This window comes from Apodemus sylvaticus, chromosome 2, assembly GCF_947179515.1.
Source record: "Apodemus sylvaticus chromosome 2, mApoSyl1.1, whole genome shotgun sequence".
Lineage (NCBI taxonomy): Eukaryota > Metazoa > Chordata > Mammalia > Rodentia > Muridae > Apodemus > Apodemus sylvaticus.
Window position 1 is genome coordinate 95,440,466 of NC_067473.1, and position 72,089 is coordinate 95,512,554.

At 37.7% G+C, this 72,089-nt stretch overlaps 3 gene segments (V, D, J or C); 2 read left to right on the top strand and 1 right to left on the bottom strand.

The window, feature by feature from the left end:
- Positions 1-3,409: 3,409 nt before the first annotated feature.
- Positions 3,410-3,988, bottom strand: LOC127678735 (immunoglobulin kappa variable 1D-33-like). The segment is given in 2 exon segments: positions 3,410-3,747; positions 3,876-3,988. Coding segments are annotated over 2 exon segments (372 nt in total).
- Positions 3,989-36,694: 32,706 nt separating this feature from the next.
- Positions 36,695-37,342, top strand: LOC127677968 (Ig kappa chain V-IV region S107B-like). The segment is given in 2 exon segments: positions 36,695-36,865; positions 37,032-37,342. Coding segments are annotated over 2 exon segments (360 nt in total).
- Positions 37,343-56,939: 19,597 nt separating this feature from the next.
- LOC127677969 (Ig kappa chain V-VI region NQ2-48.2.2-like) lies at positions 56,940-57,538 on the top strand. The segment is given in 2 exon segments: positions 56,940-57,053; positions 57,222-57,538. Coding segments are annotated over 2 exon segments (411 nt in total).
- The last annotated feature ends 14,551 nt before the right edge of the window (positions 57,539-72,089 follow it).

Consider the following 72,089-nt stretch of genomic DNA (forward strand, 5'->3'; position numbering starts at 1 on the left):
CTCCAAGTAGGGGTTCTGAGGAAACAAGAGGAGAACATCAGAAGTATTGTTTGTGTATCTTTTGTCTACTACCTTAAAATGGGTGGACTCTGATGCATAGGTGGTTGTATTCTTTTATCCAAAATGCCAGTGAATGTTAATCACATATGCATAAAGATTACAAACATTATTTTTTCAATTTGGAAATAGTAGTAAAGGATAAGAGAACTATCTTGACCTGGTATAGGGACTGAACCATACTGTCTCTCACCCTAGGAGAAACAGTGTGTCCTTAACTCTGCCAACAACAGGAATTTAAAAAGATTGAGATAGTGTTTGAGTAACTGATGAATAGATCAAGCAGAGAAGATAGTGAATTATGAATATGTGTCATTTGTTGAAACACTGCATGAGGAAAACAATCAATGATCTAGCAGTGAGATTTTTAAAATGGCCACACACCAAGAAAGAGTATCATATATATGTCTTTCATACTAACATATAAATCAATAATGAAAAGGTGGGTTTTTGAGTGAAATTAATTTGAATATATACGTTTGATACAAAGATACTTTTCTTTGGTAATCAATTAGTTTACAGTTCATTTCTCTACATCTGTAAATTCATGCTCACTTTCTACTGAGCAGTGATAGATTCTTTAACTCTTTCTATTTTTTGTCTGCATTACTGAATCCACATCTACTCTCACTACCATGCTACACTCAGCATAGTGTTCCCACATCCAAGATGACTGTTCAAAATTCCTTTTATTTATGTTTTTCCTAGGAGATGGTCTTAAAATAATCTATAGGTAATAAACTTTGCTATGAATTTTTAACAACCCAATTCCTGTGCTTATTTTTTGTCTTAGATTACAAGTATAAAAGACAAATATAATGTATAAGCAAAATGGTCTTAATATAAAGAATGAAAATTGACACAAAGCAGTACTACATCAAATAAATTAGAAAAATCTTCATTTCAGATATTTAAAACATGACTAATATATTATCTCAATAGAATCTACTTGCAATTAAATGTTTTGTAAAGGTGTCATGTTGATTTATCTTGAGTTTAATGACTGGATCTGAAAGAGAGTGTGTCACCATCAGTTCAGTGAGAGTGTCTCATGGAGATTCAATCACTTGATTTGGTACAAGCCAAATAGGAATCATCTTCTATCATTGTCACCTCCTGGGCATGCTTTCCTACATCTGGGGTCCAGTACTAGTGGGTATGGGCCAGACATTATTCTTTCCTACAGCACCTTCAGGCTGAAGAATTGTTAGATTATTATTTGGACCTTATTACAGAATGAACCCATTCTTTCCACCTATTTGTGACAAAGACCTATTTCTCAGGCAATTTATGGACAATACTTTTTTCATCCATTGCTTCCTTCTCTCCTATTTCTTATTTAGTTCACATTTAACACATAAAGCTTTACTCTATATTTAAATAAAAACTTTTAAAATATTTTATTATATATTTTGTTTTCATTTTTTGTGCATATGCATGTGTTTGCATGCATTTATGTGGACCATATTTGTACAGGTATCTATGGAGGCTAGAAAAAAGCATTGACTCATCTGAGTATGAAGTTATATGCTACCTGGGGATGTTTTGAAATGAACTGAGAGCCTTTGCAAGAAGGCTCCTGTTAACCACTGAGCAATCTTTCAAGATATATTTTCATTTATATTGAAAAGCATACCTTTCCATGGCATTATCTAATTAATAATTAATAAAGACTTTAAAAATTAGAGTAATCACTTAGGTTAAAAAATTCTTTAAAAAACTGTTAGAACCCATGAAATTATTTACTATTTATTATTATTATTATTATTATTATCATGATTATGATGATTTGTGTCCTATAAGATTTCAAATCTTCATCACTACATTATCAGAAAGCATATGCCTCAGAACATTAACACATTCAACATATTTGTTGAAAATCAGTACAATAAAATTATAAGTTATTACAACATTATTTGAGTTAGTAAAATTATAAATAGACACCCAAAAAGTCGAAGTTCAGTACCTTGAATTTTGTATTTATTGTTCAATTTTCTTTGCAAACTCAAGCATATCTCAGTATATATAAACCTGTCATTTGATATTTCTCTTTTACACATTTTACACAATTTCTTCTTACTGCTTAATAAATAATTTTATTTTTAAATTTATTTTGCTATATCCCAGTTTTGTACATGGAGGAACATTCAACTTTATTCTCAGAAAAAAAAACTAATAAGAAATCTGTTAGAATTAGGCCCAAGAAAATTGCACTAATAAAATATGAATCCTTCATCATCACAATATCTGAAAGCATATTTCTCAGATTAATTTTTCATTCTATGCATTCCTTTAGAGCTTATAAAAGAAGTATCCATGAGATCAAAATGGTATGCACTCACTAATAAGTGGATATTAACCTAGAAAACTGGAATACCCAAAGCATAATCCACACATCAAATGAGGTACAAGAAGAAAGGAGGAGTGGCCCCTGGTTCTGGAAAGACTCAGTGAAACGGTATTCAGCAAAACCAGAACGGGGAAGTGGGAAGGGGTGGGTGGGAGGGCAGGGGAAGAGAAGGGGGTTTGCGGGACTTTCGGGGAGTGGGGGGGCTAGAAAAGGGGAAATCATTTGAAATGTAAATAAATTATATCGAATAAAAAAATTAAAAAAAAAGAAAATTGTAACATAATTATTGAAATATTTAAGTAGGAGTGTGGACAGAAGAAATTAAGATAGATGAAATATGTTCATTTCAGGTATTTAAAACATGACTAATATATTATCTCAATAGAATCTACTTGCAATTACATGTCTTTGTAAAGGTGAAACAGGCTGAGGTGATACAGGCATGGAAACATATGATGACACACATTGTTGTTTTTCTGAACACACTTGAGGATGACATGATCAAATGGGCATGTAGTCTTTCCTTCTACTTAAGATGGATTTTGTTTGCAGGGAGCTTCTGAGAATAACATGTTCTTATATATAGTAGATTGACCTCAGGATTTTAAAAGATAAAGGTAGATAAGTTTAGTTTACTACAGTACTTATAGCTATTTTTCTCTTTCTCTCTCTTTCTCTCTTTCTCTCTTTCTCTCTCTGTTTCTGAATGTGTGTCCACAAAGATTCTCTGTAATCATATGACTCTAAATTGATGTAATTCTTAAACTAGCTAAGAAAAATGATTGCATGCATTTTGATCATTGGAAGCATAATCATGTTTTTGACACGTGGCTTTTTAAACAATAGATGTTTAAATAGGGTTTTTTTTGTCATTTTTTTTCCTGTTCTCTTTTTACTAAAAGATCCCAATGGGCTTTGCAACTTGGCAAACAAAAAAAAATCTCTTAGCAAAATGGGTAAGATAGAGGGTAAGAATCTGGGGCAACCAGCTCTTTCACTTCTGCTTCTCTTGGTGATTTATGTTATGACTTGTATCACTGTGGGAGGAAGATTATCATACTGTAGACAGTAATAAGTTGCAATATCTTCAGACTCCAGTCTGCTGATGCTGAAGGAATAATCGCTACCAGACCCACTGCCACTGAACCTCGATGGGATGCCTGACTGTAGTCTAGATGTGTAACGTATGAGCAGTCTAGGAGCTTTCCCAGGCTTGTGTTGATACCAAGCTATATACTTGTTAATGTCTTGACTTGCCTGGCAAGTTAAGGTTACTTTGTCTCCCAGAGATACAGACAGTGAGGATGGAGACTGTGTCATCTGGATGTCACATTGAGCACCTAAAATTAAAAAAACAAAAAGCATATACGTCCCTATGAAGTTAATTATGTTCATAGAGGATTTTCTTAAGGACCAGAAATTCCTGATCGCATACTGTTTTTAGCATATTCAATGTTATACTCCTTACCATGAAGCCAGAAGAACAGGAGCCCCAGGAACTGAATGGAGGACCTCATTTCTATGATGTCTCTTGACCAAGAATAGCTGTTTTACTGTGTGTGATGGGATTATTAAGTCTCTGAGGCAATAGAAAATGATATCAGCACATGCAAATCAGCTGCATCTGGACAGGGCTGGGCACAGCTGCAGGATAGGCTTACTTTAGTAACTCAAACAAAGCATAATTACCAGCTCAGGACAGATTTTTCTCCAAAGAAGGCACAAAGAATAGTCTCAAGAGCACAAAGAATTTGTGCTCAAATTTGGAGACACAAAGAATAGTCTAAAAGTACTAATTTCATGCTATGATAAATTTTCTCCCATGTTCAGTACAACATTCTATTGCAATATTTTTTATATGCTAGGGAGTTTCAGGTTCTGTGTATTCACAGAAAATTCAAAAAAGGCTTTTAATGGCCACCTGTAGATATCACTGGGATAAAAATTAATTTTTGTTTATGATTTTTCCTAATTTTTCTGTATTTATCAAAATTAGAATAGACAAATACTGGGAGGCATCTTTTCTAAAAAATAATAAGATCACGTATCACCACTCTATTCATCTTAATTTCTTTATGTCCAATTCATCTTAATCAGTTTATGATTGTTTAACTACCAAAGAGGAACTTCTGTTTGATTCTCTTCTCAAAAAATAAAACATGAAAACAGCAACAAAAACTTTAATTTTATGTGTATGGGTGCTTGCTTTTTTTATGTGTGTGTGCACATTATATATGTATATTTTGCTAAGGGAGATCAGAAAAGAATGTAAGAGTTACAGATGTTTGACATCTGCATGTGTTTGCTAGGAACCTTACCCAGATCCTCTGTAAGAATAGCAAGTATTCTGAACAGCTAAGTGGACTCTATAGTCCTGATTTTCTTCTTTTCCATCTGTGTCATATTATCTATCACTCTATCAAATAGAGAATAAAATATATATTTTATATACATACAGCCTAATATTCATGATATGTCTCCATTGATTGCTATTCCCTTCTGTTTCTTCTTAACAAACTATTTTCTCTAGGTAATAGAGATTTAGAAATGTTTCTCTATAAATATGGTCCATTAACCTGGTCAAATACACTATGTTTCCTAAAATTTCATCCATTAACAGCACCAAAACTCTCCCAAATCCAAATAGAACATAGCTCTTGATGCCTGATTTATGGCAATTAGAATTAAGTTGTTGAAAAGAGAAATGTGTTGGGAAGGGGATATAGAAACTATAAGGGGATGGAAAGAGAGTGTGGACGACAGTGTGTTTATGCACATTAGTAGAGTTGTGATAAGATTAATATAGACTTGTCCATGAGAAAGTGCATGAGAATAGTTAAAAAAGTGAGAGAATCAATTCTGTAGGAGACAGAGGTGAGTCAGGGCAAGAAATACCAACATGAAAACCTATAGAGAAGATGATGGACACGGGAGAGTAATGAAAATAGAACAGGTAAATAGGTAAGTCCATAAGGGAGATATATGTGGTGCTACAGCATCTATATCTATATCATCTATAATGATATCTATATCTGTATCTGTATCTGCATCTGCATCTATATCATCTATATCTATATCTATATCTATATCTATATCTATATCTATATCTATATCTATATCTATATCTATATCCATATCTATCTATATCTATATCTATATATGCAATAGTGATATATAAGTGGTGTTTAAAGATCACTGCTCATTAACTAATGAAGTTCACCAGTTACATATAGATACCAAGTAATTAAAGTAGTTATTCATTGAAGTTAATCAAGCTCCATACTCCTGAAATGTAATTCAAAACTGTAACTGAAACTTATGGCTTATTTTTGTAGAAACATGAATAGAGGTCTCTGTTTATGGGTAAATAAATAAGGCACATGATGTCCTGTCATCTTCAAAAAATTACAGTCATGTTCTCTAAAAGGCTCACTGCATCTAAATATCACTGTATATATATAAAGAACCCCTTAATTAAATGGTAAAAGCTAAAACATTACAAAGGGGAAAGGAGCCATTATTGTAAAATGCAGTATAAAAATGTTTGAATAGCATTCCCTGCATTGGTGAAAAATGTTCCTCTAATTAGAGCTTTAATAAACAGAATTCCCACTTTTTTCCAGATGTGGGAAACCTCTTTTATTTGTCTAGGATAGCTTAAGTGGCTCAAAAAATGCAGGCAATTGCTATGGCTATTGGCTGCTTGCCAGAATTAGTTGGGAAGACTGCATTGGTAAAGACACAGAACATAGAAATCTCAGGATGCCAAGTAGATGGAAGTTGTAACTTGTTAAAAATAAGTCCATGCTTGACGTGTCACTAGGTTCCTTTACAGAATTTGCTCATGAACCTCACCATGGTATTAGCACTCATATGGGCATTTAAATGGGTTTCAGAAATGTGCAAGAAATTCCTAAAAACCCTGGTGTTTAAAATGCATGAGGATAATATGTATTCTAGTGAGTACAGTATAAAAGTGAATTCCCTCCTTAAACTTGTCTGAAGACACCTTTTTACTAGTTATTTTATTTATTTACATTTAAAATGTTGTTCCCTTCCTGGTTTCTCCCTTGCACACTCCCTGCCGGAAAGTCCTCTGCATGTTTCTATGAGGTTGCTCTCCCCCCACAAATCCACTCCAGTTTCACTGCCCTAGCATCCCTCTAGGTTAGGGCATCAAGCCTCCACAGGACCAAGTGCCTCCCCTCTCATTGCTGCCAGACACTGCAATCTTCAGTTACATATGTGGCTGGAACCAAGGGTCCCTTCATGTGTACTCTTTGATTGGTTGTTTAGTCTTTGGGAGCTCTGTGGGTTCTGGTTGGTTGATATTGTTGTTCTTCCTATGGAGTTGCAAACTCCTTCACCTCCTTCAGTCCTTCCTCTAACTCTCATTGGTGTCCTGTGCTCTGATGGCTGACTGATAGCTTCCTTATCTGTATCTATCAGGCTCTGTCACAAACTCTCAGGTGACAGCCATACCACAGTCCTGTCAGCAAGCACTTCTTGGCATCAGCAATAGTATCTGGATTTTGTGTCTATAGATGGAATGGATGCCTAGGTAGAGAAGCTTCTAGATGGTGTTTCCTTCAGGTTTTGCTTCATTCTTTGTCCCTGCATTTTTTTTAAGACAGGAAGAACTCTGAGTTAATATTTTTGAGATGGGTGGGTGGCCCCATTCTTCAATGAGGGGTTGAGACAAACCTCTAGATATGGTCTCTACAAGTTCTCTCTCCCCCTTTTTTGATATTTGAGCTAATATCATCCGTGTTGTGTTTTGAGAGCCTTTTGATTTTCTGATATCTGGGACTTTCGAGTGGCTACCCCCACTTCCCCATCCCACATTGCTACACACCCGCACTTATTTTCTATACCCTCGGTACTTCTTTTTACCCAGTCTCCTCCCACACCTTATCTTGACCCTCTTTTTCCTTCTCCCTTGCTTTCCCTCCCAGGTTTCTGTCTCCCATGATTATTTTGATCCCCTTTCTAAATAGGGCTGAAGCATCCACACTTTGATATTCCTTCTTCTTTAGCTTCATATGGCATAAGCTGTGACTTGTATACCTTTGACCTTAGCAATTCTGGCAGGAATAAGAAGGGATCTCAAAGTAGTTTTTATTCATATTTTGATGATGGCTGAGATTACTGAACATTATTAACTGTTTTGCAGCCATTTGAGATTTTGCTTTTGAGAATTCTGTTTAGGTTTGTAACACGTTTTTTAACTGATTTCTGGTTGAGGTCTAATATCTTGAGTTCTTTATATATTTTGCATATCAGTCAGATGTAGAGCTAGTGAAATATTTTTTCTCACTTTCTAAGCTATTGCTTTGTCTGTTTGACAGTATCTTTTGCCTCACAAGAGATTTTTAGTATCATGAAGTTCCATTTATTAACTGCAAACCTTGGTGCTTGTAATATTGATGTTCTGTTTAGAATGTTGTCTCCTATGCTGATGCATTCAATGATAGTACTCATTCTTGCTTAGCATGTTCAATATATAGGGTTTTAAAAAATAATTTAAAATAGCTTTTAAGTAAACAGTGCCAATCAACATTAGCAAGAAATCATCCTAAATCCACAGACTCAGAGATATTAAGTAATTCCTGGAGCTCCCTGGGAAAAAGAAAAATAATATTATTCATGAATAAACTGAGATATGGTGAAGTTGGAAACAGGATCAATCAGAGTAGGGAGGGGAAGAAGGAAGAGACTATTAGAATTAAGGGGTATTTTGAGGGTGATGGGAAAACCTGGTGCTATGGAAATTCCATTATGAGTATGATCCTAGTAAAAATTCATAGTAATGGGGCAATTGTGTCTCAGATCTTGTGAGAGTTTCAACCAATGACTGGTCTAACTTGACACCCATGTCACAAGTAACCCATGCTTGAAACTGCCAGAATGTTCAGGAACCAGAGGCTGGATAGCCAAGAGACCAAGTATAATACTAAACACAAGTGTCTAAAAATAGAAAAAAAAATGAAATATTTTCTAATGATATTCTGGTTTACCTGTAGAGTAGAGCCTAGTATTATTGTAATCAGAGACCCTTTGTGTAACAACTGATGGGAAGAGATGGAGCCATCCACAGCTAAAAATTAAGAAGAGTCCATGATCCCCAGTTTGACAGAAAATACAAACTATAGTAGCCAGAGGGGCTAAGGACACCTTACCACAAGAAAATGGCCAAAGAATCAACTAATCATGGCTCCTAGTGGCTCACCTAAAACTGAAGGGACAGGACAGGAATCCTGTAGGAGATTGAACTAGGTCAAGTGCATATATTTTATGGTTATGCTGCTTGGTATTCTTTTTTTTTCATTATAAAAACCTTTATTTTTAACCTAAACCTTTATGAAAATCTTTATTTTTTTTGGTTTTTATTTTTGTTTTTTTTGTTTTTTTTTAATTTTTTTATTCGATATAATTTATTTACATTTCAAATGATTTCCCCTTTTCTAGCCCCCCACTCCCCGAAAGTCCCATAAGCCCCCTTCTCTTCCCCTGTCCTCCCACCCACACCTTCCAACTTCCCCGTTCTGGTTTTGCCTAATACTGCTTCACTGAGTCTTTCCAGAACCAGGGGCCACTCCTCCTTTCTTCTTGTACCTCATTTGATGTGTGGATTATGTTTTGGGTATTCCAGTTTTCTAGGTTAATATCCACTTATTAGTGAGTGCATACCATGATTCACCCTTTGAGTCTGGGTTACCTCACTTAGTATGATGTTCTCTAGCTCCATCCATTTGCCTAAGAATTTCATGAATTCATTGTTTCTAATGGCTGAATAGTACTCCATTGTGTAGATATACCACATTTTTTGCATCCAATCTTCTGTTGAGGGATACCTGGGTTCTTTCCAGCATCTGGCAATTATAAATAGGGCTGCTATGAACATAGTAGAGCATGTATCCTTATTACATGGTGGGGAATCCTCTGGGTATATGCCCAGGAGTGGTATAGCAGGATCTTCTGGAAGTGAGGTGCCCAGTTTTCAGAGGAACCGCCAGACTGATTTCCAGAGTGGTTGTACCAATTTGCAACCCCACCAGCAGTGGAGGAGTGTTCCTCTTTCTCCACACCCTCTCCAATACCTACTGTCTCCTGAATTTTTAATCTTAGCCATTCTGACTGGTGTAAGATGAAATCTCAGGGTTGTTTTGATTTCCATTTCCCTAATGACTAATGAAGTTGAGCATTTTTTTAAGATGCTTATCCGCCATCCGAAGTTCTTCAGGTGAGAATTCTTTGTTTAACTCTGTACCCCATTTTTTAATAGGGTTGTTTGGTTTTCTGGAGTCTAACGTCTTAGGTTATTTATATATATTGGATATTAGCCCTCTATCTGATGTAGGATTGGTGAAGATCTTTTCCCAATTTGTTGGTTGCCGATTTGTCCTCTTGATGGTGTCCTTTGCCTTACAGCAACTTTGAAATTTTATGAGGTCCCATTTGTCAATTCTTGCTCTTAGAGCATACGCTATTGGTGTTCTGTTCAGAAAATTTCTCCCTGTACTGATGTCCTCAAGTGTCTTCCCCAGTTTCTTTTCTATTAGCTTCAGAATGTCTGGCTTTATGTGGAGGTCCTTGATCCATTTAGATTTGAGCTTAGTACAAGGAGACAAGGATGGATCAATTCACATTCTTCTGCATGCTGACCTCCAGTTGAACCAGCACCATTTGTTGAAAAGGCTAACTTTTTTCCATTGGATGTTTTCAGCCTCTTTGTCGAGGATCAAGTGGCCATAGGTGTGTGGGTTCATTTCTGGATCTTCAATCCTGTTCCATTGATCCTCCTGCCTGTCACTCTACCAATACCATGCAGTTTTTAACACTATTGCTCTGTAGTATTGCTTGAGGTCAGGGATATTGATTCCCCCAGATTTTCTTTCGTTGCCGAGAATAGTTTTAGCTATCCTGGGTTTTTTGTTGTTCCAGATGAATTTGATAATTGCTCTTTCTAGCTCTGTGAAGAATTGAGTTGGGATTTTGATGGGTATTGCATTGAATCTGTATAGTGCTTTAGGCAAAATGGCCATTTTAACTATATTGATTCTACCGATCCATGAGCATGGGAGGTTTTCCCATTTTTTGAGGTCTTCTTCTATTTCCTTCTTCAGAGTCTTGAAGTTCTTGTCATACAGATCTTTCACATGTTTGGTAAGAGTCACCCCAAGATACTTTATACTGTTTGTGGCTATTGTGAAGGGGGTCATTTCCCTAATTTCTTTCTCAGCCTGCTTATCCTTTGAGTATAGGAGGCCACTGATTTGCTTGAGTTGATTTTATAACCTGCCACTTTGCTGAAGTTGTTTATCAGCTGTAGGAGCTCTCTAGTGGAGTTTTTTGGGTCACTTAGGTAGACGATCATGTCGTCTGCAAATAATGAATGTTTGACTTCTTCCTTTCCAATCTGTATCCCTTTGACCTCCTTATGTTGTCAAATTGCCCGAGCTAGTACCTCAAGTACAATATTGAAAAGATAAGGAGAAAGGTGGCAGCCTTGTCTGGTCCCTGATTTCAGTGGGATTGCTTCAAGTTTCTATCCATTTAGTTTGATGCTGGCTCCCGGTTTGCTGTATATTGCTTTTATTATGTTTAGGTATGGGCCTTGCATTCCTGTTCTCTCCAAGACTTTAAGCATGAGAGGATGCTGAATTTTGTCAAATGGTTTTTCAGCATCCAATGAAATAACCATGTGGTTTTGTTCTTTGAGTTTGTTTATGTAGTGGATTGCATTGATGGATTTCCGTATATTGAACCAACCCTGCATTCCCGGGATAAAGCCTACTTGATCATGGTGGATGATCGTTTTGATGTGTTCTTGGATTCGGTTGGCAAGAACTTTATTGAGTATTTTTGCATCGATGTTCATAAGGGAAATTGGTCTGAAGTTCTTTCTTTGTTGGATCTTTGTGTGGCTTTGGTATCAGCGTAATTGTGGCTTCGTAGAAGGAATTGGGTAGTGTTCCTTCTGTTTCTATTTTGTGGAATAGTTTGAAGAGTATTGGTGTTAACTCTTCCTTGAAGGTCTGATAGAATTCTGCACTGAAACCATCTAGTCCTGTGCATTTTTTTTTGGTTGGAAGACTTTCTATGACTCCTTCTATTTCGTTAGGCATTATGGGACTGTTTAGATGATCTATTTGGTCCTGATTTAATTTTGGTATTTGGTATCTGTCAAGGAAATTGTCCATTTCCTCCAGATTCTCCAGTTGTGTTGAGTACAGTCCCTTGTAGTAGGATCTGATGATTTTTTGGATGTCCTCAGTTTCTGTTGTTATATCTCCCTTTTCATTTCTAAGTTTGGTAATTTGGATACTTTCTCTGTGCCCTGGTTTTGTTGATTTTTTTGTATGGTTCTCTTTGTTTCTACTTGATTGATTTCGGCCCTGAGTTTGATGATTTCCTGCCTTCTACTCCTCCTGGGTGAAATACCTTCTTTTTGTTCCAGGGCTTTCAGGTGTGTAATTAAGCTGGTAATGTATGCTCTCTCCATTTTCTTTTTGGAAGCACTCAGAGCTATGAGTTTTCCTTTTAGCACTGCTTTCATTGTGTCCCATAGATTTGGGTATGTTGTGTTTTCATTTCCATTGTGTTCTAAGAAGTCTTTAATTTCTTTCTTTATTTCTTCCTTGACCAAGTTATCATTGAGTAGAATATTGTTCTGTTTCCCCGTGTATTTGGGTTTTCTGTTGTTTTTGTTGGTATTGAAGACCACTTTTACTCCATAGTGATCTCATAGGAGGCATGGGATTAGTTCGATCTTCTTATATTTGTTGAGGTCTGTCTTGTGACCAATTTTATGGTCGATTTTGGAGAAGGTACCATGAGGTGCTGAGAAAAAGGTATATTCTTTTGTTTTAGGATAGAATGTTCTATATATATCTGTTAAATCTAATTGGTCCAAAGCTTCAATTAGTTTCATTGTGTCCCTGTTTAGTTTCTGTTTTCCTGATCGGTCCATTGAGGATAGTGCAGTGTTGAAGTCACCCACAATTTTTGTGTTAGGTGCAATGTGTGCTTTGAGTTTTAATAAAGTTTCTTTTACGAAAGAGGGTGCCCTTGCATTTGGAGCATAGATGTTCAGGATTGAGAGTTCTTCTTGTTGTATTTTTCCATTGACCAGCAAGAGGTGTCCCTCAGAGTCTCTTTTGATGACTTTGGGTTGAAAGTCAATTTTATCTGATATTAAAATGGCTACTCCAGCTTGTTTCCTGAGACCATTTGCTTGTAAAATTGTCTTCCAGCCTTTGACTCTAAGGTAGTGTTTGTCTTTGACCCTGAGGTTTGTTTCCTGTAAGCAGCAATATGTAGGGTCCTGTTTGCATATCCAGTCAGTTAGTCTGTGTCTTTTTATTGGGGCATTAAGTCCATTGATGTTAAGAGATATTAAGGAATAGTGATTGTTACTTCCTATCATTTTTGACGTTATTTTTTAAATTTGATTGCTTAACTTCTTTTGGGTTCGATGAAAGGTTACTATCTTGCTTTTTCCAGGGTGAAGTTTCCCTCCTTATTTTGGTGTTTTCCTCCTATTACCCTTTGTAGGGCTGGGTTTGTGGATAGATATTGGGTAAACTTGGTTTTGTAATGAAATATCTTACTTTCTCCGTCTACGGTGATTTAGAGTTTTGCTGGATATAGTAGTTTTGGTTGGCATTTGTGTTCTCTTAGAATCTGCATGAGATCTGCCCAGGACCTTCTAGCCTTCATAGTCTCAGGTGAAAAGTCTGATGTGATTCTGATAGGTCTTCCTTTATATGTTACTTGGCCTTTTACTCTTACTGCCTTTAATATTCTTTCTTTGTTTAGAACATTTGCTGTTTTGATTATTATGTGACAGGAAGTATTTCTGTTCTGGTCCAGTCTGTTTGGAGTTCTGTAGGCTTCTTGTATATTCATGGGCATCTCTCTCTTTAGGTTAGGGAAGTTTTCTTCCATAATTTTATTGAAGATATTTGCTGGCCCTTTAAGTTGTAAATCTTCACTCTCATCTATGCCTATAATCCTTAGGTTTGGTCTTCTCATTGTGTCCTGGATTTCCTGGATATTTTGGGTTACAAACTTTTTGCATTTTGCATTTTCTTTAACTGTTGAGTCCATGGTTTCTATGGAATCTTCAGCATCTGAGATTCTTTCTTCTATCTCTTGTATTCTGTTGTTGATATTTGCATCTCTGTCCCCTGATTTCTTCCCAAGGCTTTCTATCTCCAAAGTTGTCTCCCTTTGAGTTTTCTTAGTGGTTTCTACTTCTGATTTTAGATCCTGGATGGTTTTGCTTAGCTCCTTCACTTGCTTGTTTGTGCTTTCCTTTAATTCTTTAAGAGATTTTTGTGTTTCCTCTTTCATGACCTCAGCCTTTTGACCAAAGTTCTCCTGTATTTCTTTAAGTGTTTTTTGTGTTTCCTCATTGTTGGCTTTTGTATTCTCCTGAATTTCTTTCAATGATTTTTGTGTTTCCCTTGCAAGGGCTTCTAACTTTTGATCCATTTTCTCCTGAATTTCTTTAAGTATGTCCTTCATGTGTTCCTGTATCAGCATCATGACCAGTGATTTTAAATCCAAATCTTGTTTTACTGGTGTGATGGGGTATCCAGGACATGTTGGTAGAAGAGAATTGTGTTCAGATGTTGCCATATTGCCTTGATTTCTGTTAGTGACGTTCCTGCGTTTGCCTTTTGCCATCTAGTTCTCACTGGTGTTAGTTTGTCTTGTCAGTGCTGGACTCACCAGTGCAGGCTGCCGCTTCCCAGTTGGCCTCTGGTGCATAGCTTACCTCCTGCACTGCCGAGAGACAGGGTGCTTCTGCCCAGGCTGTTCAGATCCCGAAGCAGGCACCCGTAGGCTCCCGCTGGGGCCCGCTGGATTCACTGGAGCACACCGACTTCTCCCAGCTGGCCGCCCGGAAGCCCCTCTAGCCTCTTGCAGGACCTGGAGATGTGGTGCAGCCGCCCAGGCTGATCTTGATCCAGAAGCGGAGAGAGTTGAGCTGAGGGCTCCCACTTGAGGCCTTGCCCCAGATTGTGTCTGTGGACCAGATGGAGCCTGTGTGCACCCCCAGGAAGCGCCGAAGGTGTATGCTGCCGGGACCTCCCCTGTGTTCTGATCACTCCGCTGGGCAGCCGATCCCCCAACCGGACTGGCGCACACAAGGTTAGCCTGGGTGCCCATGCCCTGAGTCCAGGCAAAAGCCTGGGAGGCCAAGGTCCAGCAAAGTTCCCCTAGGGCTATGACTGTTAATTGGGTCTGCCAGGTGACCAGGATGGCGGGCGGGCGTGCTCGCGCTCCCTGAATGTGCCTGGAGAGTCTGCTGTGCTAACAACCTACTGGGCGGGTTGACACACAGATGGCCCACCAAGCCGCCCAGTTCTTGGGGTCAATCCTGGGCTTTTTGGGGCCTAGACCCCCGCTTTCTTAGCCTCAGGCTATGCCAGTTATGGCTCTGCCCGCCAGAGCTCTCTGTCGTCCTGTAGGCAAAATGGCGGCACATGAGCAGGCCAGCGCAAAAAACCTCCTGACTGGGATGGCACCCCGATGGCCCCCCGAACAGCCCAGGGCCTGGGTGCAGGCCAACGCCCGTCGGGCTGAGACCCCCGCAGTGTTGGCCTAAGATTATGTTTGTGTACCTCAGTCTGTCTGATCTCTCTGGAGTCTGAAACCAAGATGGAGGTGAGCCTCTCCTGACTTGCGGGAGGCCGAGTTCTGAAGTGGCTTCTGTGCAGTGAAAGGCGCTGCAAAACAGCAGCTGCTTGCAGCCCGGCTGGTCAGCAAAGGTCAGTGGTCGTGGGTGCAGGGGCTAACTGGACCCTGTGTCGCCTTGGTTCCACTGCTGATGGCCCTTCAGCTGGACCAGCCACTGCTGCACTGCTGCCACCCCCGCCGCCAGATTGTTGCTTGGTATTCTTTTGGGACTCCTAACAGTGAGAGTGGGGGTTAATTAAGATTCATTTGCTGGCTTTGGGAACACTTTTCCTTTTACTTGGTTGCCTTAATCAGCCTTGATATGAAGGTATGTGTTTAGTTTTATTTTAATTTGTTGAGTTACATTTGGTTGATATCCCTGGGAGGCTTGGTCTTTTCTGAATGAAAATAGAGGAGGAATGGATCCAAGGGAGAGAAAGGAAGATGAACTTGGATGAATGGAGTGCATGAGGACCCTGCATTTAGAATATACTATATGAGAGAAAAATAAATAAATTTAAAACAACATGGAAAGTTGCAAAAATAGAGAAAGCTTTATAATAATAGAAAATGAAGAAACAATGTTTTGTTTGTTTGTTTCCCCAGTGTGGCCATTGAGAAGACATAAACAAATACAAGTAAAGCTCATGACATCACTCTACTGAGCATCAGAAAAAAGTATACTTGTAGGACACAACCTGCCTCAGAGAATAACTGAAAGTTCCTCAGTACTTTGGGGAAAGTAGTAGCTGTTTGTAGCATACAGGCCTAAGCAACCTGGGTATTCCAGTGAGGTACTAAGTTTGGTCTGTTGGTAGTTATTCAAGCCTTTTCCCTGAGGTAGTAGATTATTGGATGCAGATAAAATGTATGACTCATGACACACAGAAACCCATGTTGCAGGATATCTGATCACAGAATCTAAAGATTGTGTTACATACTGAAAAATCGGTTTTTATTTGTGATATGGTTCCGCCTTAGTACAACCTTAATCCAAGAGCTATCTGCTTCAATATAAACAGGATTAAATAAAGTCAACCATGGGTGAAGAGGCAAAGCAAGCAACAAGTTGACATGAAAAGAATATAGAATTTTAAGAAAAAGAAACCAGAGTATAAACTGGTATCAGGAGAACTGATAAGAGATGCACAGGAAGTAGAAGAGGGATCATTGAGTATAAAGCAGATGTTTTGAGACTCCGTGGGAGAGGGGCATGATTTCTGTCTTTTAGGATGTGGCCTGAGTAGAAAGGTCAGTTCGATACTTTCTCTGCCTTTATAAGTTAGCAGGCTTTCAGTTCAGCGTCTGGCTCCTGAACTTTCATTGATAAAATTCAATGATGGTGATTTTGTTACAAATAAGAGACCACTTTGTCAGTTTTCTGAAAAACATTGTGGGAGGGAGGGATTGGGAGGAGCATTAAGCAAGGCATCATCACAAGAATCTTCCTATCCTACCTCAACAGTAGAGAGAAGGGTTGTGATTGGATGGGTAAATAGGCAGCAGAGCTAGGAGGGTGAAGGGTAAGCTGACAGGGGTGGAGCGAGGGGGGGGTGTGGGGGGGTAGGTAGACAGAGGGGCCCAGAGTGGCTAGAGGGGTGGATGAAAATGGCAGGTAACCTATTTTTGTATATACGATTAAAAACATTGGAATAACCTTTTTTTATTAAATATAATCTTCATTTACATTTCAAATGTTAAAATCTTTCCAAGTATCTCCCCACCCTGAAAAACCCCAACCCCTCCTCCCATGCCCTGCCTCCAAGTATATGCGCCTCCAACCTACCCACTACTACCTACCCCCCCTAGATTTCCCTTTGTTGGGCTATCTATTGAGTCTTCACCTGACCAAGGACGACTCCTCCCACTGATGCCTGACAAGGCATTCTTCTGCCACATATTTGGCTGGAACCATGTGTACCCCTTCGTTAATGGTTTAGCCCCTGAGTGTCCTGGGGTATCTAGGATAGGCTTTTATTGTATTGGCATCTTGTAATTGTGTTTTTAATATCGATAAATTTAATTGTCAATCTATTTAGGATTAAAAGTCCTGTTTTACCAGGCAATTGGAATGAGTGGGGCACTGGGTGGGTGCTTAAAACACTCACCAGAGAGTTGGCTGAGTCAGAGCTAGAAAGTGGCTTGGCAACAGATTAAGGGAGCATGGGCCTAACCCACACAGAGTTCCTGGCTCCTTTGGCAGGCTAACAGGAGTCCTATAGCCCAGTGGTGTGAGGTCTGTGGCTTACCATTGTCTTGCTGGCACTAGTGCTGGAATGTGTTTGGTTTCTTTTTTGTTGTGGGTTTATTTCCTGCAACAAGGCATAAATTAAATTAAAATAACTTATACTTTTATGACTTAGAAGTTCTTGCTGTAGATTACTTTTCTATTCAAGTTTCCATTGTTACTCAGATTTCTATTTCATGCCTTCTAACCTTACTGTCTCTTCCTTTCCTGTTGGAGCTATGTTGATTTTCCTACAGCAACTCGTTATGCTATTGCACTCTTGTTTCTGATACCTTGATTCTTTCCTCTCTTATCTGTCCAGCTCCAGATTTTATTTGCATGCATATATCTGTATATCTATATATTTATATGTGTGTATGTATATATGTATATATCTATACATCTATACATCTATACATACACATATACATATATATGCATATATATATGCATATATATATATATATATATATATATATATATATATATATATATGTAAATTGAATGGCATTTGATGAACTCTGTCTTATTTCCAGTTTCTGTTGTTGCAACGAAACATCATAACCAAAGAAACTTGGAGAAAAAAGTGTTTGTCTTATACTGCACTATCACTGTTCATCATCCAAAAAAGATAAACAGGGCAGAAGCTGGGAGGCAGGTACTGATGGTCATGGAAAAATGCTGCTTATTGGCTTTCTCCTCATGGCTTTGCTAGCCTACTCTTTTAAGGAACCCAGGACCAGGTGAAGGATGACCACACACAATGGGTTTGACCATCCCCGTTAATAACTTATTTTGAAAAATGCCTTATATCTCAGTCTTATTGAGGTATTTTCTCAATTGAGGTTTTCCCTTTTCGTACAACTCTATTTTGTATCAATAAAACAGAAATCTACCTGGAGTATAATCACAGTGCTGTTCTTTCACAACAGGGAGGAAATCAGGACATTTGGTCTCTTCCTACATTTCTTGATAATATCCTAGAATTTTGAATATTTGTTGTTTTTTAAATTTTTTTCCACATTCAAGACCTTTATTATCTCACACGTTTTCTATTTTATTTCAAATATTTATCTTTCAAATTCAGCTATGCCCAATCTTCATTCTGAAATTTTATGACTGAAAATTTGAGAGTCTTCTGAGATATGGTAATTATTTTTGCTATAAATGTATCAAGATCTTATCTGAAACATAAAATCAAAAATAAATAGTGCCCCTAGGACAATCCTGTATATTCCTTTCCAATGTGGAGAAGGGATAAGACAACTTAGAAAGGTAGTGAGACACAAGCAAACTTGACCATATGAAGTATTTTTATGCTGTATGCATACTGAAATGTACCAGCCACAAAGCAAACAAAATACCTGAAAAAATTTAAAAAATAACTTTCTGTAGCACAATTCAGTCTCAAACTATGCTATATGGCTATAATTCATGATTACAGTCATTAATTTTACAGGACATTCCTCCCTTTATTTCTGCTTTGAAACGAATCTGTTCCTTCTTCAGTTACTTATTTTATAACACCGTCAGTGCAGAAAATTGATACCTTAAGTAAAGCAAAGCACACAGATATCCACATAATTGTAAAGACTTAACTCTAAGTTTGTCTTCATTCTTTCGATTTTTTCTTCATACACATTTAGAAAATTTGCTATAATGATCTCCCAATAAGAAAGGCAAGATGGAGCCTGGATGCCAGAACAGAGAGGTCTGTGTTCAGGGATTTAGTACTGTGAGAGGAAGTTCTAGATCTTGCTAGCAAAAATAAATACCCCCATCCTCAGCCTCTACTCTACTGATACTCAGTGTGAAATCTGTTCCTGACTCACTGCCATTGAATCTATCTGGGACTCCAGAGGCAAGGGTAGTTGTGAGATAGAATAGAACCCTGGTGGACTGAACTGGCCTCTTCTGGTACCAATGTAAATAAGTCTTGCCATTACTATATAGAAGACTCTGACTAGACTTGCAGGAGATGGAAACTGACTCTCCTGCAGTAAGTAGGGTATAGAGGGTGCAGCTTGGGTCATCTCAATATCCCCAAGGGCTACTGAAATAAGAGAAATGAAAGGTTATGAACAAACATAATGATACTTTAAAATGCTTTTTTCTTTCTTTCTGTATTTCCAACTTATTGTATTCATGACTGTCATTCATATTCTAAAATATTGCACATAAAATATCAATGTAGAGAAAACATGGAAACTCTCTGTCCACTTCAGTACTTTTCAGAGATGCCACAAAAACACTGGTTCTCCACCCCTTACCCTGAAATCTTCATATCCCGATTCCTGAACACACATGGTCAGAACATTCTTCTGAATCAGCAGTCCTTCAGAAATTCTCATTCCTTCCCATTCTCCTTCTTCGTCTTCATCTTTGTTCCTCTCCTTACCAGGGTTCCAGAGCACAAACATCCCCAGTAGTTGAGCAAAGGCACCTCATTCTAAGAACTTGGTATGGAGAGTCCTGAATAGTCAAGTTAGAAAGAAGGATTATCTTTTATCTTGGACTTGCAAGGATAGAGACACCCTAGGGAGTAATATGCAAATCTCCTAGTTTATACAGCTGTGTGAAGAGTACCAAGAGTACCATGTGACTTCTTTTAAAGGTGAAGTGACATAAAGTATTTCCTGTTGGTATTAAGCAGTTACAGTCTGAAGTTCCTATTGCAGGGACATCCACAGATGGACTTCACTAGCAAAGGCTGGATCTGCCTGAATGGAGATATACATTATCTACAAGACTGCCATGCTGAGGTAGTACCACAGAACTAACTTGCCTGCATGTGTGTACTCTGGCCTGAATTTTGTAGAAAAATGGGCATCCTGATTTGCTTCCTCCAAGCTATTAAAGAATAGGACTTAACTTCTCTACTAATGTTAATATTCAAGAATTTTACTTATCCACATCAGGGATTAAAACAAGTTGAAATGGAGACTTACAAGAATAAAGACACTAAATTCTGTAAGGACAATCATCACAAAAGAAAATGGCCCGTGGGCACTAAGATGCAGTACATAAGCAATGATTTCATCTAATTTGTTCTAGATGGGTTTGGAGAGCTCTATCCAAGACGAGTTTTTTGCTTTTTTTCTTTCTCTTTCTTTTTTGATTGGATAGTTCTTTTATTTACATTTCAAATATTTCCCTTTTCTAGATCTCCTCTTGGGAGACCTCCTATTCCATCCTCCCTCACTCGGCCTCTATGAGAGTGCTCCTCTATCCACCAACCCACCCACCCACTCCTGTCCTTCCAGATTGGCATTTCAGCACAGTTAAGAGACACTCTGCCAGAGCGGGACAAGGACAGAATTGGAAGCTCACAGCCAACCATTGGACTGAGATGGGGAGTCCCTGATGCAAAATTTGGAGAAGGGGCTGAAGGAGTTGAGGGGGTTTTCAGCCCCAAGGAGGGAGCAAGAGTGTCAACAGAGCAGACTACCCAGAGCTCCTGGGAACTGAACCGCAAACCAAAGTATAGACTCGTGCTGCCCACATATGGGCAGCTGATGGCATTGTTGGACATCACTGGGAGGAGAGGCCCTTGGACCTGAGGGTGTCCAAGACCGTTTGTGTTTTTTTTAATCACAAAGAATCTAGTTCTTTTAAGATTATGAGATTTAAATTCTTCTTCGTGTAAAAACTTCAGTATTTCACTTGGTTTGTTTGTGCAACAGACACAATTAATAAGCACAATTTAATATTTTTTCTTTGCATTAAAATTGCATAAATAAAATCCATTGGCTTAATGTAACACTTCATTTTTGCCCTTGATTTGAATTTTTTTCTTTCTTGATTAAAATAGATGTTAAAAAAAAGGTAGATGTATCAGTGCTGTGTTGAAGGACTCCTATCAGAACTGTAAGGGTTTGGACCTGGAGTTCATGATATTTCACTGAGAACCCCACAGATCACATCCTTAAATAAAAAGTGTAGATTTGAATTATAAGAATAATTAGCACCAATATTTCTAGTTATTTAATAGAAAATTTATATAAAATACCTTTTTCTAAAAATGTTCTTTGAAAATACCTGAACTAGAGAAAATACAGTAAAATTAGATTTCCATTAATCTTTATGTGATATTAAAATAACATGTTTCAGTCTCTAACTCCAGTCTTATTTATGAAAGTTTCTGATAAGCACTTTCTTTGAAATACACAGTGAAGTCTGTTATTTATTTAAAATGACTTATGTTCAAACATAATGAATTTTCATTTCCTTGTATTGTATTAATACAGAGAACATTATAGTCCAGATTCTGAAAAATTATCTTTTGTTTATTGAATAATTATCTCTGGTGTGATCAGGACAATACACTGATCCTGAATCAAATGAACTAATAGTAAAATAGATATTAAAATTTCACAAAGAGTGTGAGAATATATTCTGTAAAACTCAAAGTTAGAAGCAGAATTCTCTGTGATGTGTCTCTAATTTTGATCATGGTCAAGTGTGAAGGTAAACTCAGGCAGAAACCTGTAATACAACATATTTTGCGTTCCCATATGCTGCTTATGTTGTTAATATCAAATTCACAGGACTTCGATACCTGACTTAGACATGCATGTCATCAACTAGTAAAACATATTTTGTAGGCTATACTGTAGTTTTGTCAGCTAATAAGTTTCTAAAGCAGTATGGCAAAGGATAAACTCAAGACACATTGATGCTTATTCATTCACAAGAGTACAGTGGATATTCTTCCTTAAGTGACTGGGTGTCCTAGAGTGAGGACTGAAGTCAAATTCACCTCTTTTCTGATTTTCTCAAGGTTCAGGTTGGTGGGAGAAGAGTCCTAAAACAAAGGCATATAGAATTTAAGTTGACTACTTTATTACAAACAGCTTCCAAGAATGGAAGCTTACCCTGATGCTGCAGTTTAGTTTGAATACTGATATCACTAACTTGTTCTAAACTATAGACAGTTTCCCTCTATTCTTCAAAATGCCATATGTTCTTCATGAATCTTGACAAGGAGCTTGCAACCCATTGCTCTATATGTAGCTGTGTGGATTTTTTGCTGATGGAAAAATATGGTACAGTATTTTTACTTTGTATACATCAAATTATAATGTTAGTGCTTGGCCATGCTACACTGCTTGGGGATATTATGACTGTTATAGTAATGAATACTATCTTTTCTAGAGGTAATATCAATTAACATGAATGATGACAGTAAATGAAAGTCAAGAGGCTTTAGTTTACTCATCAATAGCAACACCAGTGAGGAAAGAGCTGAACAATAACTTCATCTTCCTACATTTAGGGAAAAATGTTGAAAATGGCACACACATGTCTACATACCCCTAACATCTTCAATAAAAGGATCAATTACAAAATATAGACAAATGAAACTATTTGAATAGAAATTGTGTCAGGATAAATGTCTATAAAAGGGTTACTAAATACTGTGATATGATGTTGGAATGCTATTAAATAACAACAGACAACAGAAAGTTACCATGAAGCTTTAGATGGCTATAGTGTCAATACACTGAGGATAAGTACCCAGAAAGATATTCAATTACTCATCCTAAGTGTGGTAGCCCAGTCACAAAAGAACAAACATAGTATGTACTCACTGATAACTGGATATTAGCCAAGAAACTAATACCCATGACACAATTCACATATCAAATGCATCCCAAGAAGAAGGAAGGAGAGACGCCTGGTCCTGCCTGCAGTTATATCTAACAGGTTACCTGGAAGGGAAGCTGGGGATGTATGGGAAGGTGGCAAAAAAGAGACTGAGACCAAGATAAAACCTGCTATTCAAAGTCTTAAAGTTTAATGAAGAGCACTCCATATATATATATATATATATATATATATATATATATATATATATATATATATATATACATGCATACATCCATATTGCCTATATATAGGCAGGGGGAAAAGTCTGGAAGCTTCTCAGCAGAATCAGTTCAGTTGTTCCACAGGTGGCTAGTGTTTCTCAGGAGACTGCGGGTCCTTGAAGAACAACAGGTTTCACTTTTGTCTGAACACTCCACCCTAGGTGGAAGGGATTATGGTTGACACAGGAGTTCCCACTCAAAGGCTGGGGGAGGAACTTCACATTGGTCAATGTCAAGTTCCTGCCAGGTGGCATGGCACCTCAATAAGGCTCTCTACATTGATGCAGTAGTGTAGGGGAATACAATGACAGGGGAACAGGAGAGGGTTGATTGGGGAACAGGGGAAGGGGAGAGGGCATATGGGACTTTCAGGCAGGCGGGGAACCAGGAAAGGAGAAATAATTTGAAATGTAAATAAAGAATATATCTAATAAAAACCAGAGGAATTAAAACATCATTCAGTAATAACCCTGAAAAAAGGAACCAAAGCACCATCACTTAAGTCCTCCTTCTTCTTGAGCTTCCTGAGCTGGGTGAATTGTAACTTGTTTATTTTGAGTTTTTGGGCTAACATTCGCTTATTAGTGAGTGCATACCATGTGTGTTCTATTGTTATTGGGTTGCCTCGCTCAGGATGACACTTTCTAGCTCCATCCATTTGCCTAAGAATTTCATAAATTCATTGTTTTAAACAGATGAATAGTACTTCATTGTGTATATATACCATAGTTTCTGTACCATTCCTCTGTTGAGGAACATCTGGGTTCTTTCCATATTCTGGCTATTATAAATAAGGCAACTATGAACATAGTGGAGAATGTTTCCTTATTACATGTAGGAACATCTTCTGGGTATATGCCCAGGAGTTGTATAACTGGGTCCTCAAGTAGTACTATGCCTAATTTTCTGAGGAATTGCCAAACTAATTTCAAGAGTGTTTTTTCCAGCTTGCAACCCCATCAACAGTGGAGAAGTATTCCTTTTTACTCACAGGAGTGATAAGGAAGACAATGTGTGGAGAAGAGACTGAAGTAAAGGCCACCCAGAGACTACCTACCTGGGGATTCATCCTATAAACAGTCACCAAACCCCAACACTTTTATGGATGACAAGAAGTGCATACCAAAAGGAGCATGCCATGGTTGTCTCTAGAGGGGTCCTGCCAGAGCCTTACAAATACAGAGGCAGATGTTAGCAACCAACTCTTGGACTGGGTGTGGGGTCCCCAATGGAGGAGCTGGAGGATGGTACAAAGGAGCTGAAGGGTTTTATAGCCCCATGGGAAGAACAATAATTTAGGCCACACAGATGCCCCAAGACTCCCAGGGACTGAACCATCAACAAAGGGGCACAAATGGTTCGAGCCAAAAATGTGGAAGAGGAAGGCCTTGTTGGGCATCAGTAGGAGGAATGGTCCTTGGTCAGGTAAAGGTTCAACAAAGGCCCCAACCAAGGTAAACCAAGGGTGGGGTGGGAGTGTGTTGTGTGGAAGAGCATACATGGGTAGGCCGAGGGAAGGAGGAGGGCAAGGGGTTAGGAGTCTTAGGGGAGGGGCGATATCTGAAAAGGTTTTACTATTGGCAATGTAAATAAAGACAATATTCAATAAAAAGTGTTAAACAAAAAAATTAACTGGGAAAAAATATGTTTAAGATTCAAAGCAAACCTCCAACAAACCATTTTAAATTTGTCAGAGTTGAAGAGGGCTGCAAAAGACCTTGCTTCTGGCAGCCTCCATCAGAGAAGAGAACTATTCCTGTCATTGTGCTCCAAGAAAAACAGCACTATGCATCAGGTAACAGACAACTGTTGTCTATACCAGCCACCCTTTCTTGGATTGTTACACATACTCCCCACCACCACCTCTTCAGTCTCCCCAAGGTGTGTATGTTTCAAGGATGTAGTAGCTTTTCAATGCGCAAGCAGAAAGATTAGCTTATCGACCTGCAACTCCACTTTCTTTGGGATATGTTCATATGCCTAATGCACTTAGCAGCATGAGAACCTTTCCTGAATTGTACTATTCCAATATACTCCACAGTGAAAAATGGAACAAACAACTTGCTAGCAACTGGATGTAGTTGACTGCATACTTAGTTCTGAACTATGGAATTTAATTCTCCTTCCTTAAAAGACCTTCACTTAGGACAGGTTTTATGAAGTAGTACTCTGATTGTATTGGTAAGAGAGCTTGCAGGCTGGTTGATTTAGAGTGCAAGCATAATAAAGAAATCTGTGTTTAGGATCCAATTTTTTTTTCTTGTATTGTGGTCACTGATGTACATAAAGAACTATTTCACCTCTGTTTGGTGAGATTCTGTGTTCTTAGAGTTAACATCAGCACAGAGCCTAAGTTTAGTAGCTAAGGAATGGTATAACATTGCTCCAAATTGTGTAAATGAATTTGTCCTCTTTCAAATAGTTTTGTACTTATGTATTAGCTGGAATTGCAAATAGAGAGTTGGAGAAAAAATCATTGTCTGCTAAGGTTGAAACAAATCAGAACATGAAGATGAAAAACCTTTTACAATTTAAAAAAATTCAAGTGACAATTTTATATTAATTAATTATGGAATTGTGATCTGTTTGTCCAAAGACTTCAAGGGTCTTCAGCCTTCAGCTAGGATCTAAAGTCAAAGAATGAATTAAACGGACACACACTATGAAAGTATCTCTATAAAGAATGTATTTTGCATAAATAGAATACAAAAGGAAGCTACATATAAACATTTATATTTGCTTACAAGCAGCTGAAAACTGAAAAGAAGACAAATAAGGCCAATGCTTAACAGTGAAAGTGGCTTTAACCAGAGCACATTTTTCAATTACCTTGCTGGACTGCTGAATAACTGAGAAAGGAAGCCATGCTGGAATAGACTGAATTTGCATGTCTGTTTCTTTTTTTCTGTCTCTCTCAAACACACAACCAGCACCCACCCACACTCATACATTCCAACAGACAAACACACAGACATGCACACACACACACACACACACACACACACACACACACACACACAGAAACAGACAAAGAGACAGACAGACAGACAGACAGATGTATAGATAGAAAGACAGAGAGACAGAGGCATAGAGAGAAATCTAAACCTCCTAAGCTCCTCCTTGAGAACAGAATCTGCCATTTTACATGTGAACAGAACACAATTGTCAGGAATCCAGATTATTACCAGCCCCTGAAGCTAAACATAAAGCCTCATTTTAAAAATGAGAACTGAGGAGGGTAATTAGTTGAAGCAAACATACAGGTGAGCTTTTACCTCTGAAAAAATCCATTCTTGGGAGCATTATGCAAATCCTCTAGCCAGTGCAGCAGGAGTCTTTTATTGGAAAAACAGCTTAAAAATCTATGTTTGTAGTGAAAACAGTAAACCTCCATATATTGCATGATGGGGGAATAACATGATACTAAAAGAATGATCAGTGTGAAAGGCACAATGTGCAAGTTGCCTTATCATTCTAATAAGCTCTACATTGTCAATACACATGAAATAGTGATGTAACAAATGTCATTCTCTGTGAGTTGAACAATATGCTCTTGTGTATTTTTGTTATCCTCACAAAGAACTGGGAGATTAACCATGGCAAAAGCTGACACAGGTCTGTCTTTTCTTTTAGCTGAATAAACTTGTCTCCATATGTGCAAAAAGTGAGCATAATGCTAGGAAAGAGTGTCTTATAATGTCATAACAAAAACTTGTAGTACAACTAAACTGAATTTTAGTGATGAAGCTTGCTAAGTAATGGACAGGTATGTCTTCTTGTTTGGTGGTGGGAATAGTTCATGCTCAGCAAATGTCTCATATTGGAAGTTATCATTTTGTGAACATGAAACACTAGATAACCCTTATTGTAATTTAGTGAACTCATCTACTGTTACCACATCATAAATCTTGCCAATTAGTAGGAATGGTTTCTTTTCATATTTGAAGAATTTCATTAATGATGTTTGCTCAGCTTGGCTCTTGATGATTCCTCCTAATTTCATGTTGTTGTAAATTTCCATTTTTAATTAATGAATAACACAGTTATATTACATTGCACTTCTATGTAATAGTATCATTCTAATAACAATATTTGACTTCCATATTGGCATTACATTGCATTTTAATGAATATTCATGAAAATCATGAAAAAATCTGAGTTTTTCAAAGTAAAATCATATTTGGATATGCTAATTTCCTAATTTTGTTATTAATTCAATAAATATTATGAAATGACATATGGAGATATATGGCAGAGTAAAATACTGATGCATATCTCTCAAATATGAAGGAAATATTATAATGTATTATGCTTTCAGGAAAAGAAATATTTATTAACAAATTTGGACTCATGGGAATTTTAGAATAAAATAGAATAATTCATCATTAACTGAGAGACTAGGAAAGTATTTAGTTCTTTCAAAGATGGGTCAGAGCATTCTCCTTTCTTTCTTCCTTCCTCTCTTTCTTTCTTCTTTCTTCTTTCTTTCTTTCTTTCTTTCTTTCTTTCTTTCTTTCTTTCTTTCTTTCTTTCTTTCTTTCTTTCTTTCTCTTTCTTTCTTCTTTCTTTCTTTCTTTCTTTCTTTCTTTCTTTCTTTCTTTCTTTCTGTCTGTCTGTCTGTCTTTCTTTCTTTTATCCTTCCTTCCTTTCATCTATAAGAGAACAAATAAAATACATCAAACTATCTAAATTGGACATATAACAATAATGTGTAACATATTCACATACAATATTTTGTATAGCTGAAAGAGAAACTTTTCATATTGTTAGGTTATCCTTACATCTGCAAGTTTTTCTATGCCATTGCCCGATAATGTCAATGTTTATGAGTTAATTTTCTTTCATTTTGTTATTTTTTATTACTTTTAGTTTTAATAGTCCAGTCATTTTTCACTCCCACAGTTTCTCCTCCCATTCCTCCTAAGCCCTGTTTTAAAGAGGATTCCCATTCACACCTGGCAGCCTCACTCCCTGAAGCCTCAAGCCTTTCCAGGTATAGGCACTTCTCCCACTGAAACCAAATCAGCCAGTTCTCTTGTGCATTATATATAGGGGCCTCACACCAGCTCATGAGTGATGCCTAGTTGCTGGCTCAATGTGTGAGAGATCTCAGTGGTCCAGGACAGTTTAGAGTGCTGATCTTCCTATAGGGTCACCCTCCTCCTCAACTTCTTCCAACCGTTCCTTAATTCAATTTGGCTAAGTCAGGGGTCCTTGACTTCAGTCCAATGATTGGGTATAAGGATCTGCATCTGTCTCAGTCAGCTACTTATTGGGCCTCTCAGAGGAAACCCATGCTAGGCTCCTGTCTATAAACTCACCATAGCATCAGTAATAGTGTCAGGCCTTGGAGCCTCTCCTTGAGATGGATTCCCAACTTGGACCAGCCACTGGACCTCTTTTCCATCAGTCTCTTCTCCATTATGTCTCTGCAGTTCATTTAGACAGGAATAATTCTGTGTCAGCATTTTCAACTGTGGAATGGCAACCCCAATCTCCCTACTTGATGTCCAGTCTTTATACTGGAAGTGGACTCTACAAGATCCCTCTCCCCACTGAAGGTTGGAGATTTCACTCCCTTTGTGTTCTGAGATTCCCTTACCTCCCAGGTTTCTGGTACTTTCTAGAAGGCCTCCCCAACTCCCACCCCCCAAGGTTGAATATCACCCATCATTCTGCTGGCCATCAGGCCTTCCCTCCTGTCTCCTGGACCCTCAATACAGACACTTGATTATTTTTACACTCTCCACCCACCCTTCCATATGTTACTCAGTTCCATCCCTCCCTCTTCCTCCTCTGATTGTTTTCTTCTCCCTTCCAAATGTGATTGAAGCATCCTTACTTGTGACGTTCTGCTTGCTAATCTTTTTGAGTTCTGATCTTTGACAAAGAAGCCAAAAAATATTACTGTGGAAAGCAGAAAGTGTCTTCAATATATGGTTTTAGTCTAACTGGCAGTCAGTATGTTGAAAAATTAAAATTGATCCATATTTGTAATCATGCACAAAGCTCAAGTCAAAGTTAATCAAGGTCCTCATCATAAAAACAGATAAACTGAATCTCATAGAAGAGAATGTGGAAAAGAGTCTAAAACTCATTGGCTCCAGGGGAAATTTCCTAAATAGAGCTCAAATGGCTCAGGTTCTAAGATCAAGAATTGGTAAATGGAACTTCATGAAACTAAGAAGCTTCTGTAGGGCAAATGACATTGCTAATAGGACAAATTGACAAGATTTGGAAAATTTGGAAAATCTACAGATTGGGAAAATAATCTTCACTAATCCCACATCCAAATGAGGTATAGAGGTAGACAGAGAAGTACGTAAAGAAGTGTTCAAATTCCTTAGTGTTCAGGGTAATGCAAATAAAAAAAAAACCCTGAGATTCTACCTTACACCAATCAGAATGGCTAATATCAAAATCTCAGGTGACAACACATGTTGGAGGGGATGTGGAGAAAGAGGAAAAGTACTCCATTGCTGGTGGAATTACAATATAATACAACCACTCTAGAAATCATTCTGGAGGTTCCTCAGAAAATTGGAAATAGATCTATCTGAAGACATAGCAGTATCACTCTTGGGAATATACCCAAAACATGCCACACCATGCCACAAGGGCACTTGTTCCATTATGTTCATAGTAACCTTATCTGTGATAGCCTGGAAACAACCCAGATGTCCCACAAAAGAAGAATGGATACAGAAAATGTGGTTCATTTACAAAATGGAATACTATTCAGCTATTAAGAATTTTGCAGGCAGACTATTGATTGGAACAGAAAACTATCATCCTGAGTGAGGTAGCTAAGAACCCAAAGGTCATGTATGATATGTACTCATTATTAAGTGGATATTAGCCAAAAACAAACAAACAGACAGACAGACAAACAGAATACCTAGGATGCAATCCAGAGTTCACTTGTTTTAAATATTGAGTTTCAAAAAACTGTTTGCATGGCTCCTTCCCTGAGTTTATGCTGTCTTGTTCAGATGCTCACCTGATGCAATGTCAATGCTTAGTAGATATCTGTGCCTGATTCCTCCCTCATATAAAGGATAGAATTGTGAATTCCATTGTGAATACCATAATATAATCTTTTATAACGCTTCATTTGCCTGAAAGCACAGCACTTTACATTTTTTGTGCTATTGTATGTGGAATTGCTTCCTGTTTCTCAAGTTATGTTCAAGTAATTCTTTAATTATCTGAGCATTCTGTAGTGCAGCCTAACACATAACAAGGCTATGAAATAATTTAATTTAATAATGATGAATTAAAAATTATAAGGAATCAGATGCCTTTGATATACATCTTCTAGAGGGTGGAACAAAATTGTAAAATCCATGACCTTATTGCACTGAGGCAGAATTTCAGATGTCTGGATGTCATAATGTCCCTTTATCTTCTTCCAGATTGATATATGTGCTATATAAATTATATATTCATAATTTTGGCTATTGTGAAGGGAGTTGTTTCCCTAATTTCTATTTCAGCCTGTTTGTCATTTGAATAAAGGAAGGTTACTGATTCATATATCCAGCAACGTTGCTAAAGTTTTTTTATCAGCTGGATAAGCTCTCTGATAGAATTTTTGGGGTTGCTTTTGTATATCATCATATCATCTGCAAATAGTGATACCTTCATTTCTTCTTTGCCTATTTGTATAGCCTTGTTCTCATTTATTGTCTTATTGATGATCTAGCATTTCTAGTACAATATTGAATAAATATGGGGAGAGTGGCCAGATATAAAATTAACTCAAGCAAATTAGTAGCCTTCCTATACTCAAAGGATAAACAGGCTGAGAATGAAATTAAGGCAATAATACCCTTCAAAATAGCCCCAAACAATATAATGTATCTTGGTGTGACTCTAACCTAACAAATGAAAGATCTGTATTACAAGAACTTCAAGTCTCTGAAGAAAGAAATCAAAGAATACCACAGAAGATGGAACAAATATTAATTTTTTTAGGATTAATATAGTAAAAATGGCCATGTTGCCAAAAGCAATATACAAATTCAATGTAAACCCATAAAAACTCCAAACTCCAACTCTAACTTCATAGAGTTAGAAAGAGCAATTCTCAAATTCATCTGGATTAACATTTGTTTAGATGTGGACCCCATTTTTTAATAGGCTTATTTGGCTCATTGGAGTATAACTTTTTGAATTCTTTGTAAATATTGGATGCTAGACCTCTCTTGGATGTAGGGCTGGTAAAATTCTTTACCCAACTGCATTCCACATCTTCATCTGAAGACTACTAGCAGAATACTGGCTTCCAGGCAGATAGGTTGAGGTTCTTAAAGCCACGCCCACGTTGACATAGCCTACACCAACGGGGCCACACCTTGTAGTAGTGCAATCCCCTGGGCTGAGCATATACAAACCCTCACACAATCTTAGAGCAGATCCTCAGTTTCTCTAGCTCTTAAAATGTTTCTCCCTACACTGTAATTATCCCTAGACTACTGGAGCAGAAAATGTGTTGTAGTTGGATCATATGGAACTGGTCAGAACATCTTCTCCTAATCTCTGCAGTTTCATTATTTGTGTATTTTGTGGGAGCTGAGATGGTCTCTATTTCTTGCAAAGAAAAGTTGCATATTACATATGCAAAACATATGAATTGAAAAACTGCATTTACTTATTTATAAATAGAAGAAATAAGAGACCATGAATCTGAGAAAGAGCAAGAAGTTTCCATTTATTTGTATGAATGGAGGAAAAGAATGTGACAAACAGTATGAAGCTATGTTATAATTTTTAAAAGGTAAGAAAATGATTATAAAATAACTCAACTGAATTCTTCTTATATTACCAAATATAATAAAAGAGATAAGATGGAGGAACATGGGGGAGGGAAGAGGGCTTATGGGACTTGTGGGGAGTGGGGACCCAGAAAAGGGGAAATCATTTGAAATGTAAATAAAGAATACATTGAATTAAAAAATACATCATTTTTGATTGTGCTACATAATCCCTTTTGGCAATCTGTTTTCCTTCTACAAATTGAATAATAGCAGCTATACCTTGTAGGGAATATGAATAGTTGGTGTTGAAATGATGTAGAGATATTCAATATCATGGTTTTTAACTTACAAAAAATAAACATGGTGGTTTGGGTGAGTAATATATTGTAAGGCTACCAAAATATTTCATTTAAAATGGAAACCTGATTTCATTTTGCAAGTATTTATCATTTGCTATACCATGTTGTATCACGACTCTTCCTTGATTCTGAGCAGTAACCTAAGTCTATCAACTAAAAGCAGCCATATGATCACAGGATAATATCACAGTTCTCTCTGTGTAGCTTTGGATATTCTACAGTTTGTTATATAATGGCTTTATATTAAATTACTTGGTACAGTTATTACCATAAGTAGGTTCTATATTAATTTAGCTATCTGTAATCTCACTGTAAAACAAAAAAAAAATGTGGTATATTTGTGAATTGTGTCTGAATGTGTAAACATAATTTTTCATTATGTTTTTAACAACTGGAAAAATTACCCTATTTGTCAATTACTTTATTTCCTAAACTCACTATTATTTGGCATACATCACTGTGAATGTAATTTTTCTTCTAGACTTTAAAATAGGCATTATGCAACTCTGTCTTCATTTTGGCTCTCATAACAGTAGATGGCAGCACTATCAAATTTATATTTAGTCAGTATCACCAACCATACAGGATTGATGATCCAGAAATGAACCCACACACCTATGGCCACTTGATACTTGACAAAGAGGCTGAAAACATCCAATGGAAAAAAAGATAGCCTTTTCAACAAATGGTGCTGGTTCAATTGGAGATCAGCATGCAGAAGAATGCGAAATGATCCATCCTTGTCTCCTTGTACTAAGCTCAAATCCAAATGGATCAAGGACATCCACATAAAGCCAGACACTCTGAAGCTAATAGGAAAGAAACTGGGGAAGACCCTTGAGGACATCAGGATAGGGAGAAAGTTTCTGAACAGAACACCAATAGCATACGCTCTAAGAGCAAGAATTGACAAAATGGGACCTCATAAAATTACAAAGTTTCTGTAAGACAAAGGACACCATCAAGAAGACAAATTGGGAAAAGATCTTCACCAATCCTACATCAGATAGAGGATTAATAACCATTATATATAAAGAACTCATGAAGTTAGACTCCAGAAAACCAAACAACCCTATTAAAAAATGGGGTACAGAGTTAAACAAAGAATTCTCACCTGAAGAACTTCGGATGGCGGAGGAGCATCTTAAAAAATGCTCAACTTCATTAGTCATTAGGGAAATGCAAATCAAAACAACCCTGAGATTTCACCTTACACCAGTCAGAATGGCTAAGATTAAAAATTCAGGAGACAGCAGGTGTTGGAGAGGGTGTGGAGAAAGAGGAACACTCCCCCACTGCTGGTGGGGTTGCAAATTGGTACAACCACTCTGGAAATCAGTCTGGCAGTTCCTCAGAAAACTGGGCACCTCACTTCCAGAAGATCCTGCTATACCACTCCTGGGCATATACCTAGAGGATTCCCCACCATGTAATAAGGATACATGCTCTACTATGTTCATAGCAGCCCTATTTATAATTGCCAGATGCTGGAAAGAACCCAGGTATCCCTCAATAGAAGAGTGGATGCAAAAAATGTGGTATATCTACACAATGGAGTACTATTCAGCCATTAGAAACAATGAATTCATGAAATTCTTAGGCAAATGGATGGAGCTAGAGAACGTCATACTAAGTGAGGTAACCCAGACTCAAAAGGTGAATCATGGTATGCACTCACTAATAAGTGGTTATTAACCTAGAAAACTGGAATACCCAAAACATAATCCACACATCAAATGAGGTACAAGAAGAAAGGAGGAGTGGCCCCTGGTTCTGGAAAGACTCAGTGAAACAGTATTAGGCAAAACCAGAACGGGGAAGTGGGAAGGGGTGGGTGAGAGGACAGGGGAAGAGAAGGGGCCTTACGGGACTTTCGGGGAGTGGGGGGCTAGAAAAGGGGAAATCATTTGAAATGTAAACAAATTATATAGAATAAAAAAAAAAACAAAAAAAACAAAAAAAATAAAATAAAAAGATAAAGAGAAAGGGACAACAAAAATTAGAAAACAACATATTACCACATGAAAGTCAAGCTGGACTTGTTCTATATGTTCTTTGTTTTGTGGTTCAGACTCTGAGAACCCCAAGGGTCCAGGTTAGGTGTTTCTGTTGGTCTTCTTGTGGATTTCCTTTCCCCTTCAGTGTCCTGCAATCCTTCTTCCTATTCTTTCATATGATTCCCCAAGTTCCATCCACTGTTTGACTGTATGTGTCTGAATCAGCTGCTGGTGGAGCCTCTCACACGAAACATGCCCCTTTCTACAAGCAAAATAGAGTAATAGTGTTAGAGATTGGTGTTTCCTCATGAGGTTGTCTCAAGTTGGGCCAGTTATTGGTTGGCTATTCCCTCAGTCTTTGCTCCCCTCCCCATGTCTGCATTTGGGTTGAAAGTTTTGTAGGAGGGTTGGTGTCTCTATCACTCCAGTGAAGGAGGTGGGCTCTTGAGGTTTCATATCCCAATAGAGTAAGTCACAACTAAGATCACCCCCATTGATTCTTGGGCAACTCCCATATTCCAGGTCTCTGTGTAGTCCTGAAGATGCTCCCTACTTTCTCACCCCCGTCAGTTGTAGACTTCAATTCATTTCCATCACCATCTAGCCATCTCTTCAGTCCTTCTCCATATGTGATTCTGAATAGCTATTACCTTCTCCATCCTCTCCCTCCAAGTTCTTTCCCTCCATTTGCCTCTTAGGACTATTTTATTCCCCCTCCTAATTAAGATTCAATCTTTCTTGTTTGGGCCTTCTGTATTCTTTTGCTTTTTTGGGTCTGTAGACTGTAACATGGTACCTATATTTTATAGCTAATATCCACTTATAAGTAAGTGCATACCATGCATGTCCTTTTAGGACAGAGTTACCTCATACAGGATAATATTTTCAAGTTCCATTCATTTGCCTGAAAAATTCATGATGTCTCAGTTTTAATAACTAAAGAGTGTTCCATTGTGTACATGTACATTTTCTTTATTCATTCTTCAGTTGGAGGACAACTAGGGTGTTTCCAGTTTCTGGCTATTATGAATAAAGTTGCTATGTAAGTTTGGGCATCTTTGTGAGATGTTGGATCATCTTTTAAATATAACCTAGGTGGTTTTAGCTGAATTTTGAAGTAGAACTATTTATTGCTAGTTTTCTGAGAAGATGCCAAATTAATTTCCAAAATGATTGTAAAAGCTTGAACTGCTACCAGCAACAACGGAGTATTTCCCTCATCAGCACGTGCTCTCTCTGCAGTTTTTAATCTTAGCCATTCTGAAAGGTGTAAGATGGAACCTCATATGGACCTGGGGCTATCCCAAAAGCTGTTGCCTGTACATGGGATATGTTCTTCTAGCTGAGATGTCTTGCCTAGTCTTGCAGAGTATTGAAGTGACAGAGTAGGTAGGATACACAGGGGGCCCCACATGCTCAGAGGAGAAGGCAGAGGGTAGTGGTGGAAGGTTTGTGGGAGGTCAGAGAAGGAGCAAGCAGTGATCCAGATGTAAAGTGAATAAGTAAAAAAAAATGATTAAATTGTTTTTTAAAAAAGGAAGGAAACAAGAAGGCCCTGAGCTCTTGATCCACATGGCACACAAGGAGAACTTCATACTTAACAATAACAGTCACCGTAGTCATAATGCATAGAGTTCTTAGAAGAAACTGACTTAGTAAGAATTTGCAGACTGAGATGCTGCCAATCTTTAATAACTAAAGTCTTATTTATTTGAAAAGTGCTTTCAGACATTCTCAGATAATAGAACATATAATAAATGGTTACAGAGCATAGTACATACTGAGAATGGTGTTTATTCAGAGTAGTTTTAGATAGTTTCATTTTCATGAATCTCCAGCTCATGTCTCATAAATCCAACAATGCAAGTGTTCCATGGATATCATTGGTGGAGTTTTTTTTTTTTTTTTTTTTTTCTTCTAGGGATGGCATTAGGGCTTGACAATCGCAGAAATGTCTCTGAATACTCCTGGACTGCAGATTCCATTTGAAGGATATTTTTCCATTAGCTTTGTGGGACTGATCATCTGAACAGAATGGAATAAGAAGGTGAGGTCTCTAACAAGCACATTCAGCAAAACAGGAAGGAGATAAGGCCTTCTGTGATCATTATACACAGTCATTCCCAATACAACTTTATTATAGGAGAAAAATACCTCAAAATAATCAATTAAATAACCTTTTTTTAGTGGATCAAATAAATCATGTCTTAAGGGAAAAGGGGGGTAATACTATAGAACAAGGCTTTTCCCCATAAAAAGGTTAAAAGAGAAAACAGAAATTTCCTTTTTTGTTAGTGTTGTGACTATAAGTAGGTAGATATTTTCCTGGATTAGCATGGTTTGCCTTAGTTAACAGTCCACATGTTTATAAGCCAAGAACTGCCTAGAAAATATCTCACTATTTGCATACTTCATCTTCAGAAACCACAAATACTTCACAGTTGTTTTAAAGAGATATATTTGCAAGAATAGGAGTAGTTAGTCAGAGACCAAAATTCAAATACACAATGGATTTTTGGGTGCAGGTCTTCAACTTCCTGCTAATCAGTATCACAGGTAACAGAGGTGAGGGAGTTTCAGAATCCAATCAAAATTCTTTTTCCTGGGCATATGAGTCTAAAATATACTTTTATCTTTTTCTTTCTTTTGAATATTGAGTGATATAAATTTCTTTCTGTATCTCTATTTCACTAACAACCCTCCCCATGCCATTTTCTCCTAGTTATCATGTCCAGTGGAGAAATTGTACTCACCCAGTCTCCAGCAATCATGGCTGCATCTCTGGGGGAGAAGGTCACCATCACCTGCAGTGCCAGCTCAAGTGTAAGTTACATGTACTGGTACCAGCAGAAGTCAGGATCCTCCCCTAAACCCTGGATTTATAGGACATCCAACCTCATTTCTGGAGTCCCAGATCGCTTCAGTGGCAGTGGGTCTGGGACCTCTTACTCTCTCACAATTAGCACCATGGAGGCTGAAGATGCTGCCACTTATTACTGCCAGCAGTGGACTAGTTCCCCACCCACACAGTGATACAGACTGGAACAAAAACCCTCTAATAACTTAGGGCCCAGCTACCTCTGCTTAGAGATAAAATATGTGGTTTGATTGCAGTAGTCCACACAGGGTGTTCTGCTTTACAATGTGATTTGCATCTTTGCATAACAGTCTCCACAGTACTTCAGTGCTGTTCTCAGTTAATCTACTTTGCCTGCATCTATTTATTCTCAATTTTTGTTCTGTTTGTTGAAGGCAAGTGTGACAGGAACTCCTCAATTATTTTATTGGTGGTTCCCATGAACTTTCATATCTAGTTCCTGCTTTCACTAATTTTAGAATCTTCTTGGTAGATTGTTTTTCTTCAGAATAGTCACTTACAGGATAGTCACAATACACTGCCATTGTTGTTCTACAAAAAGTAGTAACCATCCTAATCTGTCTTTTGAGTTTTACTAGCAGACTTTTTTTTCCACTAAATTGTCCTGTTAATAAGTGCTTGAAATGATTTTTCTCTCCAAAAATAAACAAAATATATATTATTGACAGTTCTGTATATTATCTTTCTATTCTCAAGATGAGTGATTGAAACAACCCACTAATAAAGAAACCAATAAGGCAACAGAGAACTAACAATTGACATTAATTTTTCTTTCTATCTATCTATAATCTATATATCAATATACATATTCATTTGTGTGTATACCTTACTGTGAAAATTAAATTCATAAGGAAATTTAATCATTCTAGATTGAGAAACAAAAATTATCAAAAACATTTACCTTTATAATTATGATTAAATTTAAATTATATTTTAATTAATTTTAAATTATATTTAATAATAATCAAAATAATTACCTAAAAGTTTGTTTTCAATTTTCCAGTTTGAGGTGCTTGTTATGAAATCCAGATGACACAGTTACCAGCCTCCCTGTCTGCAACTCTAAGAGGTTCACCATCCCAAGATGTCATGATATTGATAGGCATTTAGCACATTCTTAATATATTATAATTTTTCAAGAAAGTTTTTTTCAGAATCAGTTGTTTGACCTTTAGTCCTAGCAAAGAAACGGCTTATAAATAGGGTCATGGAGTTAAGAAAAGTCCAGACTGCATAGAAGGATATTGCTTCAAGCAAAATCTGTACACATCTGAACCAAAAAGGGAATGGTTTTATATTTATGTATTGCTATCCACTACATGAAATTTAGTGCTTAGTGGTTATTTCTGGTTAATGCTATACCTACTGTGGTTGGTTGAATAAGAATGGCCCCTCTAGGTAGGGTTTTGTTGTTGTTGTTGTTGTTTATTTATTCATTTCTTTATTTTGTGTCAGGTTTTTTTTTTTTTTTTTTAGTTAGGTATATTCCTTATTTACAGTTCAAATGCTGTCCCCTGTCCTGGTTCCCCTCCATTGAAAATCCCATAAGCCATCTCCCCTTCCCCACTCAACCCACCCCCACTTCTCTGTCCTGGTATTCCTCTGTACTATGCTATTAAGTTTTTCCAGCATCAAGAGCCTGTCCCCCATCTGGTGTCCAACAAGATCATCCTCTGTTGCTGATGTGTCTGGGGCCATGGGTAACTCCATGTGTATTCTTTGGTTGATGGTTTTGTCCCTGGGAGCTCTGGGAATACTTGGTGACTCATATTGTTGTTCCTCCTATGGTGCTGTAAACCTCTTCAGCTCCTTGGGTCTTTTCTCTAGCTCCCCCAATGGGGACCTTGTGCTCAGTTTAATGGCTGGGTGAGAGTGCTACTCTCTGAATTTGTCATGCACTAGGAGAGCCTCCCAGGCGATATGTATACCTGGGTTTTGTAACTGTATATAGGATGCATCCCTGGGTGGGATAGTCTCTCGATCGCCTTTCCCTCAAAAAAAAATAATATATATATATATATATATATATATATATATATATATATATATATATATAATGTCCATCTATACAGTAATAGTAATGTCACAAAATTTACTGGATACCACAGCAACTAGGGTTAAGAACATGAATGTTTATTATATCTTTGGAAAATAATGGGAATGCAGGTAAATTGTCAAAACTGTATGAGTTAATTTGCACATTAATCAACTAGAGCATCCCATGAAACATAATAATGATCCGATGTTATATATAATTTAAAATTTTCCATGTATACATGTTTATGTGGTGTTATACATGTGGTATGGATGTATGTATGGGTGTACATGTATATTTTGAAAGCAAAAGTCAGTCTCAGGAGCCATTCACTTTGTGTATTGAGATTGGCATGGAGATTGTTGGGTTATACTGGATAGCTTTCCAGAGATCATGGAAAATCAACTTGAATCATCCATTTACATGCTAGGATTACAATTATATACCACAAATCCAGTTATTTTAATGTGACTCCAGGGGATAGAATTCAAGTCCTCATATTTGCATGGCAAACATTGTATTAAGTAAGTTATCTCTACTATTTTATTTTAACTACTTTATTATATTATCGTGTATTTACTTTGATTTTGTTTCTTTCATGACAATCTCTCATTATCTTGCTTTGGCTGGCATAAAATCACATCAAACTCACAGATATTCAACTTGCTCTTCCACCTGAGTGCTGGAATTAAGGTACTTACCACTATACCTGGCTAATTATTTTTCATTTTCATTAAAAAACTATTAAAAAGACAAAAATAAAGGTAGTGAGACACAAACTTGACAATATGAAATATTTTTATGTTGTATACATACTGAAATGTACCATCCAAAAAGCAAACAAAATACTTGAATATTTTTAAAAAATAACTTTCTGTAGCACAAGTCAGTCTCAAACTATGATATGTGGCTATAATTCAAGATTGCTATCATTAATTTTATAGTACATTCTTCCCTTTATTTCTTTTTTGAAAGGAATCTATTCCTTCTCCAGTTACTTATTTTATAACAACAGCATCCATGCAGATAATTGGTACCTTAAGTGAAATCTTAGCTCTAAATTAGTCTTCATTCTTCAGATTATTTTCTTCATACAAATGTGTGAATTTCTTGTTGATCTCCCAACAAGAAAGCACGATGCAGCTGGGATGCCAGAGCAGAAAGGTCTGTGTTCAGGGATGTATCACTGTGAGGGAAAGTTCTAGATCTTGCTGGCAAAAGTAAATGCCCATATCCTCAGCCTCTACTCTACTGATACTCAGTGTGAAATCTGTTCCTGGCCCATTGCCATTGAATGTATCTGGGACTACAGAGTCAAGGGTAGATATGAGATAGATTAGAAGCTAGGTGGACTGGTCTGGCCTCTTTTGTACCAATGTAAATAAGTCTTGCCATTACTATACAAAACACTCTAACTAGACTTGCAAGAGATGGAAACTGACTCTTCTGCAGTGACAGGTATAGAAGGTGCAGCTTGAGTCATCACAATATCCCCAAGGGATCCTGAAATAAGAGAAATGAAAGGTTATGAACAAACATAATGATACTTTAAAACACTATTCTCTTTCTTTCTCTATTTTCAACTTATTGTATTCATGACTGTCATTCATATTCTAAAATGTTGCACATAAAATATCAATGTAGAGAAAATATGGAAGCTCTCTATCCACTTCAGTACTTGTCAGAAATGCCACAAGAATACTGGTTCTCTTCCCCTTACTCTGTAACCCTCATATCTCCATTCCTGAACACACATGGTCAGTACATGCATCTGAATCAGCAGTTCTTCAGAAATTCCCATCCCTTCCTATTCTCCTTCTTCATCTTCATCTTTGTTCCTCTCCTTACCAGGGTTCCAGAGCACAAGCATACCCAGTAGATGAGTGAGGCACCTCATTCTAAGAACTTGTATGAAGAGTCCTGAGTAGTCAAGTTAGAAAGAGGGATTATCTTTTATATTGGACTTACAAGGATAGAGGCACCCTAGGGAGCAATATGCAATCTCCTAGTTGGTACAACTATGTGAAGAGTACCAAGAGCATCACGTTACTTCTTTTACAAATGAAGTGACAGTAGGGCAGTGATGGGCCATGTCTTTAATCCCAAAACTTGGGAGGCAGAGGCAGGCAGAGGCAGGCAGAATTCTGAGTTCGAGGCCAGCCTGGTCTACAGAATGAGTTCCAGGACAGCTGGGGCTACAAAAAGAAACCCTGTCTCCCTGTCTCAGAAAAAAAAAAAAAAGACAAAAAAGGTGAAGTGAAATAAAGTGTTTCCTTTTAGTATTAAGCAGTTACAATTTGAAGTTCCTATTGCAGGGACATCCATAGATGGACTCCACAGGAAAAGGCTGAATCTGCCTGAATGAAGATATGCATTATGTACAAGACCATGGCATATTGAGGTAATACCATAGAACTATCTTGCCTGCATGTGTATACTCTGGTCTGAATTTTGTAGAAGAACGGGCATCCTGATTGTCTTCTCCAAGCTATTATAGAGTAGGACATAACTTCTTCTCTACTAAAGTTAATGTTCAAGAATTTTACTTATCCACATCAGGGATTAAATGAAGTTGTAGTGGAGACTTATGAGAATTAAGACACTAAATTCTGTAAGGACAATCATCACAAAAGAAAATGGCCTGTGGGCACAAGCAATGATCTCATCTAATTTGTTCTAATTAGGTTTTGGAGAGATTTATCCCAGATAATTTTTTTTCTTTTTCTTTTTTTTTTCTTTTTTGATTGGATATTTCCTTTATTTAAATTTTGAATATTTCTCCTTTCTAGGTCTCTCCTTGGGAAACCTCTTATCCCATCCTTCCTCCCTCTGCCTCTATGAGGGTCCTCCCCCCACCCACCCAACCCACTCTTGTCCTCCCACACTGGCATTCCTACGCACTGAAGCAAGAACCTGACAAGGACAGAGGTGGAAGCTCACAGACAACCATTGGATTGAGATAGGAGGTCCCTGATGGAACAGTTGGAGAAGGGACTAAAGTAGCTGAGGGCGTTTGAAGCCCCAACTAGGGAGCATCAGTGTCAAAAGAGGAGACCATCTGGAGCTCCCGGGAACTGTACCACAAATTGAAGAATATACATGGAGCAACCAATGGTGCTGGCCACATATGTGGCAGTGGATGGCCTTGTTTGACATCAGTGGGAGGAGAGGCCCTTGGACATGAGGGCATCCAAGACCTTTTTTTTTTTTTTTATTTTCATCATAAAGAATATAGTTCTTTCAGGGTTATGAGATTTAAATTCTTCTTTGTCTCTCACTTGGTTAGTTTGTGCAACAGATACAACTAATAAGCACAATTTAACACCTTTTCTTTGCATTAAAATAGCATGAGTAAAATCCATTGATTTAATGAAACACTTCATTTTTACCCTCGATTTGATTTTTTTCTATCTTGATTAAAATAGATTTTAAAGAAAAGGGAGTTTTCAGAGCTGTGTTGAAGGACTTCTTTTTGATCCATACTGGTTTGGACCTGGAGTTCATGGTATTTCACTGAGAAACCCACAGGTCACACATCCTGAAATAAAAAGTGGACATTTGATTTATAAGAATAATTTCTTATAAATATTTCTAATTATTTAATAGAAAATTTGTGCAAAATAACATTTTCTAAAAATATTCTTTGAAATAACTGAACTCCAGAAAATATAGTAAAATGAGATTTCCATTAATCTTTATGTGATATTAAAATAACGTATTTGTGTCTGTAACTCCAATCTTACTTATGAAAATTTCTGACAGGCACTGTCCCTGAAATACATAGTGAAGTCTGCAATGTATTAAAAATGACTCATGATCAAACATAATGAATTTTCATTCCCTTCTATTGTATTTATACAGAGAACACCATAGTCCATATTCTGAAAAATTCTCTTTTGTTTATTGAACAATTTTCTCCAGTATGGCCAGGAAAATACACTTATCCTGAATCACATGAACTAATAGTACAACAGATATTAATATTTCACAGATTGTGAGAATAAATTCTGTAAAACACAAAGTTGGAAACAGACTTTTCTGTGATATGTCTATAATTTTGATCATGGTCAAGTGTGAAGATAGACTCAGGCAGGAACCTGTATTACAACATATATTTATGTTCCCATATGCTGCTTATTTAGGTAATATCAAATTCACATGACTTGAATAATTGCCTTAGACATGCATGTCATCAAATAGGATCATGTTTTCTATAGATTGTCCTGTAGTTCTGTCAACTCCTAAGTTTTGAAAGCAGTATAGCAAAGGTTATAACTCAAGACACATTGAAGTTTATTCATGTACAAGAGTACAGTGGATATTCTTCCTTAAGTGAGTGGGTGTCCTAGAATGAGGATTGAAGTCAAATTCAAATCTTTTTAGATATTCTCTAGGTTAATGTTGGTGGGAGAAGAATCCTAATTCAAGGGCATATAGAGTCTAAGTTGACTGCCTTATTCTAAACAACTTCCTAGAATGGAGGTTACCCCTGATGCTGCAGTTTATTTTGAACACTGATATCACTAACTTGCTCTAAACTATAGACAGTTCCCCTTTATTCTTACAAAATGCCATATGTTCTTCATGAATTTTGAAGAGCAGCTTGCAACCCATTGCTCTATATGTAGCTGAGTGGGTATTTTGCTGAAAGAAAAATATGGCACTGTATTTTTACTTCTGGATATAACAAATTATAATGTGAGTACTTTGCCATGCTGCACAAAATAATGCATATTTTCTTCTCTGGAGTAAATATCAATTAGCAGAAATGATGACAGTAAATGAGGGTTAAGAGGCTTTAGTTTGCAAGCATTTGAACACTGTGTTTACTCATCAAAAGCAATGCAAGTGAGAAATGATCTGAACAATAACTTCTTTCTACTTTTAGGGAACAATGGTGAAAATGGCACATGTGTGTCCACATACTCCTAACATTTTCAATAAAAGGATCAATTACAAAATATAAACAAATTGAAACTATTGTGTTAGGATAAATGTCTGTCAAAGCTAATTAAATATTGATAAGAAGTTAGAATGCTATTAAATAACAATACACATCAGAGAGTTACCATGACTCTTTGGTTGTCTATAATGTCAATACACCAAGGATAAGTACCCAGAAGGACAATCAATTACTCTTATGTTTTAAAATACTCTTAAGATTCAAAGCAAACCTCCAAGAAACCATTCTAAAATTATCATAGTTGAAGACGGCTACAAGGGACCTTGCTTCTGGTACAAGAACAGCAGAGAAGAGAGCTGTTCTTGTTATTCTGCTCCAAGAAAAACAGCAAGATGCATCAGGTAGCAGACAACTGTTGCCTATGCCAGCAACCTTTTCTTGGGTTGTTACACATACTCCCCACCACCAACTTTTCTCTCCAGGGTGTGTATGTTTCAAGGATATAGTAGCTGTTTTTTTTTAATTCGATATATTTTTTATTTACATTTTAAATAATTTCCCCTTTTCTAGCACCCCACACCCCAAAAGTCCCATAAGCCCCCTTCCCTTCTCTGGTTCTCCCACCCATCCACCCCTTTCCACTTCCCTGTTCTGGTTTCCCCCTATACTGCTTCACTGAGTCTTTCCAGAACAAGAGGCCACTCCTCCATTCTTCTTGTACCTCATTTGATGTGTGGATTATGTTTTGGGTATTCCAGTTTTCTAGGTTAATATCCACTTATTAATGACTGCATACCATGATTCATCTTTTGAGTCTGGGTTACCTCACTTAGTATGATGTTCTCCAGCTCCATCCATTTGAATAATAATTTCATGAATTCATTGTTTCTAATGGCTGAATAGTACTCCATTGTGTATATATACCACATTTTTTGCATCCACTCTTCTGTTGAGGATACCTGGGTTCTTTCCAGCTTCTGGCAATTTTAAATAAGGCTGCTATGAACATAGTGGAGCATGTATCCTTATTACATGCTGGGGAATCCTCTGGGTATATGCCCAGGGGTGGTATAGGAGGATCTTCTGGAAGTGAGGTGCCCAGTTTTCTGAGGAACCGCCAGACTGATTTCCAGAGTGGTTGTACCAATTTGCAACCCCACCAGCAGTGAAGGAGTGTTCCTCTTTCTCCACATCCTCTCCAACACCTGCTGTCTCCTGAATTTTTAATCTTAGCCATTCTGAATGGTGTAAGGTGAAATCTCAGGGTTGTTTTGATTTGCATTTCCCTAATGACTAATGAAGTTGAGCATTTTTTAAGATGCTGCTCCTCCCTCTGAAGTTCTTCAGGTGAAAATTCTTTGTTTAACTCTGTACCCCATGTTTTAATAGCGTTATTTGGTTTTCTGGAATTGCTTATCGCCCACAATTCCACTTTGTTTGGGATGTCCTCACATACCTAATGTAGTTAGCAGCCTGAGAACCTTTCCTGAACTGTGTTATGCGAATATACTCTGCAGTGAAAAATGCAACTAGCAACATGCTAGCAACTGGATATATATTTGAGTGCATACTTATTTCTTAACAGTGGGATGTAATTCTCCTTACTTTCAAGACCTTCAAATTGGATAGATTTTTATGCAGTACTACTCTGATTGTGTTGGTAAGAGAGCTTTCAGGCTGATTGGTGTAAAGTGCAAGCATACTAAAGGAATCTGTGTTTAAGAACCAATAAATTTTGTTTTCTTGTTTTGTGGTCACTGATGTACATAAACAATTACTTCACCTTTGTTGGGTGAGATTCCCTGTTCTTATAGTAAACATCAGCATAGAGCTTGTATTTAGGAACTAAGGAATGGTATAATGTTGCTCTAAATTGTTTGAATAAGTTTGCCATCTTTCAAATAGTTTTGTCCTTAAATATTAGCTAGATTTGCAAATAGAGAGTTGGAGAAAAATCATTGTCTGGTAAGATTGAAACAAATCAGAACATGAAGATGAAAAAAACTAATAAAATTTAAAAAATTCAAATGACAATTTTAGATTAATTAATTTCAGAATTGCGATCCCAAGACTTCAACAGTCTTCAGCTAGGGTCACAAGTCTAAGAATGAATTAAAAGGACACACAGTATAAACATTTCTCTATAAGGAATGTATTTTGCATAAATAGAAAACAAAGGGGAACTTCATATAAACATTTATATTTGCTTACATGCAACTGAAAGCTGCAAAGGAGACAAGTAATGCCAATACTTAACAATGAAAGTGACTTTAACCAGAGCACACTTTTCAATTAACTTGCTGGGCTGTTGAATAACTTTGAGAAAGTAAGCCATGTTAGATTAGACTGAATTTGCCTGTCTGTTTCTTTTTATCTGTCTCTCTCAAACACACAACCAGCACCCACCCACACTCATACACTCAGATACCCACATAGACATGCACGCACACACACACACACACACAAACACACACAGACACACACACAGAGACAAACAGACAGACAGACAGATGGATGGATACATAGATAGATAGAGAGAAAAACAGAGAGACAGACAGAGACAGAGAGAGTCAGAGAGAAATCTAAAACTCTTAAGTTCCTCCTGGAGAACAGAAACTGCCATTTTATACATGAGCAGAACACAATTGTCAATAATCCAGATTATTACCAGCTCCTGAAGCTGAACATAAAGCTTCATTTTAAGAAGGGGAACTGAGGAGGATAATTAGTTGAAGCAAGCATACAAGTGAGCTTTTACCTTTGAAAAAAATCCATTCCTGGGAGCATTATACAAATCCTCTGGCCAGTGCAGCAGGAGTCTTTTGTTGCAAAAGAGCATAAAAAATCTATGTTTGTAGTGAAAATTGTAAACCTTCATATTTTGCATGAAGGGAGAATAACAGGATACTAAACGAATGATTAGCCTTATCATTCTAATAAGCACTACATTGTCAATACACATGAAGTAGTGATGCAACAAATGTCATTCTCTGTGAGCAGCTCTTGTCTAGTCTTCTTAACCTCACAAAGAACGTGGAGATTAATCATGGCAAAAACTGACACAGGTCTGTCTTTTCTTTTAGCTAAATGAATTGGTCTCCATATGACCAGAAAGTGAAAATAATGCTAGGAAAAGATGTCTTATATTGTTTACCACAAGGACATGAAATTGACAACTAAAATTTGTAGTACAACTAAACTGAATTTTAGTCATGAACTTTGCTAAGTAATGGACAGGTATGTCTTCTTGTTTGGTGGTAGGAATAGCTCATACTCAACAAATATCTCATATTGGAAGTCATCATTTAATGAACATGAAATACGACATAACCCTTATTGCAATTTAGTGAACTCATCTACATTTAACACACCATAAATCTCACCAATTGAAAGGAATGGTTTCTTTTTATATTTGAAGAATTTTATTAATGGTCTTTGCTCAACTTGACTCTTGATGATACCTCCTAATTTCATATACTTTGTAAATTTGCATTTTTAATTAATGAATAATATACTTACATTACAATGTACTTCTATGCAATAGTGTTCTTCTAATAACAATATTTGACTTCCATACAGGAATTACATTGCATTTTAATAAATGTTCATGAAAATAATGAACAATATGAGTTTTCCAATGTAAAATCATATTTGGATATGGTAATTTCCTATTTTCATTATTAATTCAATAAAATTATGAAATGCCATATGGAGATATATGGCAGAGTAAAATGCTAATGTATTTCTCTCAAATATGAAGGAAAATATTATAATATATTATGATTTCAGAAAAAGAGAAATATTTATTAGAAATTTGGACTTATGGCAATTTAAACAAGAAAACAAAATTTATTGGTTCTTAAACACAGATTCCTTTAGTATGCTTGCACTTTACACCAATCAGCCTGAAAGCTCTCTTACCAACACAATCAGAGTAGTACTGCATAAAAATCTATCCAATTTGAAGGTCTTGAAAGTAAGGAGAATTACATCCCACTGTTAAGAAATAAGTATGCAGTCAAATATATATCCAGTTGCTAGCATGTTGCTAGTTGCATTTTTCACTGCAGAGTATATTCGCATAGCACAGTTCAGGAAAGGTTCTCAAACTGCTAACTGCATTAGGTATGTGAATACATCCCAAACAAAGTGGAATTGCGGGCGATAAGCAATTCCAGAAAACCAAATAACCCTATTAAAACATGGGGTACAGAGTTAAACAAAGAATTTTCACCTGAAGAACTTCAGAGGGCGGAGAAGCATCTTAAAAATTGCTCAACTTCATTAGTCATTAGGGAAATGCAAATCAAAACAACCCTGAGATTTCACCTTACACCATTCAGAATGGCTAAGATTAAAAATTCAGGAGACAGCAGGTGTTGGAGAGGATGTGGAGAAAGAGGAACACTCCTTCACTGCTGGTGGGGTTGCAAATTGGTACAACCACTCTGGAAATCAGTCTGGCAGTTCCTCTGAAAACTGGGCACCTCACTTCCAGAAGATCCTGCTATACCACTCCTGGGCATATACCCAGAGGATTCCCCACCATGTAATAAGGATACATGCTGTACTATGTTCATAGTAGCCCTATTTATAATTGCCAGATGCTGGAAAGAACCCAGGTATTCCTCAACAGAAGAGTAGATGCAAAAAATGTGGTATATATACACAATGGAGTACTATTCAGCCATTAGGAACAATGAATTCCTGAAATTCTTAGGCAAATGGATGGAGCTAGAGAACATCATACTAAGTGAGGTAACCCTGACTCAAAAGGTGAATCATGGTATCACTCACTAATAAGTGGATATTTACCTAGAAAACTGGAATACCCAAAATATAATCTACACATCAAATGAGGTGCAAGAAGAAAGGAAGAGTGGCCCCTTGTTCTGGAAATACTCAGTGAAGCAGTATTCAGCAAAATCAGAATGGGGAAGTGGGAAGGGGTGGGAGGGAGGGTCAGGGGGAGAGAAGGGGGCTTACGGGACTTTCGGGGAGTGGGGGGGCTAGAAAAGGGGAAATCATTTGAAATGTAAATAAAAAATATATCGAATTAATAAAATGAAAAAAAAGAAAAAAAAGAAATTTGGACTCATGGCAATTTTAAAATAAAATAGAAAAATTGGTTATAAACTGAGAGACTAGGAAAATATTTAGTCCTTTCAAAGATATTTTAGAGTGTAATTAATACCAATTCTTTCTCATTTATTTATTTATTTATTTAATCTATCAGATAGTAATTTAAACACATCAAAATATCTAAATTAGACATAATTATAATATATAACATATTCACGTACATAAAATATCTTCTAGAGCTGAAAGAAAAACTTTTCCTAATATGAGATTATCCTCCCATCTACAAGCTTTCCTGTGCCATTGCTGCTTAATGTCAGTGTTTTTGAGTTCATTTTTTCTTTTAGTTTGGTATTTTTCATTACTTTTACTTTTTACAGTCCAGTCATTTCTCCCCTCCTGGTCTGCTCTCCCATAGTTCCTCATCCCATTCCTTCTCCTTGCTGTCTCAAAGTGGATGTCCACTCACTCCTGGCACCCCTATTCCCTGAAGCCTCAATTCTTTCCAGGTTTAGGCACTTCTCCCACAGACACCAGATCAGGCAGCCCTCCGCTATACATGTATTGGGATCCTCAGACCAGCTCATGTATGTTGCCTAATTCATGTCTGTGTCTGAAAGTTTTCGGTGGTCCAGGGTAGTTTAGACTGCTAGTCTTCCAAAGGGTTCACCTTCCTCCTAGGCTTCTTCTAGCTTTTCCCTAATTTAATTCTCCCAAGTCAGGGGTCCCTGACTTAATTCCAATGATTGGATGTAAGTATCTGTGACTTTCTCAGTCAGTGACTTGTTGGTCCTCTCATGAAAAAAGAAAGCCATGCTAGGCTCCTGTCTGTAAGCTAACTGTAGCATCAATGATAGTGTCAGGCCTTAAAGCCTTTCCTTGAGATGGTTCCCAACTTGAGCTGTACACTGGACCTCCTTTCCCTCAGTCTCTTCTCCATTTTTGTCCTTGTCTTTTAGACAGGAACAATTCTGGGTCAGCATTTTCAACTGTGGGATGGCAACCCTATCCCTTCAGTCTTTATACTGGAGGTAGATTCTACAAGTTCCCTCTCCCCTTTGTAGGGGGCATTTCACTAGGACAGGTTCCTGAGAGTCTCCTACTTCTCAGGTTTCTGCTACTTTATAGAGGGCCCCAACTAATTCCCACACCCAAGTTTCCATATCTACAAAGTTCCTGAGAGTCTCTTACTTCTCAGGTTTCTGCTACTTTATAGAGGGCCCCAACTAATTCCCACACCCAAGTTTGCATATCTACAATCATTCTGTTGGCACTCAGGGTTACCCTTCTGTCTCCTGGTCCCTTAATACAGATACCTGATCCTGTTTCCCCTTTCCCTCCACCCTTTCCTATCCTACTGAGTTCCTTCCCTCCCTCTTCCTCCCCTAATTGTTTTCTTCTTTCTTCCAAGTGGGATTGAAGCATTCTGACTTGGGGCCTTCTGCTTATTAATCTTTTTGAGTTCTGGTATTTGAAAAGAAGCCAAAAATATGGAAAACATCTTCAATAAAAGGTTCTGGTCTAACTGGCAATCAGTATATATGAAAATTAAAATTGATCCGTATTTGTCATCTTTCACAAAGCTCACGTCAAAGTGGATCAAGGACCTCAACATAAAACCAGATACACTGAATCTCATAGAAGAGAAAGTGGAAAAGAGCCTAGAACTCATTGGCACAAGGGGAAATCTCGCAAACAGAACTCAAGTGGCTCAGGTTTTAAGATCCAGAATTGATAAGTGGGACTTCAAGAAACTAAGAAGCTTCATTAAGGTAAATTACATAGTCAATAGGATAAATTAACAATCTACAGATTGAAAAAACTTCACTAATACCACATCCAATAAAGGGATAATATTTAAAATATATAAAGAACACAAGTAGCTAACATCTGAAAAAATCCAAACCACTCAATTAACAATAAATAGGTATAGAGGTAAACAGAGAAGTACTTAGTGTTCCAAAGCTTTAGTGATCAGTGAAATGGAAATTAAAACCACCCTGATATTCTATCTTACACCAATAAGACTGGCTAAGATAAAAATTCAGGTGATAACACATATTGGGGAGGATGTGTTGAAAGAAGAACACTCCTCATTGCTGGTGGAATTGGAATCCAGCACTCTGGAACCACTCTGGAAATCAATCTGCAGGCTCCTCAGAAAATTTGAAATAGATATACCTGAAGGCCCAGCAATACCACTCTTGGAAAAATACCTAAAACATGTCTCACCATTCCACAGGGTATGTGTTCTACTATGTTCATAGTAGCCTTATTTGTGATAGCTAGAAGCTGGAAACAACCCAGATGTCCCATGGCAGAAAAGTGGATACAGAAAAATGTGGTTCATTTATAGAATGGAATACTACTCAGCTATTAAGAATGAGGACATCCTGACTTTTGCAGGCAAATGGATGGAACTAGAAAATATCATCCTGAGTGTGGTAACTTGGTCAAAAAAGGACAAATAGCAAAAAAAAAAAAAAATACTCCAACATATAACAAGGACACATGCTCCACAATGTTCATACAGTGTAGCTTATAATAGCTAGAAGCTGGAAACAACCCAGATGCCCCTCAACATAGGAATGGATACAGAAAATGTTTACAAAATGGAGTACAACTCAGTTATTTAAAACAATGAATTTATGAAATTCATGAGCAAATTGATAGAACTAGAAAATATCATCCTGAGTGAGGTAACCCAATCACAAAAGAAAATATTTGTATGCACTCACTGGTAAGTGAATATTAGCCCAGAAGCTCAGAATACCCAAGATACAAATCACAGACCACATGAAACTCAAGAAGAAGGAAGATCAAAGTGCAAGACAACTCTTATAATGACAACATTTAATTGGAACTAGCTTACAGGTTTTGAGGTTCAGTCTGTTATCATCAAGGTTGAACCATGGCAGCATCCAGACAGGCATGGTGCAGAAGCAGCTGAGTGTTCTACATCTTCATTTGAAAGCTATTAGGAAAGAATATTGGCTTCCAGGCAGCTAGGGAGAGGGTTTTGAAGCCATACCCACAGTGGCATACCTATTCCAACAGGACTACATCTTCTAGTAGTGGCACTCTATGGGCTGAGCATATACAAACCATCACACAATCTTAGAGCAAATCTCCAGGTTCTCTGGCTCTTAAAATGTTTCTACCTACTCTGCAATGATCCCTGAGCTACTGGAGCAGAAAGTGTGTTGTAGTTGGATCATTTGAGTCTGGTCAGCACATCCTCTCCTAATTTCTGCATTGTGATTATTTGTGATTTTGGGTTTATTGGAGAGTGATCTCTATTTGTAGCAAAGATAATTTGCATATTGCATATGTACAATATATGAATTGAAAAACTGTGTTTCTTTATTTATGAAGAGAAGAAATAAGCAGCCATGAATCTGAAAGAGCAAGGAGAGTACATGGATATGTAAGAATGGAGGCAAAGGAAATGGTAAACAGTATGTGGCTGAGTTATAATTTTTAAAAGGTAAGAAAATAATTATAAAATAAGTCAATGTAATTCTTATATCTAATTCAAGATCAAAGAGATGACAAAACTTATCAAACATAATTAAATAAGTACATATTTCAATATAAAAACTGCATTGATTGTGCACCATAATCCCCTTTTGACAATCCGTCTCCCCTCTAAGAAGTGAAAAATAGCAACTATGCCAGGTGGGGAATATGGTCAGTTGATGTTGAAATGATAGATATTTGATATCATGTTTCTTAACTTACTAATAGTACATTTGGTGGTTCAGGTGAGTAATATGTTCCACTTACAAGGCCATCATGATATTTGATTTTCAATGGAGACCTAATTTCATATTGTAAGTATTTACCCCTTTCTATATCATGGTATAGGGTATCACTGTTCTTCCTTGATTCTGAGCAGTAGCCACAATCTAGAACTCAAAATCAGTCACATGATCACAAGATCACATCACAGTGTGCCACTCAGTATTCTACAGTTTGTTAAATAATGGCTTTATATTAAATTACTTGATACCATCGTTACCATAATTAGGTTGTACATTATTTTAGCTATTTGTGATCTCATTGTAAAAGAAAGAATAGATAATATCTATGTTTTTTCATTTCATAATGGCATGAAATGTGGTATATGTGTGTATGTGTCTGACTGTTTGAACATTATTTTTCATTATGTCTATAACCACTGGAAGCATCGCGCCACTTGTCAAAGTACTTTATTTCCTAAAAACACTCACTGTGAATGCAGTTTTTCTTCTAGACAACAACAACAAAATGCAACCCTGGCCTTTATTTTGGCTCTTTTAACAGTAGATGGCAGCATGATCACATTTCTATTCAGTCAATATTACCAGCTTAGAGCTGTAAATACATTAATATTAGAAAACAAGGGAAGTTTTCTTCCCTCATTAATCATTAGGAAAATGCAAATCAAAACAACCCTGAGATTTCACCTTACACTAGTCAGAATGGCTGTGGTCAAAAACTCAGGAGACAGTAGGTGCTCGCAAGGATATGGAGAAAGAGGAACACTCCTTCCCTGCTGGTGGGATTGTAAGATGGTGCAACCACTTTGGAAATCAGTCTGGAGGTTCCTCAGAAAACTAGGCATGACACTTCCGGAGGACGCTGCTATACCACTGGGTATATACCTGCATATACCCAGAGGATTCCCCAGCATGTAATAAGGACACATGCTCCACTGTGTTCATAGCGGCCCTATTTGTAGTAGCCAGAAGCTGGAAAGAACCCAGGTGTCCCTCAACAGAGGAATGGATGCAAAAAATGTTGTATATTTACATAATGGAGTACTATTAAGCCATTAGAAACAATGAAATCATGAAATTCGTAGACAAATGGATGAATGGAGCTGGAGAACATCATACTAAGTGATGTAACCCAGTCTCAAAAGATCAATCATGGTATGCACTCATTGATAAGTGGATATTAACCTAGAAACTTGGAATACCCAAGAAATAATCCACATTTTAAATGATGTCCAAAAAAAACACAGGAGTGGCCCCTGGTTCTGGAAAGACTCACTGCAACAGTATAGGGGAATACCAGAACAGGGAAGTGGGAAGGAGTAGATAGAGGAACAAGGAGAGGGAAGAGGGCTTATGGGAATCACACAGAGTGGGGACCCAGAAAAGGGGAAATCATTTGAAATGTAAATAAAGTATACGTTGAATAAAAAAATGTTTAGAAAACAAGAAGTTAGCTGAGCAGTGGTGGCGCACACCTTTAATCTCAGCACTTGTGAGGCAGAGGCAGACGAATTTCTGAGTTTGAGGCCAGCCTGGTCTACAGAGTGAGTTCAAGAACCACATGAAGGTCTAACTGCACATCAGCTATGTAGGCGCAGGGATGTCTAAGTCCACTCTCCCCATGTTCTTTGTTTGGTGTTTCAGACTCTGAGAACCCAAATGGTCCAGTTTAGTTGTTTCTGTTGGTCTTTCTATGGAGTTCCTATCCCCTTTGGGGTCCTACAATCCTTCTTCCTATTCTTCCATAAGATTCCCCAAGATCCATCCACTGTTTGGTTGTGGGTATCTGTATGTTTCTGAGTCAGCTGCTCAGTGGAGCCCCTCAGAGGAAAACATGGTCCTGTCTACAAGCATTATAGAGTATCATTAATAGTGTTAGAGATTGGTGCTTGCCCATGGGGTGTGTATCAGGTTGAACCAGTTATTGCTTTGCCATTCCTTTGGTCTCTGCTCCCTACCCCATGTCTGCATTACCCGTAGACAGGAAAAATTTGGGGTTGAAAGATTTGTGCATGGGTTGTGTCTCTATCATAACACTAGGTTTCCTGTCTTGCTAAAGGAAGTGGGATCTTCTGGTTTTATATCTCCAATATAGTGAGTCACAGCTAAGGTGACCCCTATTGATTCTTGGCAACCTTCCTTATTCCCAAGTCTCTCTGTAGTTCTGGAGATGCTCCCTATCTTCTCAGCCCTGTCAGTTGTAGATTTCAATTCATTCTCATGGCCATCTAGCCATCTCTTCTGTCCTTCCCCCATGTATGATTCTGAATAACAATTCTCTTCTCCATCCCCTTCCTCCCAGTTCCTTCCCTCCCTCTGCCTGTTATTACTATTTTATTCCTCCTCCTAATTAAAATCCAATCTTCCTTGTTTGGGCCTTCCTTATTGTTTTGCTTCTTTGGGTCTGTAGATGGTAATATGGTACCTGTATTTTATGCCGTATAAGTGAGTGCATACCATACATATCCTTTTAGGACAGAGTTACCTGACACAGGATGATATTTTCAAGTTCCATCCATTTGCTTGCAAAATTCATGATGTCTTGGTTTTTAATAGCTGAATAGTGTTCCATTGTCTACATGCATATTTTCTTTGTTCATTCTTCAGCTGAAGAACAATTAGGGTCTTTCCAGTTTCTGGCTTTTATGAATAAAGCTGCTATGAACATTACTGAGCACCTTTGTATGATGTTGTATCATCTTTTGAGTATAAGCCTAGGTGTGGTATAGCTGGGTCTTAGTTTTCTGAGAAAATACCAAATCTATTTCCAAAAGTGTTGTATAAATTTAAACTGCTACCAGCAGTAAAGGAGTGTTTACCTTGCTCCACATTCTCACCAGCATGTGCTTTCTCTGGAGTTTGTAACCTTAGCCATTCTGATAGGTGTAAAATGGAACCTCAATTGGAGCTAGAGCTATCCTAAATGCTGCTGCCTGTACATGGGCATGTTCTACCAGCTTCGTTGTCTTGCCCAGCCTGGCAGAATGTTGATATCGAGGGGACTGCTACCTGCTCAGAGGAGAAGGCAAAGGGTAAGAGTAGAATATTAGTGTGAGGGCTGAGCAGGAGGGTGAATTATATTTTTTAAAGAAAGGAAACAAGAAGTCCTTGAGCTCTGATCCACTTGGTATTCAAGGAGATCTCCAATCTCTGCCTATTTTGAATGACAATCATTGTAGTCATAATAGCAATGGTTCTTGGAGGAAACTTGAGTTAGCAAGAATTTGCAGACTTGAGTGCTGCCAATCTTTAATAACTACAAATGTAATATATTTGAAAAGTGCTGTCAGAAATTCTCAGGTAATAGAACATGAACTAAGGAGTTCCAGAGCATGGTGCATACTGAGAATGGTGATTATTCAGAATAGTTTTAGATGATTGCATCTTCATGAAAATTGAGTTCATGTTCTCTTAAATGCAACATTACAAGTGTTTCCAGGGATTTCACTGGGAGAGTAATTTTTTTTCCTAGGGATGCAACAGTGCTGAAATGTCTCTGAGCACTACTGAGCTCCAAATTACAATTGAAGGATTTTTTCCCCTTAGCTTTGTGTGAATGATCATCTAAACAGATTGGAATGAGTAGGTGAGGTCTCTTATGAGCAGTATTCAGGAAGCAGGGAGATAACACTTTCTGTGATAATTATAAAGTCATTCTACATAGAACTTTATTATGGAAGAAATATTCCTCAAACAACTCATTGAACATCCCTTGTTTATTGGATCAAATAAACCTTGTCTTTAGGTAAATATATGGGTAATACTATAAGACAGGGTTTTTGCTCCTAAAAAGGAGGAAAGAGAAAATAGAAATTTCATTCTTTATTAATGTAGTGATTACAAATAAGTAGATATTGTTTTGACTTAATCTGGGTTGCCTTAGTTAACAAACCATGTGTTTATAAGCCAAGAACTGCTTACATTATATCTTGATATTTGCATACTTCCTCTTTAGAAACCACAAATGTCTGAGTTGTTTTAAAATGATGAGCTTATGAGAATAGCAGTAATTAGCCAGAGACCAAAATTCGAATACACAATGGATTTTCTAGTGCAGATTTTCAGTTTCCTGCTAATCAGTGTCACAGGTAACAGAGGACAAGGATTTTGAGCTCAGAATATAATCAAAATTCTTTTCCCTGCAGAAGTTCAGACTAAAATATACTTTTTTTGTCTCTCTTCTGAATATTAAGTGGTATAAAATTATTTTTGTATCTCTGTGTCTACTAACCCCTCTCTATGTCATGTTTTCTTAGTCATAGTGTCCAGTGGAGAAATTATGCTCACCCAGTCTCCAGCAATCATGGCTGCATCTCCAGGGGAGAAGGTCACCATCACCTGCAGTGCCAGCTCAAGTATAAATTCTAATTACTTGGACTGGTACCAACAGAAGCCAGGATCCTCACCCAAACTCTGGATTTATAGCACATCCAAGCTAGCTTCTGGAGTCCCAGCTGGCTTCAGTGGCAGTGGTTCTGGGACCTCTTACTCTCTCACAATCAGCACCATGGAGGCTGAAGATGCTGCCACTTATTACTGCCAGCAGTGGAGTAGTACCCTACCCACACAGTGATACAGACTGGAACAAAAACCCTCTAAGTCCTTAGGGCCCAGCTATTTCCTCCTAGAGATAAAATGTGGCCAGTGGTTTGGTTGCAGTAGCTCATGCTGGGTGTTGTGCTTTGCAATGTCATTTGCATCTTTGGATAACTGTCTCAAACTTATTCCACTGTGCTCCAGTGCTGTTCTCAGATAATCTACTTTGCCTGTGTTTATTTATTCTCAATTTTTGTTTTGTTTGTTGAAGGCAAGTATGGCAGGAACTTCTCAGCTATTTTACTGGTGGTCCCCATGAATCTTCACATATAGTTTCTGCTACTTTCCCAGATTTTAGGGTCTTCTTGGTAGGTGGTTTTTCTTTAGGAGAGTCATTTACTCACAATACACTATAGTACATTTTGTATCCTACAAAATGTAGTATACATCCTAATCTGTCTTCTGAGTTTTATTAGTACACTTTCTTTTCCACTAAATTGTCCTGTTAATAAGTGCTTGAAATAATTTTCTCCCAAAAATTAAAAAAAAATCTATTGGCAGTCATGTACATTATCTTTCCTTCTAATGACAGGTAATTGAAGTGTTCCACTAATAAAGAAACTTTTAATGTGACAAAGAACTAATAAGTAGACATTAGTTTATCTATCTATCTATCTATCTATCTATCTATCTATCTATGAATCCATATATCCATTTGTGTGTGTACCTTACTGTCAATAATTAAATTTTTCAGAAAACAATCATTCTAAATAGAGAAAGAGAAATTATTTAAAATATTTAAATGTACAATTACATTTAAATTTAAATGACATTTTAATTTAAATTACATTTAATAATAACAGGAATAATTACATAACAGTTTGTTTTCAATTTTCTAATTTAAGGTTCTTGGTACGCAATTCAGATGAAACAGTTACCAGCCTGCATGTCTGCATCTCTAGGAGAAAGTTTCATCATCATAGGAAGTCAAGATATTGATGGATATTTAGCACATTATCAACATATTAAAATTTATCAAGAAAGTTTTTTAAGAATCAGTTCTTTTACCTTTAGTCCTAGGAAAGAAAAGGCTGTATAAATAAGATCATGGGCTTAAGAGCAGTCCTGACTGCAGAGAAGGACATTGCTTCAAGCAAAATCTGCACACATCTAAACCAAAAAGGAAACAATTTTACATTTGTGTGATGCTGAACAGTACATGAAATTTAGTGTTTGGTGCTTTTTTCTGGTTAGTACTTTACCTACTATGGTTATGTGAGTACGAATGGCCCCTGTGGGTTCATATATTTAAATGCTTAGAAAGAAGCCTTTTTTGATAAGATTTGGTAGTATGACCTTGTTGGAGGAAGTTTGTCATTGTGTTAGACTCTGAGGTTTTAAAAGTCTAATCCAGGTCCATTGTTTCTATTTTCATGTCACCTGCTGATCCAGATTTCAAACTCTCATCTGCCCTGTCTGCCTTTGTGCAGCCATACTCCCCAAGATAAAGGTAATGAACTAAACTCTAAGCAAGTCCCAAATAAATGTTTTCCTTTGTAAGAGGTTTTGTGGTTGTGGTATCTCTCCACAGCAATACAATACAACCAAGAGACCTACTGATCTATAGTGAAAATTTGAGAAATGTTGAGTCATGAGGCAACAGTGAAACAGCAAGTCAGTTCTCCATTTCTTCTTTTGCCGTCCTCATGTCTTCTAGAATCTTCATCAGGATCTTTTTTTTTCCTTTCTATGATTTTCTATACATATGCTTAATTATCAACCCTCCCATGAGATATAAAATCAGAAAAGGAGGATTCATTGTTTACTGAAAAGTGTAGGAAGACATGGACAGGTAAAAATACTAAAAAAACATCCACAGAGATACAGTATGCACCTTAGAGCATCAACATCCTACCTTGACCTTCTGGGAAAATGTGGGGAAAAGGGCTTAGACAGCCTTCATTTTCAGTTTCAGGTAAGACTTAACTTCTAGGGAAACACCAGATCATCAATTGACCTTTTCATGAATATCTCTATGCAACATGACTAAGACTTTGGATATTAAGAGTTTAGATTCTAGGGTAAACAATTTGCTCAATTTCTTCCAATAATAATTGCACGTAATTAGAACTATTTAAAACTAAATGCTACAAGAAAACCAATTAGTGAGGAATACTAAACATCCTCCTTTATTTCAAGAAGTAAGATAATGCCATGTCTAAGCTATACAACTAAGGATGGGGAGATTCCAATTTTTATGTTTTGTTGGAAACATATTAACAAGCTTTGAAAATTGGTTATTTTCTTCACAAGGCAGAATCATAAGGATGCCCCAGGATACTTTAAGACACTAATCAAATGATATATCATGATGTTTGAGATCATTTTTTTTTGTTTTTTTGTATATTTGTTTGTTTGGTTGATTTGTTTGGTTTGATTTTGGTTTTTGACTTAGTTTTTAATCAGGAGGCAATTTAAGAAATACCTAATTACCCTCAAAAATCTGATTATTTTAATGAAGCAGCAATTCTCCCTCACTCCTCCAACTCCATAACATAAAATCCCAGATCTCTAAGATTCTTGACAGTCATGTGAAGCATGAAGTCATTGTTATACATACAAGAAGCTTCCCTAGTCCTTTATTTCACTTAGCTGATATCTCTAACACTTACATTTTACCCATCATTTCTTCTATCATAAATCTGCCGTATGAGAGTTTTATTTCCTTTTACAGAAAGACAGTTTATCAATCATGTTGATACCATATGAAATAAAAAATTGACACACACATAGTGTCCTATGCCTAAATGCATCATAGTCCTTGAATTGTATGCATGTTATATAGCATATGGGATTTGACAACTGGTTTATTAAGGATTTTAATATGTAGAGTTCATATTTGAATGATATAGTGGCATTAATGCAATTATAATGGTCCATCATTAACTAGAGATGGCAGTCATAATCAGGAATGGCATAATAACAAAGGAAATGCTGGGAGAAAGAAGAGGACTTTGAATAAAGAATATGCAGGGCATCTTGGGGATGCAAAATCAGTATTTTGATTACTTCTTCTGGCTCTCTGGAGGAATATAGTCCTTCTTACTCTTTGATTTTTAGTTCAGTGAGATGTTATTTTTACCTTCTAAACTTTAAGATATTAAAGTAGATTTGCTTTATACCACTGATGTTGTAGGAATTAGCTAGAAGAGCAAACTGGTTCTCACCCAAGGATGGACAGTGTTTTTTATAGCACAGAAAATGGCTGTTCTCTGATAGGATTCTACATCCTTTTACACGTGTATATTTTGATAGAAGGCATAGAGTATTTCACTCTGAGAAAAGGTCCTGCTAAAGATGTCCTAGGTAAACATCTCACTGGTGACACAGCTTTGTCATTCCTGTCTATCTTGGGGTTGGCTATCACAACATGCATCTTGAAAGAGATGAGAGGCTTTCTTCAGCTAAATGTTGATTTATTTCTTCACTTATTAAGTAGGCAAGTTAGAAGTGATAATACTATAGTAAACGATTAAGTCAGAGTGAGGCAGGCAAATTTAGAAATAGACTCATTTCCTGGAAGTCAGATTGTCTTATACTGAACATATACCACCACCACCACCATGATCTGTAGAGAGCCTTATTGAGGTTCCATGCCACCTGGCAGGAACTTAATATCAACCAACTATGGAGTTCCTCTCCCAGACTTTGAGCAGGAACTCCTGTGTTAGCCATAATCCCCTCCACCTAGTGTAGAGCACTCAGACCAAGGTGAAGCCTATTGTTCTTCAAGGACCTGTAGTTTCTTGGAAAACACTAGGAACCTGCAGAACTAAGCCAGTTCTGCCGAGATGCTTCCAGCCTTTTCCTCTGCCTATATATTGGGAGTTCTTCATTAAACTTTGAGACTTGAGCAGCAATGTTGTCTTGGTCTTCATCTCTTTTTTGCTGCCTTCTCATACATCCCCAGCTTCCCTTCTAGGTAATCTGTTTGATGTAACCGCTGGCAGCTAAAATGATCACCCACACTGATATACGTAGCAACCTGTAACAACATCTGTATCTAGCATTACTCCTTAACATGTAAATATCTGACCATATAGCAACATGTAGTGACTCCCTTGTTAGAAAATGCACTCTGAAAGTACAATAAAATAGAGATAGCTGCTCTAACCAGTCTTGACTGGTTTTGGGTTCATAAGGCAAACTCTCTGCACCAAGTTAAATTTTAGGAAAAAAAATTCCTATTTACTATAATAATATAACATAAAGGTCAGTTCTTCTGTGATGGAATATTGCTCATATTGTTCATGGTATTTATTTAATGTGAGTCTGTCCTCATGTACCACTTCATTCAGGGTACTTTTACTTACTTATTTATTTATTTATTTATTTATTTATTTTTATTTTTTTATTTATCAGAACATTTTTTTCTGAAATGAAGCTATTGAGCATTGTATAAACAATATCTACTGGTGGCATAAAGAAGTGAAAAAATTATACTGCTCTACAACACACCAAAAAAAAAAAATGTAAGAGGAAAAAAACAGGTAACTGAAAAAGGTCTTTATACCTTCAACTTCAGCAATAATTAACATTCTAAACCAGGATACCATCTGATGATGAGCAGTCACCATCCTCTAAGAATCACTTAAGAGCCTTCCTTCCAGGTTGTAGGTGCAAGTGCTGCACTTTGTGCAATGTGTAGCCGCCATTCCCCCACCTTCAAGTTTTGGGGGAAGTTTGCCCTGGGAGTCATTTGAGCCATGGGCCTTATGTCCAGAGAAGGCATTTGCTTAGGAGTCCCATGCCGCTGGCTCAGCCAGATAAATGGTCTTAGCTTTGTGGTGGATATAAGGGCTAGAGGGACAGGACTATCAGCTCCAGAGAGAGGACCTTGGTGGGGAAGGAAGCACATTTAATTTTGTACTCTTATCACTCTTCATAGAAGGCTTTCCTGGCCAGTATGGAGTGCAGGGCTGCTGGCTCTTTGCCTGCTGTGGCTGTTGGGGGTAGAGGGGCTATGCAAATGGTCTCCCATCGATGGCCCATTACTACCTTTAGGCACTTCAGATAAAAACTAATGACAGACTCAGTACAGTGGGCCTCATAATTGTCTTCTTTCTCAACTGTATCAACTCCTCTTGACTGTCCAGAGAGACTGCAGAGGGCAGAAGAGGTACAGGTAGCCCTGGCTGCCCTGCTGGCTCTGTGGATGGCCATGTTGGGTTCCTCCTCAGCTGCTTACATTGTAACCTCTTGTTTCCCAGAAAAAGAAATAAATATCCAAATCTGTCTTTCACCAAAAGGAGTTTTGCTGCAAAAGAAAAATATTGCCCTAACTCTAGAATCTGGTGATAAAACTACCATGACCTTGGGATATATTGGAGGTTGTATATCTCGCTGCTTCCCCACCAAGATGAAGAATACACTTCTTGACAGAACCCATCTTCTATGAGGCAAAATCACTAAGTACAAGGTTTTTTGGGCTTTTTTTTTGTTGGTTTTTTGTTTTTGTTTTTGTGTTTTTTTTTTAAGACAGAAACATTTTAGCATTGCCAACTTCAACATTACAATTTTCAAATTTTTTTTCTTCCCTTATCTTAGGAGATATTTTTGCATGAGGTATGTAAAATTCAGGAGCAGTTTGATTCTTCTTGAAGTATAGAAAATAGACAACTCCCTTAAACCAAAAAAAGACATGGGAGCTGTCCCCTCAGAAACTCTTAGAAAATGGAGCCTGGCAGACACTTCTCATGGTAGTTTGGAGAAAGATCCACATATCAAAAATTGGTATCAGAATATGTACCAATTAACAAACAAAACAAAATAAAACAAGAACAAAGAGAAAAACAAAAACTACCCTCCCCCACAATATACAACTCAAAGGGAGTTCGAATTCCAGTGTAGTAAGAAAGCATAGGGGAAGCTTTTACAGGTGTGAGGGTCCAGTAAAGGAAGTAAGAGAAAACCAGGCCTCAGAAATCAACAGCTGGACAGTCTGTCCAAGTGATGTGTCCACTGAGAGAAAGCTGTTTTGGTGCAAGCAAAACCAGGGGAAGGGGGTGCCTCAGAGGCTACTTTCTGGGCGTTGGGTACAAATCTTCTCAGTTCCTCTGTGCCTTGCTTCTGGTCTTTGAGGCCCAATGGTTAAGGTCTGATTCTCTATGGAGAATAGCACATACTGGGAATGAGACTCCATTCACTTGTTGCCTCTCAGAGTCAGAACATACCCAGAGCAGCCTGCCTGGGATTTTGGGAGATTGGGTGGATCGGAGATAGAGACAAGGGTGGCAGGTTTCCATGGATTTGAAATCCAAGCAATGTCCTGTGGGAGAATTCAGCACCAGCGATTCTTGTTGCTTGCTCCCAACCTCCCCAATCCTGTACTATATTAAGGAGACAAGCTCAATCAGTCATTATTTCTTCAGAGGACCTGGAGAGAGAGCCATGTCAATTGTGGCCAGAGTCAGGGGAGATAGGGTGGAAATGCCAGAAAAATAAAAAAGCTTTGCATGACAAGTTGTGCTATCATGGTTTGCAAACCCCTAGCTTCAATGGTTCCAGAAGGTGAAGGCATGTCCTGAACCAAGGAGAAAACCAGGAGCTCTTTCTACTGCCTCTTTTCTCAGTAACATTTCTCTGTTATTTAAATACTGGGTTTTGCCTCAAAAGGACAAAATGGCAACCAACAAATTGGGAAAAGATCTTCACTAACCCTACATCTGATAGCGTTCTAATATACAATATATAGAAAGAACTCAAGAAGTTAGACCCCAGGGAACCAAATAACCCTATTAAAAAAAGGGGTACAGACTTAAACAAAGAATTTTCGCCTGAAGATATTCGGATGGCCAAGAAGCACCTTAAGAAATGCTCAACATCTTTGTTGGATCTTTGTGTGGTTTTGGTATCAGCGTAATTGTGGCTTCATAGAACAAGTTGGGTAGAGTTCCTTCTGTTTCTATTTTGTGGAATAGTTTGAAGAATATTGGTGTTAGGTCTTCTATGAAGGTCTGATAGAACTCTGCACTGAAGCCATCTGGTCCCGTGCTTTTTTGGGTTGGGAGACTTTCTATTACCCTTTTTATTTCTTCAGGTGTTATGGAACTGTTTAGATGATCTATTTGTTCCTGATTTAGTTTTGGTGTCAGATATCTGTCTAGGAAACTGTCCATTTCCTCCAGATTCTCTAGTTGTGTTGAGTATAGGCTTTTGTAGCAGGACACAAAGATCCAATAAAGAGAACTTCAGGCCAATTTCTCTTATGAATATCGATGCAAAAATACTTAATAAAATTCTTGCCAACCGAATCCAAGAACACATCAAAACGATCATCCGCCATGATCAAGTAGGCTTCAGCCCAGGGATGCAGGGATGGTTAAATATAACGAAATCCATCTAAGCTATCCACTACATAAAAACACTCAAAGAAAAAACCATATGATCATCTCATTAGATGCAGAAAAAGCATTTGACAAAATTCAGCATCCTTTCATGCTAAAAGTATTGGAAAGAACAGGAATTCAAGGCTCATACCTAAATATCGTTAAAGCAATATACAGCAAACCGGTAGCCAATATCAAGCTAAATGGAGAGAAACGAAGCAATCCTACTAAAATCAGGGACTAGACAAGGCCGTCCTCTCTCTCCATATCTTTTCAATATAGTACTTGAAATCCTAGCTAGAGCAATTGGACAACATAAGGAGGTCAAGGGGATGCAAATTGGAAAGGAATAAGTCAAATTATCACTATTTGCAGATGACATGATAGTCTACTTAAGTGACCCGAAAAGCTCCACCAGGGAACTCCTACAGCTGATAAACAATTTCAGCAGAGTGGCTGGTTATAAGTCCCTGGTTCTGGAAAGACTCAGTGAAACAGTATTTGGCAAAACCAGAACGGGGAACTGGGAAGGGGTGGGAGGGAGGACAGGGGAAGAGAAGGGGGCTTACGGGACTTTCGGGGAGTGGGGGGGGGCTAGAAAAGGGGAAATCATTTGAAATGTAAATAAATTATATCGAATAAAAAAAAAAAGAAGTCAAAAAAAATCAACTCAAGCAAATCAGTTGCCTTCCTATACTCAAAGGATAAGCAGGCTGAGAAAGAAGTTAGGGAAATGTCACACTTCAAAATAGCCACAAACAATATAAAGTATCTTGGTGTGACTCTAACCAAACAAGTGAAAGATCTATATGACAAGAACTTCAGGTCTCTGAAGAAGGAAATCGAAGAAGACCTCAGAAAATGGAAAAATCTGACATGCTCGTGAATTGACAGAATTAATATAGTTAAAATGGCCATCTTGTCAAAAGCGATCTACAGATTCAATGCAATCCTCATTAAAATCCCAACACAGTTCTTCACAAAGTTACAAAAAGCAATTCTCAAATTCATCTGGAATAACAAGAAATGCAGGATAGCTAAAACTATTCTCAACAACAAAAGAAATTCTGGGGGAATCAGTATCCCTGACTTCAACAATAATACACAGCAATCGTGTTAAAAACTGCATGGTATTGGCATAGTGACAGACAAGTGGACCAATGGAATAGAATTGAAGATCCAGAAATGAATCCACACACCTACGGTCACTTGATCTTCCACAAAGGAGCTAAAAACATCCAGTGGAAAAAAGATAGCCTTTTCAACAAATGGTGCTGGTTCAATTGGAGGTCAGCATGCAGAAGAATGCAAATTGATCCATTCTTATTTCCATGTACTAAACTTCACTCCAAGTGGGTCTAGGACCTCCATGTAAAACCAGACACACTGAAACTAATAGAAAAGAAACTGGGGAAGACCCTTGAGGACATGGGCACAGGGGAAAAGTTCCTGAACAGATCACAAATAGCTTATGCTTTAAGATCAAGAATTGACAAATGGGACCTCATAAAATGACAAAGTTTCTGTAAGGCAAAGGACACTGTTAAAAGACAAAATGGTATCCATCAAATTGGGAAAGGATATTCACCAACCCTACATCTGATAGAGGGCTAATATCCAATATATACAAAGAACTCAAGAAGTTAGACCCCAGGGAACCAAATAACCCTATTAAAAATGGGGGTACAGATCTAAACAAAGAATTTTGACCTGAAGAAATTTGGATGGCCGAGAGGCACCTTAAGAAGTGCTCAACATCATTAGTCATTAGAGAAATGCAGATCAAAACAACCCTGAGATTTCACCTTACACCAGTCAGAATGGCTAAGGTCAAAAACACAGGAGACAGCAGGTGTTGGCGAAGATGTGGAGAAAGAGGAACACTCCTCCACTGCTGGTGGGGCTGCAAGCTGGTACAACCACTGTGGAAATCAGTCTGGAGGTTCCTCAGAAAACTGGACATGAGACTTCCAGAGGACCCTCCTATACCTCTCCTGGGCATATACCCAAAGGATTCCCCACCATGCAATAAAGACACATGCTCCATTATGTTCATAACAGTCTTATTTATAATAGCCAGACGCTGGAACGAACCCAGATGCCCCTCAAAGGAGGAATGGATACAGAAAATGTGGTATATTTACACAATGGAATACTACTTGGCAATTAGAAACAATGAATTCACAAAATTTTTAGGCAAATGGTTTGATCTGGAAAATATCATCCTAAGCGAGGTAACCCAATCACAAAAGAATACACATGGAATGCAACCTCTGATAATTGGATATTAATTACCCCAGAAGCCCTGAATACCCAAGGCACAAATCACATAACAAATGACTCCCATGAAGAAGTATGGAGAGGGTCCTGATCCTGGAAAGGATTGATATAGCATTGGAAGGGAATATAAGGACAAAGAAAAAGGAGGGAGGTGATTGGAGAAGGGATGGAGAAAAGAAGGTTTATGGGACATATGGGGAGGGGGGATCTGGGAAAAGGGAAATCATTTGGGATGTAAACAAAGAATATAGAAAATAAAAATATTAAAAAAAAGAAATGTCCAATATAATGACACAAAAAAAAAATGCTCAACATCATTAGCCATTAGGGAAATGCATATCAAAACAACCCTGAGATTTCACCTCACACCAGTCAGAATGGCTAAGGATAAAAACTGAGGAGGCAGCAGGTGTTGGCGAGGATGGGGAGAAATTGGAACACTCCTTCACTTCTGGTGGGATTATAAGATGGTACAACCACTATGGAAATCAGTCTGACATTTCCTAAGAAAACTGGGCATGACACTTCCGGAGGACCCTGCTATACCTCTCCTGGGCATATACCCAGAGGATTCCCCAGCATGCTATAAGGACACATGTTCCACTATGTTCATAGCAGCCTTACTTATAATAGCCAGAAGCTGGAAAGTACCCAGATATCCCTCAATGGAGGAATCAATACAGAAAATGTGGAATATATACACAATGGAGTACTATTCAGCATTTAAAAACAATGAATTCATGAATTTTTTAGGCAAATGGATGGAACTGGAAAATATCATCTTTTTTTTTATTCGATATAATTTATTTACATTTCAAATGATTTACCCTTTTCTAGCCCCCCACTCCCCGAAAGTCCCGTAAGTCCCCTTCTCTTCCCCTGTCCTCCCACCCACCCCTTCCCACTTCCCCGATCTGGTTTTGCCGAATACTGTTTCACTGAGTCTATCCAGAACCAGGGGCCACTCCTCCTTTCTTCTTGTACCTCATTTGATGTGTGGATTATGTTTTGGGTATTCCAGTTTTCTAGGTTAATAACCACTTAGTGAGTGCATACCATGATTCACCTTTTGAGTCTGGGTTACCTCACTTAGTATGATGTTCTCTAGCTCCATCCATTTGCCTAAGAATTTCATGAATTCATTGTTTCTAATGGCTGAATAGTACTCCATTGTGTAGATATACCACAGTTTTTGCATCCACTCTTCTATTGAGGGATACCTGGGTTCTTTCCAGCATCTGGCAATTATAAATAGGGCTGCTATGAACATAGTAGAGCATGTATCCTTATTACATGGTGGGGAATCCTCTGGGTATATGCCCAGGAGTGGTATAGCAGGATCTTCTGGAAGTGAGGTGCCCAGTTTTCGGGGGAACCGCCAGACTGATTTCCAGAGTGGTTGTACCAATTTGCAACCCCACCAGCAGTGGAGGAGTGTTCCTCTTTCTCCACACCCTCTCCAACACCTGCTGTCTCTTGAATTTTTAATCTTAGCCATTCTGACTGGTGTAAGATGAAATCTTAGGGTTGTTATGATTTGCATTTCCCTAATGATTAATGAAGTTGAGCATTTTTTAAGATGCTTCTCCGCCATCCGAATTTCTTCAGGTGAGAATTCCTTGTTTAACTCTGTACCCCATTTTTTAATAGGGTTGTTCGGTTTTCTGGAGTCTAACTTTTTGAGTTCTTTATATATATTGGATATTAGCCCTCTATCTGATGTAGGATTTGTGAAGATCTTTTCCCAATTTGTTGGTTGTCGATTTGTCCTCTTGATGGTGTCCTTTGCCTTACAGAAACTTTGTAATTTTATGAGGTCCCACTTGTCGAATCTTGCTCTTAGAGCATACGCTATTGGTGTTCTGTTCAGAAACTTTCTCCCTGTACCAATGTCCTCAAGGGTCTTCCCCAGTTTCTTTTCTATTAGCTTCAGAGTGTCTGGCTTTATGTGGAGGTCCTTGATCCATTTGAATTTGAGCTTAGTACAAGGAGACAAGGATGGATCAATTCGCATTCTTCTGCATGCTGACCTCCAGTTGAACCAGCACCATTTGTTGAAAAGGCTATCTTTTTTCCATTGGATGTTTTCAGCCTCTTTGTCGAGGATCAAGTGGCCATAGGTGTGTGGGTTCATTTCTGGATCTTCAATCCTGTTCCATTGATCCTCCTGCCTGTTACTGTACCAATACCATGCAGTTTTTAACACCATTGCTCTGTAGTATTGCTTGAGGTCAGGGATACTGATTCCCCCAGATTTTCTTTTGTTGCTGAGAATAGTTTTAGCTATCCTGGTTTTTTTTTTTGTTGTTGTTCCAGATGAATTTGATAATTGCTCTTTCTAACTCTGTGAAGAATTGAGTTGGGATTTTGATGGGTATTGCATTGAATCTGTAGATTGTTTTTGGCAAAATGGTCATTTTAACTATATTGATTCTACCGATCCATGAGCATGGGAGGTTTTCCCATTTTTTGAGGTCTTCTTCCATTTCCTTCTTCAGAGTCTTGAAGTTCTTGTCATAAAGATCTTTCACATGTTTGGTAAGAGTCACCCCAAGATACTTTATACAGTTTGTGGCCATTGTGAAGGGGGTCATTAACCTAATTTCTTTCTCAGCCTGGTTATACTTTGAGTATAGGAAGGCCAATGATTTGCTTGAGTTGATTTTATAGCCTGCCACTTTTCTGAAGTTGTTTATCAGCTGTAGGAGCTCTCTTGTAGAGTTTTTTGGGTCACTTAGGTAGACTATCATGTCGTCTGCAAATAATGATAGTTTGACTTCTTCCTTTCCAATTTGTATCCCTTTGACCTCCTTATGTTGTCGAATTGCCCGAGCTAGTACCTCAAGTACAATATTGAAAAGATAAGGAGAAAGGGCACAGCCTTGTCTGGTCCCTGATTTCAGTGGGATTGCTTCAAGTTTCTCTCCATTTAGTTTGATGCTGGCTATAGGTTTGCTGTATATTGCTTTTACTATGTTTAGATATGGGCCTTGAATTCCTGTTCTCTCCAAGACTTTAAGCATGAAAGGATGCTGAATTTTGTCAAATGCTTTTTCAGCATCCAATGAAATGACCATGTGGTTTTGTTCTTTGAGTTTGTTTATGTAGTGGATTGTATTGATGGATTTCCGTATATTGAACCAACCCTGCTTTCCCGGGATAAAGCCTACTTGATCATGGTCGATGATCTTTTTGATGTGTTCTTGGATTCGGTTGGCAAGAATTTTATTGAGTATTGTTGCATCGATGTTCATTAGGGAAATTGTTCTGAAGTTCTCTTTCTTTGTTGGATCTTTGTGTGGCTTTGGTATCAGCGTAATTGTGGCTTCGTAGAAGGAATTGGGTAGTGTTCCTTCTGTGTCTATTTTGTGGAATAGCTTGAGGAGTATTGGTGTTAACTCTTCTTTGAAGGTCTGATAGAATTCTGCACTGAAACCATCTGGTCCTGTGCTTTTTTTGGTTGGAAGACTTTCTATCACTCCTTCTATTTCTTTAGGCATTATGGGACTGTTTAGATGGTCTAGTTGGTCCTGATTTAATTTTGGTATTTGGTATCTGTCAAGGAAATTGTCCATTTCCTCCAGATTCTCCAGTGTTGTGTTGAGTACAGGCTCTTGTAGTAGGATCTGATGATTTTTTGGATTTCCTCAGTTTCCGTTGTTATATCTCCCTTTTCATTTCTAAGTTTGTTAATTTGGATACTTTCTCTGTGCCCTTTGGTCAGTCTGGCTAAGGGTTTATCTATCTTGTTGATTTTCTCAAAGAACCAGCTCCTGGTTTTGTTGATTCTTTGTATGGTTCTCTTTGTTTCTACTTGATTGATTTCGGCCCTGAGTTTGATGATTTCCTGCCTTCTACTCCTCCTGGGTGAAATAGCTTCTTTTTGTTCCAGGGCTTTCAGGTGTGTCTTTAAGCTGGTAATGTATGCTCTCTCCATTTTCTTTTTGGAGGCACTCAGGGCTATGAGTTTTCCTCTTAGCACTGCTTTCATTGTGTCCCATAGATTTGGGTATGCTGTGTTTTCATTTTCATTGTGTTCTAAAACGTCTTTAATTTCTTTCTTTATTTCTTCCTTGACCAAGGTATCATTGAGTAGTGTATTGTTCAGTTTCCACGTGTATGTGGGTTTTCTGTTGTTTCTGTTGCTATTGAAGACCACTTTTACTACATAGTGATCAGATAGGATGCATGGGATTAGTTCTATCTTCTTATATTTGTTGAGGTCTGTCTTGTGACCAATTATATGGTCGATTTTGGAGAAAGTACCATGAGTTGCTGAGAAAAAGGTATATTCTTTTGTTTTAGGATAGAATGTTCTATATATATCTGTTAAATCTAATTGGTCCAAAGCTTCAATTAGTTTCATTGTGTCCCTGTTTAGTTTCTGTTTTCCTGATCGGTCCATTGAGGAAAGTGCAGTGTTGAAGTCACCCACAATTATTGTGTTAGGTGCAATGTGTGCTTTGAGCTTTAATAAAGTTTCTTTTACGAAAGAGGGTGCCCTTGCATTTGGAGCATAGATGTTCAGGATTGAGAGTTCTTCTTGTTGTATTTTTCCTTTTACTAGCAAGAAGTGTCCCTCAGAGTCTCTTTTGATGACTTTGGGTTGAAAGTCAATTTTATCTGATATTAAAATGTCTACTCCAACTTGTTTCCTGAGACCATTTGCTTGTAAAATTGTGTTCCAGCCCTTTACTCTAAGGTAGTGTTTGTCTTTGACCCTGAGGTGTGTTTCCTGTAAGCAGCAAAATGTAAGGTCCTGTTTACGTATCCAGTCAGTTAGTCTGTGTCTTTTTATTGGGGCATTAAGTCCATTGATGTTAAGAGATATTAAGGAATAGTGATTGTTACTTTCTATCATTTTTGACGTTATTTTTTAAATGTGATTGCTTAACTTCTTTTGGGTTTGATGAAAAGTTA